Consider the following 72089-nt stretch of genomic DNA (forward strand, 5'->3'; position numbering starts at 1 on the left):
GGTGTTTTGTGAATGCCTTCTTTCTTTCTTTTTTTTTTTTTAAAGATTTTATTTATTTGAGACAGAGAGAATGAGATAGAGAGAGCATGAGAGGGGGGAGGGTCAGAGGGAGAAGCAGACTCCCCGCTGAGCAGGGAGCCCGATGTGGGACTCCATCCCGGGACTCCAGGATCATGACCTGAGCCGAAGGCAGTCGCTTAACCAACTGAGCCACCCAGACGCCCTTTGAATGCCTTCTTTCACTTAGCCTAATGCTTTTGAGGTTCAGCCATCTTATAGCAGGTACTTCATTCCTGTTTGTTGTGAGATAATTTTTCATTGTATGGATGTACCACATTTTGTTTATTCATCCATCAGGTGATGAACATTTGGAGTGCCTTTGTCTTTTGACTACTGTGGTGTGTAAAACTCTATTTGCTCTGACCAAGGCTATACACTGTTACAGCAATATTTGTCAGTCATCTTGACCGAGCTGGCCTTATTGGGCACAGGTTGCTCTTGGTGAGATAAGAGATGTTAGTATAACATTCTGTCAGAACCCCGTAAGGGTATCTGCAAGAACGTGTCTGAGCAATGTGTAGGAGAAAGTGGTCAGGGCTGTAACAACTTCTGTTCAGGCAGTAATACAGTGCTGAGGGGTCACTGAATGCTGTCCATAGAGCAAAACCTGGAAATGATTGACAGAAAATGAATGAAGAAATTGCTGTATAGTCATATAACAGAATATAATAAAACACTACCTGTACCTCTGAAACAAAGAATACATTTTATGTTAAAAAAAAAAAAAAGAAGATAGTAGGAAGGGAAAAATGAAGGGGGAAATCGGGGGAGGAGATGAACCATGAGAGACTATGGACTCTGAGAAACAAACTGAGGGTTCTAGAGGGGAAAGGGGTGGGGGGATGGGTTAGCCTGGTGATGGGTATTAAAGAGGGCACATATTGAATGGAGCACTGGGTGTTATATGCAAACAATGAATCATGGAACACTACATTAAAAACTAATGACGTAATGTATGGTGATTAACTAACATAATAAAATAAATTTAAAAAAAGAATATAATAAAACAGAAGAGTTGAAAATATAGATAACCCCAGGAGATTACATACTGTATGATACTCTTTTTATGTAAGTCAAAGACAAAATTAAACAATATATTGTCTATGCACATATATATTTGATAACACCAAAAAGAAAGGAGGGAATGATCAGTCACCCGAAATCAATTCAGGGTAATTGTTACTATCTTAAGGGAGAGGCAGAGGCAGAAGGTTGGAACAGGGTACTGACTCCACATAGATAGGTATACTTATTGGTAATGTTCTTGGGCTAGGGATGAGGTCAAAGGAGTTCATTATAAACATAAATAGAAAGGAGGGCTACCCATGGATTAATGATGGGAGTGCCATGAACCAAAGAATATGATAAATGAACACAGGTTACCTGAGTCCAAATAAGAAATGAGAAAGAAAAATAAATGAGAGTAGTGCATGTACATTGTAAAAATTTGATATACATGTAAAATATGTAGTTATAAAAAAGAAAAAAATTTTCACTCGTTATTCCTTCAGGGAGAAAAAGTACAATTAATACAGTAATGTTATAGCTTCCCATTCTTTCCCCTATGAATTAAAAAAAGTTTCTAATGACACTAAAAAATTGTCAGATTGATGAAGTCTGTTCTCTACGGGGACTGTTTAGGTCAGGCTACCCACTCCTGGCTCCCACCACCCAGGTCTCAATAGGCAAACACAGTGACAGCATCGCGGCTGCAGCTCCGCCCAGCTCCGCTCAGGTTCGGAGAACACGCCCCGGGGGTGGGCCCAGCTCCTGTGGGGGCGTGGCTAAGAGACGAGGCCGTTCTCAGCCTCGGCTCAGGTAAGCCGGGCGGGACCGGGAGGCGCCACACGTCGCAGCGTGATGACGTCAAGAACGCGCCCGGCGTGGCGCTTTCGGCGTGCGCAGCTGCGTTTCGGCGTTTTGGTTCGGTCTCCTGAGCCGAGGGTGAGGCGTGCTGTGCACTTGGCCGGCATGTTACCGGCTATGGGTGCTGTGGATGAGGAAGAGGAGCAGGCGGAGGAGGACTGTCCTGAATTGGTCCCCATTGAGACGAAGCTAAGAGAGGAGGAGGAAAAGTCTGGGCCCGGCGCTAAGATCCCAGTCACAATTATCACCGGGTATTTAGGTAACTAACCATCCCGGTCAGAAAATGCCGTGAACGCTGGTATCCTGGGATTTTGGGGGCTGCCGGTGCCTCATCACCTTGGGCATCTGGGCCTTCTGGGCGACAGCACATGTCTCTGAGGTAGGGGCTGGGTCACGCGCTTCCCGCTTGGGTTGCTTTTCATCTCGGGGCTCAAGGATGCCCAGACCCCTTTGCGTTAGATTCACATTTATCAAGGGAGACTGAAAGTTAACCTCGCATTTTGGAGCTAGTTTTGGCTTTGCGCCTGGAGGCTTGGACCCGCCCCCTAATTATCCCTGTGGCCTCTAACAAGTTATCTTATCTTTCTGAAGCTCGTGAGCCTTACTGGAAAGTGGAAGTAGTATCGGTCACCTGTTTGAGTTTGTTTTCTTACCTGCTAAATGGGGCAGGAAGCACCTACCTTTATGTCTATTACCTTTAAAGGGTGCCCTGTCTGTGCCCGACCCACAAGGGGCATTCTTTAGTAGCTTCCCCTTCCCCACGAACCAGCCTCTTCCAGCTACTCGGGGAGAGGACTCCTATCTCAAACCTTTTTTTGAGGTTTGTTTGCAAAGCACTCTAGGAGAAAGTAGGAATAAAATCCCTACCCTCCCAGACTATTTCTCAAGCCAAGGACGTTCAGGAATGCACATGGACATTTAAATTCATAGGTGTGTAAGCGTGCAATTTCCTGAAGGACAGTTTTCGGGCTTACACTAGAGGTACTTTCTTGGAAAAATCTGAGGAGTATTATTTTAAGGACTTACATTTTACTAGAAGGGCTAGAATAGATACAGGACCATATTAAAAGTGTGGGGAAAATTAAATGTAAACAAAGGGAAACGATTTGGGGTTAATAATACCATTCCTAGATGATGCCAGAGACAAGTACAAACTTGGTGCACGTGAGGGCCTTTTACATAAAAATAAGAATTAAATCTCTGGTGTTTTCTTTTTTAGCTTTGTAGTCTGAGTTTATTCTCCTTTTTCCTCCGGACTGGTTTTATAAGGGAATTTATTTTTGTCGTGTCCCCATTGTCTGGCTTCTCTTTTTTAAATTTTCTCCAACCTCTGTCCATCCTTTTAAGTTGACACTCAGATAGTTTCTATTTTGATGTCCCACATCTGACATCTGGAACTCAGCAGGTCCAAAACTTCATATGTTACCTTAACCCTCCAATCCTCCTGCTCCTGTGATTCCAACCACCTGGAATACTCTAAAAGTTTTCTAACTAGTCTTGTGTTATGCTTCCCTTTAATATATTCTCTGTATTTTAGCCCTAATGATCTTTGTAAATGTCACTGTGTCACACCCTTCAGTGTTTCCATTTGGGTTGCAGTTCAAATTCCTAAACATGAATCAAAAGGTCCTATATGATCTGGCTCTTGACTGTCTTTCTAGCCTTCAAAACTGTGGTCCAGCCACATTGAATTACTTTTACTTTTAAAAGGTGCCAAGTAGGGGCCCTGGGTGGCTCAGTCGTTAAGCGGCTGCCTTCGGCTCAGGTCATGATCCCAGGGTCCTGGATCGAGCCCCGCATCGGGCTCCCTGCTCGGCGGAAAGCCTGCTTCTCCCTCTCCCACTCCCCCTACTTGTGTTCCTCTCTCGCTGTGTCTCTCTGTCAAATAAATAAATAAAATCTTTAAAAAAAAATTTTTTTTAAAGGTGCCAAGTATTTTAGTCCCTAGAATACTTTTCCTTTTTGTTACTCCTCTGCCTAGACCTTCCTTTTTGGTGCTCCCTAACATCTTGTACATGTTCTGTCCACTCTGTAATCCTGTGACATCATTGCCTCTTTACGGTCTGAATTACCTTCCATCTCCCACTCTCTTAGTCTTTGTAAGCATTGTGAAAGTAGAGACAGTTTGTCTCTGTTTTGTGCACGTTTTGCTAAGGCCCAGCATGAAATCTGGCCCATAGTAGACTTTTGAACGAATAAACTGTGCCTTAAAGTCTTCTGCTTCATAATATGGTTAATTACTAAGTCCTAGTAATTTTATTAGAGGGTCTCTTACGTCCACCTCTGCCTTTCCATTTTCACTGCCACTGCCTAGTGCTGCCCTCGTGTTCAGGGTCTCTTTCTCACACTTGGACTGGTTCTAAGAATTTCCTCATTGCCCTGCCTCCTTAAGCTCTGTCCCTTTCATTCTATACTTCACACTTTTGTGATGTTGAGCTTTTTAAAGCACTCTAAACACAAGCCTTTCATCCCTTCAACAGCCTTTAAAGGAATATGCCCTAAAGGGATGCCTGGGTGGCTCAGTCGGTTAAGCGTCTGTCTTTGGCTCTGGTCATGAACCCAGGGTCCTGGGATCGAGTCCCACATCAGGCTCCCTGCTAGGCAGGGAGTCTGCTTCTCCCTCTGCCTGCAGCTCCCCCTGCTTGTGCCTCTCTCTCGCGCTCTCTGGCAAATAATAAAATCTTAAAAAAAAAAAAAAAAGGAATATGACCTAAAAATGTGGAAGATATTAATACCCTATTGATCATTAAATCTCTCCTAGTTAAAGGCTAGAAATCTCGTAAATGTACTTCAGAAGTTGTGTGCAAGCTTACATGTGAAAGGTCTTAGCAGCACTGTTTGGGAAAATAAAACACTGGAGATAACCCAAATGCCCACCAACAGAAAAGTAAATAAATGATACAGTTGAACTACACTAATGTGCAGTTTGTTTTTTTTTCCTCTTTGAACTTTGGTGTGTATAGTTGTTCATAAGATAAATGCTTTTCTTCTACTTGAGCGGAACATACTAGGTTTAACCTGCCACCTACTGGATAAAGTTAGTGTAGCTTTATGAATTTATCTTTCTAAGTACTGAATGTTGTGTATATTGTTAACATTTTCTACATCCATTCTCCTAATTTGTGTGTGTTTTATAGATTGGTAGACAGATACGGTTGACACTTGAACAATGTGGGGGTTAGGGGTGCCACCTTCCTGCATAGTAATTTTGGACTCCCCCAAAACTCAACTACTAATAGCCTACTGTTGACCAGAAGCTTTACTGGTGGGACGTTGCCCCAGGCACAACTGGGAAAGGGTTAAGCGCGGCTGCTCCCGTTGGCCGGGCGGGTCGGGGTGCACCCCAGCTCCTTTGAACTCGGGAGCCGAAACCAGTCCCTGGTTAAACTGGTTGGCAGAAGCTTTACTGGTGATATAGTCGATTAACACATATTTTGTATGTTACATGTATTACATACTGTATTCTTACAAAAAAGTAAGCTAGAGAAAAGAAAATGTTATGAAGAAAATCATAAGGGGGAGAAAATACAGTACTGTACTATATTTACAGAAAAAAGTCCACATATAAGTGGACCTGCGACCCACACAGTTAGTTGTTCGAGGGTCAACTGTATATATACTTATTTTCTTATAGGTTACTTTGAGTACGAAAATAGCCCTGTAGTCAGTTTGAATTTGTGTCTGGTTAATGATGGATGTTGAAATGAAAGATAGGGCTTTATGTAAATTTTAGGGACGTAAACTATGTATTCTTGGCTAAGAAACATTGTCATCATGTGAAAGTGTCTAAATATTTTAAAGTACATGAGTAATTTAAATAAAGTAAATAAAGTACATGAGTACTTTATTCCCTGGAAACCATTATTTCAATAATTCCTTAATAGAAAATTTAGATGTCTTTATATTAATTATAAATTGTATAGAAGGCATATTTTTGTTATATGAGGGTGCAGCAAGCTGTGATCCATGTTGTAGGCATATTTGTAAATATTTATAAGATTTTATGTCAACATAAAGCTTTTTAATAGTTGCAAAGGATACTTTAATCTTTCCCTCTAGAATCTTCTATACCATAGTTAAAAATAGTATTTTAAAAATAGCACACAAATTTTTAAAAACATTGGGACTCTTTTTGTGTGTGCCTTTAAAATTAGCCTTTGAGTATTGTTATTTAAAACAAATATGTTTTATAGGTGCTGGGAAGACAACACTTCTGAACTATATTTTGACAGAGCAACATAGTAAAAGAGTAGCAGTTATTTTAAACGAATTTGGGGAAGGTAAGTAAAGTTCAGTGAATGCCATGCTGTAAGAATTTATAGGATAGCTTATTCCCCTGGTGAATTGATATTCCATATTTAAAAATGAAAACACAGGGTATTATAATGTGAACATATTGATGCGGATTGTTCTGAGAAAATTAATTTCTTTCAAGCTTTGTTTTGTACAAATTTGAGATACTGAAATTACTAGTTTTCATAAAATTTTATATACATTTGAAATTCATAGCAACAGAATTAAATTAGGTTTTTACATGAAATAACTCCAGAAGTAAAAATCTAAACATATGAAAGAAAGTTCTTTCAGACTTTCTATGTACTTTTGTACTGACTATACTGTTCACTTGTAACTTTTGAAAAATTCTTTAAAATGCTTCAGTTTTTGTAAGTTCACCTTGTTGGATGTTTATTGTTTGCAAAGCATTTAAAACTGAAGATTTAAAAAATAAGTTAAATATATGGTTTCCATCTCAAGCATCTGCAGTTGTCTGTGGAAATACATGCATTTAAAATTCCAATTTTTTTTGTTTTTAATATTGAACTATGCTTAAAAAAAAACCTGTACAGCAGTGTTACACACAATTCTTTGATTACTTTTAGAAGTTTTTCTTCTTAAGTGTGAATTTTAACTATAGCTCACTTTTAGCCAAAAAATATGTCTTATGTTGAGCTATTTCTTGTACTATTTTCTCAGTTGTAAATGAATAAAGGAGCTAGGTTTTATGAACAAGAAGGAAGACCTGTTAAACTTGATTTCTCATTTTAATAAACTAAAGTGAAAAGTCCTGTTAGAAAAAATTAAAATGCTAAGATTTTTAAAATCCTAATCTTGTACTCCAGCTTCTTATTAACTGATCTGTTAGACACTGTGATCACATTTATTATTAGTTGCTATTTTTCTTCATTCTTTCTGGATTGTTTATATAATTTATATAAACCATTTATTTGCAATACTTTCCTTTGCATTTTATTTATAACCTCTATACCCTGAATTCTGTAGCAGTCCCTTTTAGAGCTCTTTATCCTTGCCTAAGTGAAATATAAACAAAAAATATATACATGAAAAATTACTCCATTTTCTTTTGTGGCCATTTGCTTTACTGGATATTTAGAACACTCCCTTGGCTTTGGTATATTTCTTTATTGGAGGAAAAGTAAGTATGATAACAGGCATCTCAGAATTTCACATATATAGTATTCTTTCTTAAGTTAGCATTGCTAGGAAACTTTAGTTTAAAAATTTAATTTTTAAATGAGCACATTGATACCCTGGCCAAGCAAACTTCCTCAAAATGAACTTGGGTTTTTACTCATACCGGAATATTGAGTAGTCTGTCTAGTAGAAACAAAAACAATTTAGAAGAAGAATGAAAAGAAAAAAATAGATAAGGCAGTCTTTTAAGAGGGTTAAGGGCATATAAAAACCAATACATTAAACATACTAGTTGGCCATGGACAAAGAGTGCTTTTGAAATAGCTACTTTTATTAATGGGCAAGTGAGAGGGCCAAAGAAGTAGGTATGAGTCATTAATTTTGGATTTGCCTTTTTAGGGACTTAAATCCTCTTTAAAAAATAAAAGCTTAAATAATCTAGAGTAGTATAGTTTAGAACACTGAGGCTGCACAAACAGAATGAAAGAATAAAAGTTATAAAAGGTTTTTGTATAAAATGTTTTGAAATCTGTGTTGTTGATATCCTCATCTTTGTTTTTGGTTGGCTAGCGAACATAATCTTAAGAGTGCTTCTTGTTAATTATTTCAGGAAGTGCAGTGGAGAAATCCTTAGCTGTCAGCCAAGGTGGAGAGCTCTATGAAGAATGGCTGGAACTTAGAAACGGTTGCCTCTGCTGTTCAGTAAAGTGAGGAATGTGTTTATTGTGTGCTTGTTGGTTTATTATAAATGTTTATTGATTGTATTTCCAGCTTTGATTTTCTAGTGTAATGTAACTGAATTTATACAGTCTGCTTCATTGTATTTTCACATAGAAAATAACTTATTAGAATGTATTTTTTTAAAGTGTTTCTTGCTGCCCTGTTTATTTTTCTGTCTGCTCTAATGCTTTGGTTCTTCTATTGAGTTTGTTTTTATTGTCTTTGATGTTAGGGTTTAATTAGTGATTTCTGTGGTACGTGAAAGTCACATTTCATGTGTAAAAATTACTATTTTACATTGAGTGAGTCATTGGTCTTATTTCCAAGGATTCACCTTCTAAAAACAAAAGTAAATGACCATCAAAAAGGTGAATAGGCTCACGGTGTGTTCCACCAGTGATAGTTGCTTCCAAGGACAGTGTCTGTTTTTTTCACTAATATACCATCGATCTTAGAAGAGGACCTGACATATCTATTCACTCAGATATTTGTTGAGTAAATTAGGAAAATTAATACCTGTACTGTTGACTTTGTATATTCTAGTGAATTAAATTTTTTCTACATCATTTACAACTTAAGTATTTGACTTTGAGTCAAATATATTAACAAAGCTAAAATCATGATATTTTCTTGAACAACCAAAATGAAATCCAGTATTTTCTTGCACTGTCTGGTACCCTTATTTAGAACAGATTGAAAAGTAATGATCGTGTCCCTTTAGATGTTATATTAAATCACTGTAATTCATAAATTTTATCATTGTTTTGGATGTTGAGTTTTTTCTTTCATTATGCTATAAAAATAGCAGCTTTTGACTTCAGTCAGGGTATTAAAGTTTCCTCTACTTTTAATTTTATTAAAGTATTAACTCCTCATGTATCTGATTTATTTTGCTATCAGTATATATGCCTCTATTTTTCCCCACCATTGGTAAATATTGATGGATGTTGTGTTAGAAGTTTGGGAAGGAGTTAAATTTTCACATGCCTAAAGATATTTTTGTCTCAGGTTGCTAAATATATTTTAAAACATTTATAATGATCACTTTAAAATATTAAGGTAATAAACTGTATTTTATATTTTGGTATTCTACAGGGACAATGGCCTTAGAGCTATTGAGAATTTGATGCAGAAGAAGGGGAAATTTGATTACATACTCTTAGAGACCACTGGGTTAGCAGATCCGGGTAAGAGATGACATTATTAATAACCAGAATATAGTTCTTAAACATTTTTAAATGTATTAGAGAAATATGTAAAGTAAGCATTAAACCTGTACTCCAGACTAAATATTTTTTGTTGTTGCTTAAAACAGGAAAAATACTGGATTGTCATGTTTCTTTTGCAGATAAATCATAATCAGAGTACTTGATAATTTTAACTTGATAATAGGATTGAAATTCAATTGATCGATTTAAGATTATTGGTAGGAACACAAGTAGTTAAAGTATGGAAATTTAGGAAAAATAAAGACATTCTACTTATAAGTTCTACTCCTATATTTGACTGATTATAGTCTACAGAGATCTTATTTCTGATTACTTTCTAATCCAGGTTTCTTGGAGGGTCATTTAAATATTCTTAAGGGCTTTTGGACTCTAATTTCAGTATTGCTTACTCTCTTTCAATTAATTGTTAGCATTAGCATTTTGTTTTTCTACTACTAAAGTTGAAATAGTTTTATTGGTAAATACTGTCATTAGGTACAGAGTTAAATTAAGCCTACTGGGCCTTTTCCTGGTGTGGAATTAATGATTATCCATGAAATTTTTATCTCTGAGTAGAATTACATTTAAACTTCTCTATTGAAAGCTACACAAAGTTGAAGTGTTTTAGCAATCGATTTCTGTTTCCTTCTTACCCAAATGTCTTTTAGGTTACACCTTTATTCTTAGTTTGCAGAACATTTAGTGTTCCTTCTGTAAGTCTGACCATACCTTTTTTTTTATTTACGTTAATGGCATTGGGCCATAAAACTATATAAAAGACTATATAGAAGTACTGTTTAGTAATAATTTATTAGGGGTCATAACTGTTTAAAACAGATACTGAAGTATACTGAAGGTCCAAATGTAATCAGTGGTTATTGTACTTCCAAATACTGCATAATAACATTGTCCTTCTGTTTTCAAATTAGTGTTGAGTTGGGCTGTTTTGGTCCTGTAGTAGACCATATTATGTACATTTTCATACATTTCCAATAGATTTGACTGATGATAGGACTCGGACTATTACATTGATATTAAATATTAAATCTGGTAGGATGGGAAAATATATTCCTCCTTTTTGAAATAGCAAATATCAATTTCTTCCATGGTAGCCACTTTATAGAGAAAAACTCATAACTTTGAGAGTAGGTGAGTTTAGTAAAACATGGTTCAGTTTTTCAGAGGGAGAAGGAAAAGTTAAATAAAGATCTCAGAAAGCTTTTGTACAAATTGTAGGTATGAACAGGTTAATGTTTCTTCTAACTTTCTTTAGAGTAATGATTTTATTGTTTGGGTAAAAATGGAACATTCATTAAAAAAAAATTTACCCAATATCTAAGAAAATGTGAAGAAGAAAGTTAAATCACACTGCATCTCACTACAATGAAATACAAGTAGGTAAATTTTATTTCAGGGATTTTTCTGTGCCAGTGCTACTTGCTGAATGACAGCATCAGTCTCTGAAGCTTGTGAAAAATGCAGATTCTTGGGCCCCATCCCAGATCTACTGAATCAGAATCTGTAAGGGTGTGAGCCCGGCAATCTGTTTTAATAAGCCCTCCAAGGGATTCTTACACATTCATAAATTTGGGAAGCCCTGCTCTATGTGCATATGAAAGCTGTATAAACAGGTAAATAATTTTACAAAAATGTGATTGCATTCTTTGTGCTATTCTTAGTAAGTATTAATTTAGTTTTACTTGAATCTACAAGAAGAGAACTTGGAGGCAGTTCAAGATGGCAGCTTAGGAACACCCTGAACTATCTCTTTTCATAGACACACCAGATCTGCAGCTACTTATGGAATAATTCCTGCTCAGAAAGAACTAAAAACAGGCTGAACAGCTCTGTCTACAATAAGGAATATAAGGGCTACACTGAAATGAATAGAGGAGGTGGAGATGTGGTTTTGCCAAAAACTTCACCCCGGTGCAGCAACTCATAGTAGGGAGGGGTTTCACAGGTCTGGAGTCTTTACCTGAGGAGGGATGGGTTTATACCCCACTTTGGGTATGCCAACCCTTGGAACCTGCACTGGAGAGACAAGGCCCTCCCAAATGGGTTTGGAAACCAAAGGGGCTTGTGTACAGTGAACCTGGGGGGCTGTGGGGAATCTGAGGTACTCCTTTTGAGGGGCTCACAAACAAGCACACTCATTTTGGGACCCAGTGCAAAGGCAGCAGTTTGAAAAGTGACTAAATTATATGTGAAGGAGATTGATTTGCTAATTTAAAGTGTTTACTGGAGTAGCTGGGACCAGTTGGGACTTTCTTTGGGTCCAGAGGTGCTTGTGAGCACCATTTTTGCACTTTCCTTCCACTTTGCTAGTGCAGTCAGGCACTGTGGACACAGACAGCCTCCCTAAAGCCGTGGGTGTGCCCCCATCCCCAGACGTGTCCCTGCCTCACTAAAGCCTTGGGTGTATCCTGCCTACATTGTTCTCCTCCTGCATCCCTAAAGCCATGGATGTGCATCACCCTCAGTATTCTTTCAGCCTTGCTAAAACATGCCTTTGAGTGCAGTCCACAGAAGGAATGTCTGTTGATCACCTGTCCCTGGTGGCCAGAGGAGCTTGAATTTCTATACCCTATGGGACTGTAATAGGAAGGTAGTTTGGGGAGGGCTGTCATACCCAAGGCACTGCATAGACAGCAGGCTGAAACACACTACTAGTCTAGTCTGCCTATGAAAAAGGCCCATCCACTTGTCCTGGAGCTTCAGCCTAAGGGACAGGCTTCAAAGGTGCTCTCAAAGTGTAGGTAGGGAGACACCATCTTTGATCTCTCCCTCAGCCTCAACAGAGCTTGCTGGTACCTCCAAAAAGTTTATGTGCTTGTCTGAAGCCTTGATTTTTGTGGCTTGAGTTCAGGAGACACCTCCAGATCTCTTGGGCTGGAGATCAGCAGGGTTTATAGTTGTGGTGCCACAGGGCTATATATTCGTATACTCCAAAAGCTCCTTCCTGTGGATCTGTCTTCCAGTCAGTCTGAAACTAGGTGCTGAGATGAGATCACTCCCTTTGGAACACTGGCAGGTCTATTTTTTTTTTTTTTAAAGATTTTATTTATTTATTCATGAGAGACAGAGAGAGAGAGAGAGAGGCAGAGGGAGAAGCAGGCTCCCAAGGAGCAGGGAGCCCGATGCAGGACTCGATCCCAGGACCCTGGGATCATGACCTGAGCCGAAGGCAGACGCTTAACCATCTGAGCCACCCAGGCGCCCAACACTGGCAGGTCTTGACACACTCTCAACAACTGTGGGATCTATCAAGAATAATTCAGGCTAATTAGGTAATCACAGAGTTTCAGAGAGACAACCAAGAGCTAGGGCAAGGTTGAATAATAAGGCTTATCTCCTATACAAGGCCACTCCTTCAAGACTGGGAGAAGTAACTGTTTTGCTTAATAAATAGAAACCAAGAGTCAAGTAAAATGAGAAGACAGGAATATTTTCCAAACAAAAGGAGGAGACAAAACCTCAGAAAAAAGATCTTAATCAAGTGGAGATAACTAATCTACCTGATAAAGAGTTCAAGGTAATGGTTATAAAGGTGTTTACCAGAGTCAGAAGAATGTTTGAACACAGTAAGACTTCAACAAAGAGATAGGAAATATAAGGAAGTACCAAATGCAAGTCACAGAGCTGAAGAATACAGTAACTGAACCGAAAAATACACAAGAAGCGTTCAGCATCAGAATAAATGAAGAAGAATGGATCAGTGACCTGGAAGACAGGGCAGTGGAACTCAGCCAAACAAAGCAACAACAACAAGAAAATTAATGAAGATAAGGAACCTCTGGGACAACGTCAAGTGGAGTAACATTCACATTATAGGGATCCCAGAAGGAAAAAAAGTGAAAGAGGCAGAAAACTTCCCTAACCCAGAGAGGGAAACAGACATCGAAGTCCCAGAAGCATAGAGAGTTCCAAATAAGATGAACTCAAAGACATCCAGATCAAGAGACGTTATAATTACAATGTCAGAAATTAAAGAGAATCTTAAAAGCAGCAAGAGAAAAACAACTTGTTAAGTACAAGGGAATCCCCAAATCACTATCAGCTGATATTTCAGATGAAGCTTTGCAGGCCAGAAGGGAGTGGCATGATAGATTCGAAGTGCTGAAAGGAAAAAACTTCCAACCAAGAATATTCTACCTGCCACGGTTATCATTCAGAATTGGAGGAGAGTTTTCTAGACAAGCAAAAGTTAAAGGAGTTCACCACTAAACTGGCCTTATAAGAAATGTTAAAGGGACTTCTTTAAGCTGAAAAGGAAAGGTACTAGAAAACATGGGAAAGTAAAGATCTTACTCGTAAGGGCAAATATATAGTAAAGGTAGTGAATTAACCACTTATAAAGCTACTATGAAGGTTAAAAGACAAAAGTAGCGAACTTAAGTATAGTTACAATAATTAAGAGATACACAAAGTAAGAAAATGTAAAAACAAAATGTGGAGAAGAGAGCAGAAATGTAGAGTTTTTATAATACATTCAAATTTAAGTTGCTATCAACTTGAAATAGGCTTTTATTTATATGTAAGTATATATATGTAAATATAAACAAATATATAAGTATAAACAAACATAAGCATATGAATGTACAAACATAAGTATATAAACAAGTATATAAATATATATGTGTAAGCTGTGTGTGTGTGTGTATATATGTGTGTGTGTATATGTATATATATATGTGTGTGTGTGTGTACATATAGGCTGCAAGGGAAGTGAGCAAGAGAAAAAAAGAACGGAGAGGAACTATAAAAACAGCCAGAAAATAATTAACAAAATGGCAAAAAGTACATACCTATCAATAATTACTTTAAATGTAAATAGACACAGTCAAAAGATGTATACAGTAGTTGAATAGATTTAAAAAAGAAGACTCATCTATATATTGCCTATGAGAGATTCACTTTGGATCTAATGACGTGCAGACTGAAAGTGAAGGGGTGGAAAAAGATATTCCATGCAAATGTAAATGAAAGAAAGCTGATGTGGCTATACTTACATCAAACGAAATAGTCTTTAAAACAAAGTCTAATAAGAGATAAAGGACACTGCACAATGACAAAGGGTCAATCCAATAAGAGGATATAACATTTGAAAATTTTTATTCACTCAACATAGGAATTCCTAAATATATAAAACAAGTATTAACAGACTTAAAGGGAGAAATGGACAGCAATACAATAATAGTAGAAGACTTTAGTACTCCATTTACATCAATGGATAGGTTACCTAGACAGAAAACCAATAAGAAAATGGTCAGCCTTAAACAACATATGAGACCAGATGGACTTAATAGGTATACAGTTAACCCTTGAACAGCATGGGTTTGACTGTGTGGGTCCACTTACATGCAGATTTTTTTACAGTATAATACTATAAATGGGGGCGCCTGGGTGGCTCAGTCGTTAAGCGTCTGCCTTCGCCTCGGGTCATGATCCCAGGGTCCTGGGATCGAGCCCCGCATCGGACTCCCTGCCCAGTGGGAAGTCTGCTTCTCCCTCTCCCACTCCCCCTGCTTATGTTCTCTCTCACGCTGTCTCTCTCTGTCAAATAAATAAATAAAATCTTTAAAAAAAAAATAAATACTATAAATGTATTTTCTGTTCCTTACAGTTTTCTGAATAACATTTTTTTTTCTAGTTTATTGTAAGAATACAATGTATAATACAACCTACAAAATATGTTAATCGACTGTTTATATTATCAGTATGGCTCCTGGTCAGCAGTAAGCTATTAGTAGTTAAGTTTTTAGGGAATCAGAAGTTATATGTGGGGGTCCCTGGGTGGCTCAGTCTGTTAAGCATCTGCCTTCAGCTCAGGTCATGATCCCAGGGTCCTGGGATCAAGCCCCACATAGGCTCTCTGCTCAGCGGGAAGCCTGCTTCTCCCTCTCCCGCTTCCCCTGCTTGTGTGAGCGTGCACGCTCTCTCTCTCTCTCTCTCAAATAAATAATCTTTTTTTAAAAAAGTTATATGTGGATTTTTGAGTGTATGGAAGGTCAGTGCCCCAACTCCTGCATTGTTCAAGGGTTAATTGTATACAAAGCATCCAAAAGCAGCAGAATACACATTCTTCTCTACATATGGAATGTTCTCAGAATAGGTCACATATTAGACTACAAAACAAGTCTCAGTACATTTAAGAAGATTGAAGTCATGTCAGATATCTTCTTTAATGATAGTGGTATAAAACAAAGTCAATTACAGAAAGAAAACTGGACAAATCATAAATATGTGGAAATTAAATAACATGCAACTGTTATAATCAATGGGTCAATGAAGAAATCAGAGGAGAAATAAAAAATACCTTGACACAAATGAAAATGGAAATAGAACAGTCCAAAATCTAGAGGATGCAGCAAAAGCAGTTCTAAGAGCAAGGTTCATAAAAAGATAGCTCTAGAGGAACTAGAGAAAGGAACTAGAAACTAAAGGAACTAAAAAAAGAACAGATAAATCCCATAGTTAGTAGAAGGAAAGAAATAATAAAGATTCAGAGTAGAAATAAATAAAAAACTAAAAAAAAAAAAACAGTAGAAAAGATCAATGAAAGTAAGAGCTGGTTATTTGAAAAAGAAAATCAGAAATGAAAGAGAAGTTAACATACCACAGAAATCAAGGATCAAAAGAGACTACTATGAATGAAATGGGTTAATTCCTAGTAACATACAATCTCTCAAGACTTCCAGTCTTCCGTGAAGAAATAGAAAACCTGAATAGATGCATTATTAGTAAGGAGATTGAATCTGTAATAAAAAACCACCCAGCAAACAAGTCCAGGATTAGGTGCCTTCATGGGGAATTCTACCAAACATAGAAAAAAGATGTAATATCTATTCTTCTCAAACTCTTCCAAAATATTAAAAGAGGTGGAAAAGCTTCCAAACTCATTTTATAAGACCAACATTACCCTGATACCAAAACCAGAGAAGGACACCACCAAAAAAAAAAGAAAATTAACAGGCTTATATCCCTGATGAACATAGATGTAAAATTCCTCAACAAAATATTAGCAAACTGAATTTGACAATATTAAAAGGATCATACACCATGATCAATGGAATTTATTCCAGGAATGCAAGGGTGGTTTAACATCTGCAAATCAGTGTGATACACCACATAACAAAATGAAGGGTAGCAGTCATGTGATCACCTCAATAAATGGAGAAAAAGCCTTTGATAAATTCCAGTGTCCATTTATGATAAAAACTCTTAAAGTGGGTATAGAGGGAATACTTAAGTATAATAAAGGCCATACATGACAAACTCATACTCAATGGTGTAAAGCTGAAAGCTTTTCCTCTAAGATCAGGAACAAAATAAGGATGCCCACTCTTGCCTGTTTTATCCAAGGAAGTCTTACCCACAGCAATAACACAAGAAAAAGAGCTAAAAGCATCCAAATTGGAAAGGAAGAAATCAATCTATCACTATTTCCAGATGACATGATACTATATGTAGAAAACCCTAAAGACTCCACCAAAAAACAGTAAATGAACTCAGTCATGTTGCTGTATACAAAATCGGTGTACACTTACCTGTTGTGTTTCTAGACACAAATAATGAACTGTCAGAGGAATTAAGGAAACAATCCTTGCAAAAAGCCTAACAAAACAATTTGCATCAAAATGAATAAAATGCCTAGGAATCAATCTAACCAAGGAGGTGAAAGACCTGTAGATTGAAAACTAGGACATTGATGAAAGAAATTAAGTCAGAACTAAATGGAAAGTTATTCCATGCTCATGTTTGGAAGAACTAATACTGTTAAAATGTCCATACTACCCAAAGCAATATACATATTCATTGCAAACTCAGAATTTTATTTATTTTTATTTTTAAAAATTTTTTTAAAGATTTATTTATTTGACAGAGCGAGCATGCGCACAAGTAGGGGGAGCAGCAGAGGGAGTGGGAGAAGCAGACTCCCCGCTGAGCAGGGAGCCTGACACGGGGCTCAATCCCAGGACCCTGGGATCATGACCCAAAGGGAAGGCAGACGCTCAACTGACTGAGCCACCCAAGTGCCCCTCTATCAGAATTTTAATGCCATTTTTCACAAAACTGGGACAAACAATTTTTTTTTAAGTAATCTCTACACCCAACATGGGGCTTGAATGCACAACCCTGAGTTCAAGAGTCACATGCTTGACTGACTGAGGCAGCCAGGCGCCCCAGAACAAATAATTAATTCTAAGGTTTATGTGGAATCACAGAAGACCCTGAATAGCCAAAGCAGTCTTTTTTTTTTTAATTTTAAGATTTTATTTATTTGACAAGAGCACAAGCAAGGGCGGCGGGGGGGGGGGGGGGCAGCAGGCAGATGGGGAGGGAGAAGCAGGCTCCCTGCTGAGCAGAGAGCCCGATGTGGGGCTCAATCCCTGGACCCTGGGATAAATAAATAAAAAACTAAAGCCTGAGCCAAAGGCAGATGCTTAACTGCCTGAGCCACTCAGGCCCCCCATAGCCAAAGCAGTCTTGAGAAAGAAGAGCAAATGGGAGATGTCACTGTCCCAGACTTCAAACTGTACTACGAAGCTATAGTATTAAAACAATATGGTATTGGCATAAAAAAGACAGAAATCAATGAAACAGAATAGAGAACCCAGACATAAACCCATGCTTTTCTAGCCAGTTAATCTATGGCAAAGGAGGCAAGAATATACAATGAAGAAAAGATGGTCCCTTCAAATAAATGGTGATGGGAAAACTGGACCAGCTACATGAAAAGAATGAAACTAGGCTACTATGTTACACAATTTACAAAAGTTAGCTCATAATGGATGAAAGATTTGAATGTAAAACCTGGAACTATAAAATGCCTAGAAGAAAACAGGTAGTTTGCTCCTTGACATCAGTCTTGGTTGAATTTTTGGATCTGACTCCAAAAGCAAAGGCAACAAAAGCTAAAATCAGCAAGTGGGACTATATCAAACTAAAAGGCATCTGCACAGCAAAGGAAGCAATCAATAAAATGAAAAGGCAATCTACTGACTGGGAGAAAATATTTGCAAATCAGGTGTCTGATAAGGGGTTAATATCCAAAATGTGTAAAGAACTCAGGTGCAAAAAAACAATTTGAAAAGAGAGCAGAGGATCTTAAATAGACATGTTTCCAAAGAACATATACAGGTGGCCCACAGGCACATGAAAAGATGCTCAACTTCACTAATTATCAGGGAAATGCAAATCAAAACCACAACGTGATACCACCTCACACCTATTAGAGTCAAATTGACAAGAAATAAGTGTTGGCAAGGATGCGGAGAAAAGGGAACCCTCATACACTGGTGGTGGGAATGCAAATTGGTGCAGCCACTGTGGAAAGCAGTATGGTGGCTCCTCAAAACATTAAAAATAGAGCTTTCATGTGATCAGCTATTTAACTTTTGGGTATTTTTCTGAAGAAAATGAAAACACTAATTTGAAAAGATATGTGCACCCCTATGTTCATTGCAGCATTATTTACAGTAGCCAAGCTAGGATTCCTTCAGCCAAGCGTCTGTCGATGGATAAATGGATAAAGATGATATGCTATATATATACAATAGACCTGCCTTTTGCAACAGTGGGGATGGGCCTTGAGGGTATTATGCTCTGGGAAATAAGTTAGATTTCATTGATCTGTGAAACCTAAGAAACAAAACAAAACTCAGATACGGGGAACAGATTGATGGTTATCGGGGGAAAGGGGTTAAAGGGTTGAAATGAATGAAGGGGGTCACTTGTATGGTGTTGGATGGTAACTAAATTTACTGTGGTGATCTCTTTGTAATGTATACAAATACTGAATCATTATGCCATACACCTGAAACTAATATAAGGTCACATACCATTTTACCTCAATTAAAATTTGTATATTTTATATGTAAACCACACATATATATGTAAGCCAACACATATTAGATACTCCACAAATCAACTATTGATATCATTAAAATTAATTAATAAATTCCTCAAAGGTGGGCAGAAGCAAAAAAAATATGTAATTGAAATAGAACTTGAAAGAAATGAAGGAATCCTGAATATCAGAAAAATGCCTTTTCACTGGAAGGGATATGAGTTCAGGGGGGAAAAAAGGTTATAAAGAACATAAACAAATGGGACGAGTTAGTTTTTGAACTATATGTATCAGTTCAGAGTTATTTCTTGACTCCCGGACATAAAGGAGTAGGAAATGAACACTTCTACTTAGTCCCATCTCCTGGTTTTGATTGATTTATCCTGTGCTGTGTTAAGATTCCTAACATCTACATTCTCTCATACTTGTTTGGTTCTATCTTAAACAATTTTAGTCCTCATTACCTCAGTACTGTGGCTTCTCCATTCCTGAGTTGATGAATCTCTTTATTGACTGAATTTCATGGTCAGGTAATCCTTTCAAGCTATAGATGCTGTGTTCCTTTGCGTTTTTTTTTTTTTTTTTTTTTTTTTTTTATTTTTTTTTTTTTTTGAGTGAGAGAGAGAGTCGGGAGCAGGGGCTAAGGGAGAGGGAAAGAAAAGTCCCAAGAGGACTCCGTGCTGATCGCAGAGCCCCATGCAGGGCTCAATCTCATGACCCTGAGATCATGACCTGAGCTGAAACCCAAGAGTCAGACGCTCAACTGCCTGAACCACCCAGGCGCCCCTCCTTCCTTAAGTTCTTACATACTTGCTTGAGAGTGCTTGTCTTTTGTTTTTATACCTGAAGGATTATTTTACTGGGTATAAAATTTCCAGATCACGATTTCCTTCCCTCAGAACTTAACAAATATTGCTTCTTGATCTCTTAGTATTTTTTGATTGCCGGGATTTCCTTTTTTTTATCATCAAGATTTGTGAGCGATATATTTTTTGAGTTTGAATGCTGTTGTTTCCTTTAATGTTTTGAGTCTGTCCACCTGGTGTTTTCATTGTTGAAAAACAACTTGGCAGGAGGTAATATCCTCAGGAACACTTTCATTAGAACTTTGTGGTCATTATTTTATTATATTGGGGCAATGAATGTTAGTGTAGAAAAGTCTAATTTTTTTCTGCCTCCTTGAAAGTGACTTGCTTTCTCATCCAAACTGCCTGACAATTTTCTCCTTTATTTTTGAAGGTCAGTAATGTAACCAGGGTACGTCTACATGTCATTCATAATCCTTTTTCCTTGGATTACAGTATAATCTGTAATCTGTAGGTTTATTTCTTCATTTAGGAGCATTTACCTTATTACCATGAAGATTTTTTTGTCCAATTATTGGGTCCTCCACTTGATGACACCAATTTTCCTTATATTGAATTTTCTTATGTTCTCCATATGTTTTATCTTCTAATTGTTTTGTCTTTTGCTTCTGCATTTACTTCAGTCATCTTACGTGTTCCTTTCTGTCAGTAATTCTGTTTCCAACAGTATCTGTTCTGTTCCATGATGTTTTAAAAGAATTCGTTAAGTAATGATATGTTTATTGGTTGTATGTTTATTTCTTTAGCACAAACTTCCATTTCATATTATTCTGCTTTATCTTGCCTTTTAGAGTTTGTTTTTAATTGATTTTGTTGTTTTTAAGTTCCTTATCATGAATAGGCCTTTGAGAATTTTCATTGGCTTCTTGGGTTATGTTTCCTTCCAAAATGGGTTCTTTGCCATTTATATGCCTTATTCATTTCTTCAGTTTGTTTCCTTGCCTTTATCTTCTTTTTTGTTTCTTCTAAGCTGTGATATATGTGCATTGTTTTTTTTTCCTATTTATTTATTCATTTAATGTAAAATGTATTATTTGTTTCAGGGGTACAGGTGTGTGATTCATCAGTCTTACACAATTCACAGCGCTACCATAGCACATACCCTCCCCAGTGTCCATCACCCAGCCACCCCATCCCTTCCACCCCACTCCACTCCTGCAACCCTCAGTTTGTTTCCTGAGATTGAGTCTCTTACAGTGTGTCTCCCTCTCTGGTTTCATCTTGTTTCATTTTTCCTTCCCTTCCCCTATGATCCTCCGTCTTATTTCTCAAATTCCTCATATCTGTGAGATCATATGATAATTGTCTTTCTCTGATTGACTTATTTCACTTGGCATAATATCCTCTAGTTCTATGCATGTCATTGCAAATGGCAAGATTTCATTTTTTGATGGCTGCATAATATTCCATTGTGTATGTATATACATACATATATATATATATGTATGTATATACATACACACACGCACACACACACACCACATCTTCTTTATCCATTCATCTGTTGATGGACATCTAGGCTCTTTCATAGTTTGGCCATTGTGGATATTGCTGCTATAAACATTGGGGTGCATGTGCCCCTTCGGATCACTACATTTGTGTCTTTGGGGTAAATACCCAGTAGTGCAATTGCTGGGTCGTAGGGTAGCTCTATTTTCAACTTTTGAGGAACCTCCATACTGTTTTCCAAAGTGGCTGCACCAGCTTGCATTCCCACCAACAGCGTAGGAGGGTTCCCTTATCTCTGCATCCTTGCCAACATCTGTCGTTTCCTGACTTGTTAATTTTAGCCATTCTGACTGGTGTGAGGTGGTATCTCATTGAGGTTTTTTTTTTTTTAAGAGATTTTATTTATTTTTCCACAGAGAGAGAGAGACAGCGAGAGAGGGAACACAAGTAGGGGGAGTGGGAGAGGGAGAAGCAGGCTTCCCGCTGAGCAGGGAGCCCGATGTGGGGCTCGATCCCAGGACCCTGGGATCATGACCTGAGCCGAAGGCAGACACTTAACGACTGAGCCACCCAGGTGCCCCAAGTTTGATAAGTTCTTTATAGATTTTGGATACTAGCCCTTTATCTGATAAGATATTTGCAAATATCTTCTCCCATTCTGTCGGTTATCTTTTGGTTTTGTCTGTTTCCTTTGCTGTGCAAAAGCTTTTTATTTTGATGAAGTCCCAATAGTTCATTTTTGCCCTTGCTTCTCTTGCCTTTGGCGATGTTTCTAGGAAGGAGTTGCTGCAGCTGAGGTCGAAGAGGTTGCTGCCTGTGTTCTCAAGGATTTTGATGGATTCCTGTCTCACTTTTAGGTCTTTGATCCATTTTGATTCTATTTTTGTGTGCTGTGTAAGGAAATGGTCCAGTTTCATTCTTCTGTATGTGGCTGTCCAATTTTCCCAACACCATTTGTTGAAGAGACTGTCTTTCCACTGGACATTCTTTCCTGCTTTGTCAAAGATTAGTTGACCATAGAGTTGAGGGTCCATTTCTGGGCTCTCTATTCTGTTCCATTGATCTTTGTGTCTTTTTTGTGCCAGTACCATACTATTTTGATGATTACAGCTTTGTAATAGAACTTGAAGTCTGGAATTGTGATGCCGCCAGCTTTGCTTTTCTTTTTCAACATTCCTCTGGCTATTCAGGGTCTTTTCCGGTTCCATACAAATTTTAGGATATGTTCCATTTCTTTGATAAAACATGTGCATTGTTTTTTCAGCATGTTGGTGATTGATGTAGAGAACATCAGTCTACCTACATATGGTGTTGATGGATTATTTTTAATATCTTATCTATCTTAACCTAAACTTGTTTTTCTCCTGGACCTCAATTTGAATGCTGGGTCTTGCTGAGAGCAGGGAAGGGGAAGCAAAGGAAAAGGGGTGACTGAGAGAGCCAGATGGGCAATATGACTTTTAAGTTCTGTTCTCTTCAAGTACCCAGTGTTCCCCTCCTGAATTTCCTCCAACTACTCATGAAAATATATTAATACCTTGTGCAGGTACATCCTTGAGCTTCAGACCTTTTAGTTCATTTTGCTCTGAGCCCTAGAAAGTGACCCCCTCCTCCAAAAATGTGGAAATGGTTAGAAACTTTTACCCTTGGTTGACTTTTCCCTGTATTATTTATTCTTTGCTTAGTTCCCCTTCTTGCCATTTTGAAAGCTGTTTCTGATAAGTATTTGGATTTTGTAAACTTTTTCCCCACAACTACTTATTAGGGTAGAAATAAGAATTATCAGAAGTCACATAGGACTTTCTGTTTCTTATTTAGAGTATCACTCTTCAAAATTTGTTGCAGGAGGTTGTATATTGGGTTGTTGCTAATAAAACTTGGCTTTTAAAATTTTATTTAAATGTTTGTTGTAATTGGTTTTGAATAAGGGAGGTTCTGTAATTTAGGTCAGGGTTTCTTAACCTTGGCACAACTGATATTTTGGGTTGGATAGTTCTTTTTTGTAGGGGATTGTCTTGTGAATTGTGGGATGTTTTTGTTTTTTTTTATTTTTTTTAAGATTTTATTTATTTATTCATGAGAGACAGAGAGAGAGAGAGAGAGAGAGAGAGAGGCAGAGGGAGAAGCAGGCTCCCAAGGAGCAGGGAGCCCCATGTGGGACTTGATCCCAGGACCCTGGGATCACGACCTGAGCCGAAGGCAGACGCTTAACCATCTGAGCCACCCAGGCGCCCTGTTTTATTGTTTTTTGCCTTGTGGGATGTTTAACAGCATCCCTGTCTTCTACCCACTAAATGCCAGTAGCATTCCCCTAGTTGAGACAATTAAAAATATCTTTAGACTTTGCCAAATATTCCCTGGGGAGAAAAATCACCCTGGGTTTGGAACTATTGATTAACTTACTCTCTCATCTTACTCCTCTTGCTAAACACCTGCATCTAAATTTTAAATAGTTTTCTTAGGTAGCCTGGTAAGTATTACCAAAGATACACATCAGATTTAGAAAAAAAAAGCTCTAATATACTCTTGCAATTCAACTTAATACTACGTGAATGTTAACTGTATAGGACTTATAAGCTATCTGAATAGTAATCCATGAATTAAAAGGTTTATGAACAATGTGGATTTTTACTGAGTGAAAAAAATTAAGACTTTTTTTGGCAAAGAAGAAGTCAAACTCTCACTCTTTGCAGATGATATGATACTTTATGTGGAAAACCCAAAAGACTCCACCCCAAAACTGTTAGAACTCATATAGGAATTCAGTAAAGTGGCAGGATATAAAATCAATGCACAGAAGTCAGTGGCATTCCTATACACCAACAACAAGACAGAAGAAAGAGAAATTAAGGAGTCGATCCCATTTACAATTGCACCCAAAACCATAAGATACCTAGGAATAAATCTAACCAAAGAGGCAAAGGATCTGTACTCAGAAAACTATAAAATACTCATGAAAGAAATTGAGGAAGACACAAAGAAATGGAAAAACGTTCCATGCTCATGGATTGGAAGAACAAATATTGTGAAGATGTCAATGCTACCTAGAGCAATCTACACATTCAATGCAATCCCCACCATCCACTTTTTTCAAAGAAATGGAACAAATCATCCTAAAATTTGTATGGAACCAGAAAAGACCCCGCATAGCCAGAGAAATGTTGAAAAAGAAAAGCAAAGCCGGCGGCATCACAATTCCGGACTTCCAGCTCTATTACAAAGCTGTCATCATTAAGACAGCATGGTACTGGCACAAAAACAGACACATAGATCAATGGAACAGAATAGAGAGCCCAGAAATGGACCCTCAACTCTATGGTCAACTCATCTTTGACAAAGCAGGAAAGAATGTCCAATGGAACAAAGACAGTCTCTTCAACAAATGGTGTTGGGAAAATTGGATAGCCACATGCAGAAGAATGAAACTGGACCATTTCCTTACACCACACACAAAAATAGACTCCAAATGGTTGAAAGACCTCAATGTGAGACAGGAGTCCATCAAAATCCTAAAGGAGAACACAGGCAGCAACCTCTTTGACCTCAGCCGAAGCAACTTCTTCCTAGAAACATCGCCAAAGGCAAGGGAGGCAAGGGCAAAAATGAACTATTGGGACTTCATCAAGATAAAAAGCTTTTGCAGGGGCGCCTGGGTGGCTCAGTTGGTTAAGTGACTGCCTTCGGCTCAGGTCATGATCCTGGAGTCCTGGGATCGAGTCCCGCATCGGGCTCCCTGCTCGGCAGGGAGTCTGCTTCTCCCTCTGACCATCCTCCCTCTCATGCTCTCTGTCTCTCATTCTCTCTCTCTCAAATAAATAAATAAAATGTTTAAAAAAAAAATCCTTTAAATAAAAAAAAAAAAAGCTTTTGCAAAGCAAAGGAAACAGTCAACAAAACCAAAAGACAACCGACAGAATGGGAGAAGATATTTGCAAATGACATATCAGATAAAGGGCTAGTGTCCAAAATCTATAAAGAACTCATCAAACTCAACACCCAAAGAACAAAGAATCCAATCAAGAAATGGGCAGAAGACATGAACAGACGTTTTTCCAAAGAAGACATCCAAATGGCCAACAGACATATGAAAAAGTGCTCAATATCGCTCGGCATCAGGGAAATCCAAATCAAAACCTCAATGAGATACCACCTCACACCAGTCAGAATGGCTAAAATTAACATGTCAGGAAATGACAGATGTTGGCGGGGATGCGGAGAAAGGGGAACCCTCCTACACTGTTGGTGGGAATGCAAGCTGGTGCAGCCACTCTGGAAAACTGTATGGAGGTTCCTCAAAAAGTTGAAAATAGAGCTACCCTATGATCCAGCAATTGCACTACTGGGTATTTACCCCAAAGATACAAAAGTAGGGATCCGAAGGGGTACGTGCACCCCGATGTTTATAGCAGCAATGTCCACAATAGCCAAACTGTGGAAAGAGCCAAGATGTCCATCGACAGATGAATGGATAAAGAAGATGGTGTATATATATACCATGGAATATTATGCAGCCATCAAAAGGAATGAGATCTTGCCATTTGCAACGACGTGGATGGAACTGGAGGGTATTATGTTGAGTGAAATAAGTCAAACAGAGAAAGACATGTATCATATGATCTCACTGATATGAGGAATTCTTAATTGCAGGAAACAAACTGAGGGTTGCTGGAGTGGGGGGTGGGGTGGGAAGGATGGGGTGACTGGGTGATAGACACTGGGGAGGGTATGTGCTCTGGTAAGCGCTGTGAATTGTGCAAGACTGTTGAATCTCAGATCTGTACCTCTGAAACAAATAATGCAATATATGTTAAGAAAAAAAAAAAAGAAGAAGAAGAAGAAGGTAGCGGGAGGGGAAGAATGAAGCGGGGGAAATCGGAGGGGTAGACGAACCATGAGAGATGATGGACTCTGAAAAACAAACAGGGTTCTAGAGGGGAGGGGGATGGGAGGATGGGTTAGCCTGGTGGTGGGTATTGAGGAGGGCACATTCTGCATGGAGCACTGGGTGTTATGCACAAACAATGAATCATGGAGCACTTCATCTAAAACTAATGATGTAATGTATGGGGATTAACATAAGAATAAAAAAAATAAAAAAAAAATTAAGACTTTTTTAAATGACTTATTGTTAGGGGTAATGATACTCACAGTAGATTTACTTTTTTCTCCCTCATTAATTAAAATCATGGTTTAGCCAAGTAAGTGAAGAAAATTCTTATTGGCAATTCAGTTGTTTACCGTTTAGGAGACTGACACTCTCCAGTTCTAAGCTAAATAATTGTCATGGTAAAGTAATTTCCTTGAAAAGAACAGGCATTGATTCGCCCCTGTTACTCACAAATCCTATTTCAGTCAAATTGGAAAACTATTAAGTTTTGGGGAAAAAAATCAATAGGTATCAGGAAACCATTAGATCTTGTGGCCCTTGCTATATCTTGCATGAGTAATCACTGTAGACAGCTGACAGGTATTTCGCTGTTGACACAGTGATGCTTGGGGGGCCACATCTCCTCAGTGTAAGTGGACAGCTTCAGACACGGGGATGAGTTCAGTTATCCTTGTTTTTCCCCAGTACTCATTCTTTTGGACAGCCCTGTCACTAACTGGACCTGTGATGCTTTGAAAAATCAAATACTTCTTTTACGGCCAGTTTTCTTTTTCTTGTGTAATAGCAGACTGATCAGGGCGTGTGCTTTGCTACTGAACCAGTGTCTGTCAAAAACAAGTTTTAATTTCTTACTTAGAAGTTCTTTTTCCTCAGATCCAAATTTTATATCCGTATTAAACAAATAGTATAAGGTTTTACTAGTAATGCTCTTATAGAGTGTATAATTTTGCCTTCTGTTCTTTTCCTTCTATAAAACTTACAAGTTTTTCTCTTTTTCAGTCAAGTGGCTTCCGAATTATCTATATTGTGTTTTGCTTCCCTTTAGAGAGGGAATTCATTATTTGTTAACTGCATGATTATTAAATTTGGAAGAGAAAACATAAAAATAAGTCCCGTGTGCACATATCCATAGTGCCCAAATTATTTGGTAGTATCTATCGGCAGATTACTATGGCATTGATAGAAGCTTGGTGTTGGGTTTGTATGTGATAAGAGCTGATCTGTTTTTCTTTTTCTTTCTTTCTTTTTTTTGTGGGGGGGACAGAAAAGGGAGAGGGGAAGAAATGAGTATAAATAGTAAAAGATTCTGTCATTGTAATTCCCATAAAGAAGTTTGGAAAGCCATACATAATTTGTGTATGTGTTCGCCTGCTAATTCTTTTAGGACACATTAAAACTGCCTGGGTAGAATAGTGTTTCTCAGTTTGAATAAATATTTTTATTTGATCAATATTGTACATATTTTTCAGGTGCTGTAGCTTCTATGTTTTGGGTTGATGCTGAATTAGGGGTTGATATTTATCTTGATGGTAAGTTAAAAAGCAAATATTCTTTTGTTTTCAAGTAAAATGTTATGGTTAAGATTTTTTTTTCCCGCTCACATTATAATTTTAATCTTTTTAAACTTGTTTAGTTTGATGATGAAGTAAGATTCCAAAGCCCCAGAGAGTGGTAGAACTAGATGTCGGGTCTTAATGTCAGCTCCCAATTTAGTACTTCCACTAAGGTTTTCCTTTTAAAATGTTATGTCAGTTTCTTACATCCTCTGTTTGATTTATGTACTTAGTATGTTAGAGAGTTTTTTATTTTATTTAAAATATACAGTATGAGGGGCGCCTGGGTGGCTCAGTTGGTTAATCAGCTGCCTTCGGCTCGGGTCGTGATCCCGGGGTCCGGGGATCGAGTCCTGCATCGGGCTCCCTGCTCCACGGGGGGGCCTGCTTCTCCCTCTCCCTCTGCCTCCCTTTCTGCCTACTTGTGCTCTCTATCTCTCCGTCAAATAAATAAATAAAATCTTAAAAAAAATAAAAATAAAATTAAAATAAAATATACAGTATGAGGATCATATTTCTGCTTTCATTTTCCCTTGAAGATAAGAATTAAGCAAAGCCTCCACCCCTTACTTTTTTTGCCGTAACACTTTTGGGCAATTGTATTCATAGACTTCATTTAAGACATATAGAAACTTTATGAATGAAGTAACTATGCCCCTCCCACCCTTTACCTTTCTTTAAACCAGGTCTTCCACAGACTCAAGAGTGAAACTTAAGACTGTGCCCAGTCATTTGGCTCTAGTATATGTAGCATGGAGCTGGTTGAATTCCCTAGGTATCATCAGACTCATTCTGCTGTTATCATTTGAAAAAATTATTTGGCATATAAATTCAGAGATTGACTAACTGACCATTTGGAAACTTAGGTACATGTTACGGAAAATACTTGTGTGAGTTAGATTTGGTGCAAATTATTAGGAATAAGATATCTTAAGGCATCTCAGATTTGTTAAGCAGTAATTTAAATGTTAAGAAAAGTCTTGATTTTGATAATGTGAATATATAAACTGGAAATAACCTGTCTTGTGTAATTTATCACATTCCAGTTTATATTATGGAATTTGTCTCATCATATTTTGGATTTAAAGCTTTTTAAAGACCAGAAAAATCTTATTTTCTTATTTACTTCTTTGTTTATTTAATTTAAAAAATTATTTTATAACCTCCCTAATGCCTTAAAATGGTGCTAAGGCACTCAGTACACATTTAAAATGTGTCTGCTTGTTCGTGGAATTGAATTAAATTGCAGCTTTGGCAATGTTATTGAGTAACATTTGTGAACTGAAATAGGTTAGTTGTGATTTTCATTCTCAAGCATAGAGGTGATTAAAAGATATATTCCTTTGTAGGTATCATAACTGTTGTGGATTCAAAATATGGACTAAAAGTAAGTTGAAAGATTGCTGTGAGTTGCTAATTATTTGTTAAAAGCTGGGTTTATGGGGATTGATTATATTTTTTTTCTGCAGTTTTGTTTGAATATTTTAACAAGTTTTTTTTTTTAAACTATTGTGAACAATAGATGAAATTTGTGTGTCTTTTAATTATTGTGTTTTAAAATTAAGTATTTTCTGTTACTCTGTCTTGATATGATAGTTAGAAGTGTAATATTTTGTAATGATGATACTACAGGATAAAGTTTGGGTATGTGTAACTCCTTACTGGGACTCAACCCCACTGTTGATGAGTTTTTCTATTTGATAGAAGAAATTGAGCTTGAGAAAGCATATGAGAACCTTTTTCTCTTGTTAAACTGCTACCAGACACAAACTGGAAATAATTGTGTTAAAAAATAATCGCTTTACCTTATTTTGAGAAATCAGGGTTTATACATAAGTGTAGTGAGGAGAAACTCTCCTTTAAATGGTATCCTCCTGTGAATGTTTTCATAACTACCAAGTTCTTCAAATGCATTTAAATGGACTTCAATTCATAAAATGCACTTAGTAAGATTTTTAAAAACCTGTTGTTGCATAAAATAAAACAATATTTCTCACTTTCCAAGTGAAATACTACTAAAGGGAAAAGAGAATGAAATTATCCTCCGTCTCCCGGTCCCACTCTGGGATGTGGATAGCCCCCTAAGTAATCATTTCTTAGAAGTTTAAATTTAATATTTAAAAATGCACGTCCATTTTGTATTCTACTCCACAATATATCTCAATTTGTTAATTTGAAAAAGTGTTACTTCCGGGGCACCTTGCTGGTTCAGTTGGTGGAGCATGCTTGTTAAGTGGTTACCACTATCCCTTCACTGGCCCTTTGTCTCCCTCAGGAATAGAGCTGCCTAATTTGAGATGTTTGGAAAATAATTTCTCTGTAGATTTTGAGTCCAAATTTATTAGTCATCTTAAGAATCAAAGAAAGAGGGCGCCTGGGTGGCTCAGTTGATTAAGCGACTGCCTTCGGCTCAGGTCATGATCCTGGAGTCCCAGGATCGAGTCCCGCATCGGGCTCCCTGCTCTGCAGGGAGTCTGCTCCTCCCTCTGACCCTCCCCCCTCTCATGTGCTGTCTGTCTCTCTCATTCTCTCTGTCTCAAATAAATAAATAAAATCTTTAAAAAAAAAAAAAAGAATCAAAGATTCCAGATATTACAATTTTACTCAGAAAAATTCCGACTGTTCTGAAATCATGATATTTCTAACAAAATATTTATGGAGGAAGCAAAATAAATTCTTCATTCTGAATGTTTATTATAGGCATGTCTGAATTCATCTCTTACATACATTTATTACCAAATTTGGGATACCTACAGAAGAGATAGCAGTTAAGATATTTTATTTGTCTTCTTGATAGACTTAAGATATCATACCCAGAGTTAAACTCTTTATGTATTTATGATTACAGGAATAATTTTATATGTATATTTAGATTTGCAGAGGAGTTAAATAGAATCTATTATCAGTGAAATTGAGGCCAAATAAACAAAGCAACATTCTGAATAATGCAAACACAGTAAACGTTTAACCTCCTGCCACCTTGATAAAACCTCTTAAATTATTAAATCAATATACCTCCACAAAACTGACATACTGTCAGGATAATGGAAACTTTAGATTTTTTAAGTCAGATGCCAGATAAATAACTTTTCCTTTATATAAAGAATTTGCCCACTTGTCCAATTCCTCTGGTTGCAAAGCTTGACCCCAGTAGCTGCTTGTGATTCAGAGAATTCTGAGGCAGTACAAGTAATGACACTTGGATAATGGGCAGCAATTTAAGGGTGTCATGCTTCAAGGAGCCAGCCCATCACAAGGAAAGCTGAGAAGTGGTACCCTGTGGCCAGGCAGCCAGATTGAAACTGAAGTGGTAATTGATATCATGGGCTATCACTCTAATGGGATTGTCACCCATTGATCTGAAATATTCATTTTTTAATCACGGGCAAAGAATTGGACAACTTCAAATGACAGCTCTCTATTCTCAGGACTTGACACCCAGGCTACCAGCATTGTTCTTTTCAGTTCTACAAACGTGACAGCATTTAATGCAATAGAATCAATGGATGAAGTTACACAGGAAAGGTCAAGTGAGAGGTTTCTTTTTGGCTCTTCTGTTATATTGCACTAGCTGTTGAAACAATTCAATCAGAAAACAGTTTGGCTTGGAAAAGACTGGAAAAATAAATAGACTGACATTATGCAATAATCGTTTTCTAACAGCTGAAATAGCGTCAGATCTATAACCAGTCCGTTGAGAGGAGAGAGCTGCTGCTCTTTTTAAATGTCGTCTGACATCTTTGACACTAGATTTCTTCCATTTTGGTCAACAGCAGTGTTTTCCCCCTATCTTGCTCTCTTCTTTTTGGTCCAGCTTGTTTCTGTTTCTGCAGAAGAGGACACCCGCTAGCCCTTATTGAAGTCGGGTCTACAGTGGTGTTATTTCAAAGGGTTTCTTTCTTTCTTACTGTGTGCTGAGTTGGAGGTTGAACCTTGACTTTTGGGAAGTGTTGGGTTAATTAGTACCAAAACCATTTTTGTCTTTTTTAATATATAAGCAAAAGCCATAGTGTCTCAGCAGACATGAGGAATCCTTTGGGCATATGTATACATTCTCACACACACACACACACACACACACACACACACTCTAAAATTTTTGAAAAAAAATTTGCAGATGTTTTCCTTCCTTGCCTGTGCAGGGAGCATAGAATATAAAAATTGCCATTTTTTTTAACTTTATAAATGGAATTTATCCGACTGAGTAACCAATATTGGAGAATGTCCCTTTGAATAAAAGACACTGGTTTTAGTCTTTTTGCAAAGTTTGACTTGGAGAGGAAGGAAGTTGCATGAGGAAAATAAATATTGGGCTGATACCCAGAGAAAATAAATGTTAGTGTGCATTTATTATTTCTTTATGTTTATATGGCCTTCAAAAATGCATAGAACCGGGCTTTTATCTCTTTTTCTATAATTATATGTGATTATTACATGCCTTATCCATAATAGAATTGTACATATTGGCCCATTTTTATTTTGGGGATTTTAACGTGTTTTTATATTTGGTACTTCTTGATTGCCTGAAGGTAGTAAAATGTTGGTTTTTCCCAGTTAGCTTTGAGTGTAGATTTCTAATCTTCTGGAGAAGTAAATGTGTTAAAAACATGGGTTACTTTGTAAAACTACTGTTCCATTTAGATATGGAAATTCAAAAATAAAATATCTAATTTTCCTGCCATATCTTTTTTTATACCCCACCAACTCACAGCCACATAGCCCCAAATTCATATGTAAATAAAGCTTCCAAAAGGTCAACAATACAGTATTTTGAAAAATTTTTCAAATCCTGGAATATTCCAGGATCTTTCAGAAACAGGTACCTTGCTAAAAATACATCTTTATTAAATAGGTATACTGCTGAATAGAAGGGGATTTGTTGCTGCACATTGTATAGAATATTTCAAATAACAACATCTACTTATCTTTGTCAACAAATAGGGCTGTTAACTAGAATTCATTCAATAAATATTTTTTGAGCCTGGTGCCAGGTACTATTTCCAGGATGGTAACAGCCTTGTTCTCTACAGGACATAATAATAGGATTTGCAGTAGCCTCAGGCCAAGAATAATTAGCAAAAATAGTAAACTTTGTCTTTTGGCAAGGAACAGTTTTTGATACACTAATAATAATAATATAGTAATTTTGAATGTAATTTTTAGGTACTCTCTCTGAGTATACTCTTGCGTGATTGTTAATATTTATGTAACATCTGTATCGAAGATTGATTCTATGTGACATAAAAAGCTTTCATTCATAAGTTTTTAAAATTATGATCATTTTGTGCTCGCTTCGGCAGCACATATACTAAAATTATGATCATTTTACTTCTATAGCACGTTTTCAATTTTTGAAAAATACCCCTATAAAAGAGTATCCTGTGACAGTGACAGTATTAAATTTAGTTTCTTCCTTTATAAAATGAGAATAACCATTCCCTCTAATTCTTAGGAAGGCTAAATGAGATAATGTATGTAAAATGATTTAAGAATTTGTGAAGTTTGATTTCAAATACAAAGAATATTAATATAATCAAATTGCCTCTAACCTCAGTAGGCAGCTTTTTCTTGTGACAGGGAGCATCTATTAAAGGTTAAAGTAATGAAGGTGGAATGTTTTGCAGAGACAAACCTTTCGGCATTGATGCCTTTAGGGATTTAAATAGAATTATGGAAAAATAATAACTGCTTCCAGAGAGATGACAGCTACCTTGTGGGCCCCAATATCAGTGTCACAATATTTTTTTGGAGCTAGCTTGACTCTGGAGAGGTCAGCAAAGTAAACAGTTGCACTGAGGGGCCAGGTCACTCAAGTGTGGGTTTCTCTAAATGGTCAACTGCTTTTAGGCTAGAATTGGGGCTGTGGCCTTCCCACAGCTTGTTTTAAGGGAATAGAAAGGGCTCAGCACTGAGTCCATATTGTGTGTGATGCTGGGGTGGGAGGTGGGGTCTGGGACTGGAATGGATGGAAGTGTATTAGATTTAAGAAAGTCTATTTTGGTGGTTATCTCTTTTATATGTAAGTAATAATGAATATTTAGAACAAAAACAGTTTTGTGAAAAAGGAAAAGGCCTATAATTTGAACTGTAATGCCCTTTGTTTTTATTGACATTATTTATATCTGGAGGGTTTTCCTTTTAAGGAAAAGGAGATGTCAGGGGGACAGTATTTAAGTCCTGCCCCCTCCCCCAAACACCCCCAATAGATTCACTATAGGAAAACAATTACAAATGGGGAATAAAATGCTTTCAGTTAGAAAAATTAGTTCTGCATTTGTGTGTTCAGTAATAGAACTTGTTGAAATGTATATTAGAAGCAAGAAAGGAGTCTCCAAAGTAAAATTCTTTGTGTTGACATTAGTGTTTGTGTTTTCCCACAGTAACTTTTTTCAAACTTTGTTTTTGTTTAGTATTTAGAAGAAGAAAAACCGGATGGCCTTATCAATGAAGCTTCTAGGTATTTATATTTAAAGTATATATTGATTACTGGCTAATTGGAAAGAGAAAATTATTATGAAAACCAAAACCAAAGTGAGAAATATAAAAACATAGTCAAGGAAAATTCGTTGTCTTTTTCCCCTGTAATTGAATTATTGCTACTTATAATGGTCTGATAACTAAAATTTTATTTAAAGCTTTTATATATAGCATAAAATGAGTGTTGGGCACAGCAGTTCTTTGAGAGGAGCTTGGGAGCAGTGAACATTTAAAACTGGTTTTTTGTTCTTTTATGATTTCATTGGGATTCAAGAGGATTATAAAGAAAAGAGTTGGTTCACTTACTGCCTTCTTCAGGAGTAATTCATTTGATGCACGTATTCACTGTTACTCAGAACAAAAGAAATACGGAAATAGTTTTAATTGGCATTTAGAACATTTTTTTGTTTAAACACCTTTATGTTCCTAATTGGGTTGTCTTTAGACTTAGAAATGTTAAATCAGTTTGCCTACCCTAAGCAGATTCTTGCTAATGGGGGAAAAAGGCTTTGGGATATACCACAGTTGCTAAGTCTGCTGCTGGGGTTAAGGGAGAGTCTCCCTGCGATTTTCCAAGTGTGATCCAGACATAAATAATAGACTGCAAACAAGCAGTTGGCTCCCTCTCATTCTGGACTATGGTGCTCTGTGGTGCTGTAATCCTGCCTGAACACTGCATTGGGTATATAGGTATGATTCAGATTAGACTGAACTTAAACATTTTTATAATTTTTTTCCTTATTAAAATATATTTTTTATAGAAAATGTAAATAAGCCAAATAGAAAGTAGTGAAGTGTCATAAAAGCCACAATAAAGATGGGGCACCTGGGTGGCTCGTTTGGTTAAGTGACTTGATTTCGGCTCAGGTCATGTTCTCTGGGTGTGAGATCCAGCCCCGTGTCAGGCTCCTCATTCAGGAGGGAGTCTGCTTCTCTCTCACCCTGTCCCTCTATCCCTTGCCCTACTCGCTCGCTCTCTCTCAGATAAATCTTAAAAAAAATATAAATAAATAAAGGTAAATGTAAAAGGCTTCCAATTTAAAGATAGTAACTGTTTATATTTTGAGATGTCCACATTAAATCTTTTTTTTTTTTTTTTTTTAAAGATTTTGTTTATTTGACACAGAGAGACACAGTGAGAGAGAGAACACAAGCAGGGGGAGTGGGAGAGGGAGAAGCAGGCTTCCCGCTGAGCAGGAAGCCCGATGTGGGGCTCGATCCCAGGATCCTGGGATCATGACCTGAGCCTAAGGCAGTCGCTTAATCAACTGAGCCACCCAGATGCCCCATCCACGTTAAATCTTTATTCATAGAACACTTACTTAAACAGAAATGGGATTATGATGTACATACTGTTGAAACTTGCTTTTTCAATAAATTATTTTTGAGAATTTGGCTTTGTCCTTTGACATAATTGGCTATATCTTCAGGTAGCATAAAACTGGAATTAGGAATAAATAGCCTAGTGATTAAAATTTCCTGAAGAATTGAAAATTTAAAGAATCCTCAGCTCTACTTCTCCTGTTAATAGAAAATAGAACTTCTATTTATAGTAAGCTATTTTGTTATCTAGCATTCTGTCAGTGGGACAGAATAGCATTCTTTAACTTGAATGTCTGTGTATCTATTTTACAGAGAAAAACCTATTTATAGTGATGAAGAAGATATTTGTTCAGGATCCTGATGTATCTTCTGAAGTGTGGTTTAAAAAAAACTGTTTAGTGTTAATGTTAATTTATTTATTTCTTTAAAAATTCCATGTGATAACATGGAATATTTTAGTTAGTGGACTGTCCATATTTTTACCATATTGAATATCTGAATTTTATGCATTTTTTTACAAAGAAAATTTTGAGTTGAAAATGATCCTTGATTATAAACTTTTGGGGCTTTATCTTTGTAGTTTCAGAGTAGCAAGTGAGAGCACTTAGTAAATATTTTTTGAATGAATACATATGAAATCTGAATTTATATAGTGATGGATGCAGTTTATTCTTACTGTTTGAAGAATGATAAATAGGAGTAAAATTAATTACCATATAGAGTACTATATAGTTCTTAATGCTATTTGATCTGAAGGAGATGTTTCTATTTTTAACTTCTTAACATTTCTCTTTTGACATCTGTTCTTTCTTTGCTAATTTAGGCAAGTTGCTTTGGCAGATATCATCATCATTAATAAAACTGACTTGATTTCAGAAGAGGATTTAAGCAAATTAAGAACAACCATTAGGTATGAAGTTTTAAGTGTTAACTGCCTACAAATCCAAAGTGTACTATATAAAAGGTTTTTCCTGTATTACCCTGTAGAAATTTAAGGTTCAAGGTTGACCTGCTTCAATACCATTCTGGAATCATTTATTGTTGATGCCTAATTGACGCTTATGTAAAAATAAATATATAAAATCATTCCCCATTTCTTACAGAATGTAGTTAGAATTCATAGACTGATACTCAGGGTCTTCTGACTCCATCCTCCTTTTCCTGTCTCTCTTTGACTCTTTGCCTACAGGAAGTTCTCTAACTTTACTCAGGATGACTTACTTTCCCATGGATGTGTCTTGCCATAATATCCTTTCTTTACTCTGACGTGTTCTCACTCTTACTCTGCCAATCCTTGAATTCCTTCATTGTCTCTGTTTTAATTTGCTTCCTTTTTTTTTTTTTAAGCCATTTTATCCGTTCTGTAGAGTCGTCCCGTCACCTCCTTTTCTCCTTCGCTCCTCTGTGAAATCTCCCCTGTCTCAGGTGGTCTCCTTTCCCTGAACCCTCACTGACTTTGTCTTCCTTGACTGTCAACTAAACGTGCCTGTCTCCCAGCTTGCTTTAATGTCTTCAGTGTCCATGGCCAAGGTTGGTCAACATACGTATGTTAGTATGAATGGTACTCAAATATATGCTACATGATCCACAGTCACTTGGACTTTTCAAATGAGATTAGAGTTCAGGCACTTTGAATTATTTTTTAAGACAATAAATGCCATCTACAAAGAGACATCCAGTAGCTTTTATTATTAGTCATCTTTAATGGGTGTAATCTGCTGACATCAGATTTTGATTCTGTCAGTACCAGTTCATATAGTATGTTATAAATTGAATCAATAAAGGTAAGGCTCATGAGAAGATTGGCTGCAGTGATGAATGATTGAAGAGGAAAAAAATTCATATTTTTCTGCACATGTAGTGCAGGTATTGCTGCATAGTGCTAAAGATGATGGACTTTAGAATCTGGTTGTTAATCTGGTTGGGTTCTACTCCTTGGTCTGTTTCTTGCTGTGTTCTTTTTAATTCTCATCTCTAAAACAGGAAATAATACCTACTTCATTAAGTTTGGTTTAAGTGTTCATGAGACAGTGTTGGATATTAACATTAAAATAATGTGCAGAAAACAGATGTGCTCTGTTAGCTACTGTTACCATTATTAGAGTGTAATTTTTTTTCCTGGTTTACATAGTAATTTCAAGCTACAACGAATAAAAATAGGAAAGAAATAGAAAAATGGTTGATATTTTTGAAAAGTCTAGAAAGATGAAAGCAGTGAATGGAAATTACTTCTTTTACCCCTTTTGACTCTGGTCTCCTAAATTTTGTTGGCCAGCTTCCTCTGTACAGCAATACCAGGAAAGAATTTGGACACAGTGCATTGATAAATTACAGACCCTTTGGATTTTGACCCTCCATTGTACATCAGACTTGCAACTGACTGGGCATTAGATTTGGGGAGTTGGAAGAAGGTGAACATATCTGAGAGGAAGTGGCCATCAGGTTATATAGTATATTCAAGTAGAAAAGATTAAGAACTTTGTGAAATGGTAGAGAGACTTGCCTTAGAATCATTGTGGATGGGAAACCTTACCCACGAGAATAAGCTTGAACAAAAGGCACATATATTCAGCAAGTAACACTGAAGGCAATGGAATTGATGGTATAAAGATAAATAGATGAGGTGTATAGTATGTTGAAAAGAATTTAACAAGTATTTTTAGTGCCGTAACGAGGGAGTCCTGTTTCGTTATCTTAGTAATATCAGAAAGGGAAGGACTGGCAGAGTAGGTAGAGATTCTAGTTAGGGAATGAAGAGGTTATTTTGTGGAACAACCTGGATGCCTGACTTAACTGTTACTGTGAAACTGACCACAGGCTGGGTGAAAGCCACTCACAACTAGGTTTTTATTTCTAGCCTGTGTATAGGCATTTCCACGGTGTGTGCTTGTGGAAAATTGAGTATCAGTAAAAATCTTGATTTATCTACTCATTTGAGAACATTAGAATTACTGGCTATGAATCATTTTTTCTAACGTGAAGGGTTTCTTTATAATGCACAGAGTGTCCCCTAGTTAGTCAGTTGTGCAGTAGATTTTTGCCTGTCATGTTTTAATACCTAAGTGGAATATACCTGATTTATGATTAGAAAAAAAATAATAAGCTATAAAAAATGTAAGTTTTGTTTTTCTGTTTTTTTCTCCAGATATACTTGTATATGCTTATTTCCTGTTTTAGAAATAATATGCTTTACGATCTTTAAAAAGTTTAACATTTACTTTTTTACCCTTTCTTCTTCATTTTTATGTTTATTTCAGATCCATAAATGGACTGGGAAAAATTTTAGAAACACAAAGATCAAGGTACTTTTAAAAGCCGTTACTAATATTGACAGTAAATAATTTTAGTTAATAATAATTATTAACTAATTGGTAAATATGCTTGATTCTTTTATAACAAAGATACATGTGCCTTTTTAAAAAACGGGGCCCCAAAATATTTTGAATGTTCTTTATAAATTAGTTGGCATATTTGGTTAATATGTTTGCTTCTTGTTGTAGCAAGACTACAGAGCCATGGTAAGACTGGGTAGCTGTGCTTTTGTTTCATGAGGAAGAAAACACAGGACTTTTCATCCACTCAGAAAAGTAACTAGTATGGAAATCTCTAAGAGTATATTATTAGGAATCATCTTAGCTTGAGGTACTTAAATGGCATTCTAATATTTTCTAAAAACTTCTAAGTTTTTTGTATAGCTGCAAAAATAATCTGTCATGTAAAAAGAGAGGAACCTTTATCTTTAAGTTTATCTTTATGTCCATTTCCTGTAGGTTCTTCTGTCTTTTTATTCTGTTCATACAGATGTGCAGTACTTTATAAAATAGACGTATTCTTGAAACATCTGTGAATTGTATTTCTTTGGATTGAATTCTGTTTTCCAATGAATGCTATTATGATTTCAGAAAATTTCTTACAGGGATATGTTGTTAAGCTCATTTTTTAGCAAGAGTGGTTCAGCAGCTGAGAGACTCAGCAACATGCAGCCAGTAGCTGTGGGGTTCAGGGCTGGCAGTCCAGTGCCAACGCAGTCCTTAATTCAGAGGTTCTTTCCTTGGAAGTGCAGCAGCGGGCTTTGCTCAGAGGCTCGTCTGTGCGGCGGAGGTTAGAGGTGCTGACAGACTGCCCTGGGCAGTAGGCAGTAGCGGGGGCAGCTGCTTGTGTGCGTGCGGACAGCTGGGGAATTAACTTGGTGTGCATTCTCAGAAGCCACTCATCTGCGGGCGGAGGTGGCAGAGGGATGCCCTTAGCATAAGTCTTCCACAAGCAAACGCCCGAATGTGCTCCCTGCATTTCAGATTCCAGTGTAGAAAACCTCTGATCGCCTGACTCATACCAGAGCCATTCCTCAGTTATTGGTCTTCTTTCTCTTGCATTTTACCATTTTCTTTCTCCCTAAATTTTCTCTTCATTACAAAGTGACACACAGACAACCACAGAAAGCTGAAATAAGTTTTTAGAAACTGTATCCATCAATAGCTGTGGTTCCGTTGTAATAGCATTTATTCGGTTCATATTTAGAAACATCTCAGATCAGTTTTTAAAGCCCCTGGATTTACCTTGCTTAATTTTTCTTTCTGTTTTCATTTTAGACCTTTATGTCCTGCGTAAAGGTTTTATCTTGAAGAGATTATTGTGTAACAATTTTGATGGTTATATGACATTTCTAACAGTTCTGTTATGTTTATAGAACAGTAAACATATAGTGATTAAATTTAGTTGCTTCAAATGGATGAATGAGCAAATGAATAAAATCTCCTCTTTTTTTTTTAAATTATTTTTCCTGTTTCTTCAGTGTCTTGTGTTTGCCATTGTATCTGAGAATCTAGGGACTTTCTGAAATAGTACTTCCTTGCTGTGAGGACTGAAGTTGGGTTAGGATCTTTTTCAGTGAAGATCAGACCTCCATGGTAGAATTCTTACCATGGTCATGAATCTTACATTAAATATTTCCCCCAGTTCCTTGAGGCACAGCAACTTGAGCTTCCCGGTTTAGAAACGAGAGATCTGGTTTTTAACAAAATGGTTGAAATCACTGATGGAAGTTTTGTTTTATTGTGTTTGTTTTTTTGTTTTTAAATTTTAATGCCTCGAGCATTTTGTGGTTGACAAACGCTGATGGTAGTAAAACTGACAATAATAAGACTGCTGTAAGCATATGTAGAAAAGGCTTACCTTGAGTATTGAAGTTGAGGAATAAGAATCAGGTGTAGCACTGTCTTATTGGTAAGACTTGAGTTGACTTTGAAGCAAATGGAAGTTCTAATGGGCCACGTAGACTTCAGAAGTAGGGGTGGAAGATCAGAAGAAGAACCATTCTTATTTCTTCCTGACTCCTTTTTAATCTTACAGATTTCAGAGGACCGAACAGAGGAAAACCAAAATCCAGTTGTTCAATAATAAGTTAATCAGTTCAACGAACTGTTGGGCATTCTATTAGTTGCTAGACATTTCTTGGCTTGTTGAGGATTTAAGCAATGGATAAGGCAAAAACTCTGCCTTTGTAGTAGGTGATGAGTCATTTGGGGGAGACAGAAGTAAACAGGCAAAACCCAATATATTAAATATTATCAGTATAACAGGAGTATTAATTATGTAGGGTCCTATAGGAACAGGAACATAGAGGAACAACTACTCAGCTCTTCTTGATGATAATTCAGGAAATTTTGACTGAGAATGTGATTATCGACCTCTTGAAGAATGAATAGGATTTTTTCAGATGAACAAGAGTAGAATGGCTTTTTAGCCATAGGAAGATTTTGTACTCCAGGGACCTGTGAGTATTTTAGAACAGCTAGAGCACATGGTGTGTGGCAGAGAGAAAAAGAGGTGTGACTGAAGAGGTGGAGAACTTTCCACAAAGGATCTTGAATGCAATGACATATATTTTGGATTTTTTTTTCTGTGGGCAGCAAGGAGTCAGTGAAAGGTTTTAAAAGCAGTATGAGTCCTGGGAGAGGGATTGAATATGGTGCAGTTCTCCATGGAAGGAAATACCAGAAGGGGGAGCAACTTGTGGGTGAGGTAGTGATAGCAGGGATTTGGTAAAAGGTGTTTAGTTGAGTTTTGTAGATACTGAGTTTGAGGTGCCACTGGGGAAGGCCTTCAGAAATCTGGTTCTAGAGTTCAGGACTTAGCCATTGGATGGGTTTGACAGTTCGTAGATCTGGGATTAGCTGGTGGCTCCTGTTTAGGAGGAGACTCATTGAACTTTGGAAAGATGACTAGTAGACACTAACCCCGGGGTAGCCACTGAATTCCCCTCCCCACCACGTAAAAGCTAATGGTGGTAGTCTTTTTATTTTTAATTTTGTATTACTGTTTTGAAAATATCTGATGTTATTATCTCTAAAGGAGGAAATTAGGTATATTTTATGCCATGGAAATTAGTTTTCTAATTGGATGAGTGAAGGAATTTATTTTCCATGGGGGTACTAGATTTGGGGCAGGTCCATGGTAACTCTAATCTGGAACCTTAGACTTTTCCTGTTTTACTGTCCACTGAGAATCTGGTGAGATACAGTGAGAGACTGGTATTATTTTATTCACTATAGATTTTTTTTTTTTGCCCCCTCCCCTCCAACACTGCTGTAGCGCGTCCCCACCCCTCAGTGGTCCCCGTAGCGGAGAGCCCCAGTCTGGTCCAGGTGGGAGACCAGAGCTCCCCCAATCCTATTCCGTTCCCCTCCACCCATGTCCAGAAAAGAGAGGCAGGCACCCTGGTACCCGCAGGACCCCCAGCTCTGCCGCAGGAGCAAGGGCAGTGGCTGGATTGAGGCAGCCTCAGTGGGGACTCTATTCTCTGTAGATTTTAACCTGTACAGATCTAGTGTTGATCCTGTGTGTTTTGGAAATACCAAAAGATTCTGCATATCAAGCAGAATTATTTCTAAATGTGTGACATGGATTCTTAAAAACAGTGTCAGAGGGACGCCTGGGTGGCTCAGTTGGTTAAGCATCTGCCTTCAGCTCAGGTCATAATCCCAGGGTCCCGGGATTGAGCCCCGCATCGGGCTCCCTGCTCAGCGGGGAGCCTGCTTCTCCCTCTGCCTCTGCCTCTCTCTGTCTCTCATGAATAAATAAATAAAATCTTAAAAAAAAAACAAAAACAGTGTCAGAATGAAACTGTTTACTTTAGAAACTTGTGTTTCAAAACTGACTTTTGGTATTCATACAGTTGGCCTGAGTTTTGATATTCAGACAGTTGGCAGGTGTACTTTTTAAACTAGCTGTTTCCTAAGGTAAAGATGATAAACTTGGGGGAGAAGTTCATTCATTTGTCACGTATTAGTACAAATATTTACTCAGCTGTCATGGTGAAAATGGACATGTGTTTAATGTTAAGGCTTTGATCTCTTACGTAAGATGATATTTACAAATTTCTTTATGGAATATTTACTTCTTTGATGATTTTCCTGATTCTTTTCATCTAGAATGTCCAGAATTTCTAGTGTTGTTATAGTTTATGAGCATATAACTTTGGAGTATTACTCTTTTAGTAAGACGGGAGTTTGTCTGCCTTGTGCCGGGATAAGTACTCCTGATCAAACAGTATTGTTGCCACAGGCATGAATGTTTGGCCGACTGTTGAGAATCAGCAAAGCAGACAGTGCACGTCACTCCTAAGTTAGAAGAGGTGGTTTGGTTTACATGTTGGCATATTTTAACAAGTCTTGAATTTGACTGTTTTGTTTTCCTTGTAAGAGAACTTACATGTTTGGCAAATTCCTGGACTCTAATTTGGAAATTCATTCTCTTGTCATTTTCCTGAAACATTCCTTCATCATAGCTTTGATTATAGAGAAATTACTGTCCTCTACTGTTTTACAGGCTCACGTAAACATTGGAATTCATTCACTAGCCTTTGTATGTGTATTTAAACCAAAATGAATGCTGTCTGTGATACGATATTCTCTGCCGGTTTGAATCACTGCTTTCCTAATAAGCCGCAATTACCTCTAAATAATTCCCATGGAAATAATGTTTATTCAGGTAGAGCGCTAACTGGGTTGTTTCAGTCTATGCAACCCTGGTCTGAAGGAAATAAACCATTCTTTGGATGTAGATTAGGGTCTTAGAGTAGTTGTTTGATTCCTTGTATTCTTAAAATACTACCTGTTATATCGTGGAAGGCGGGGAGTGAAGTAAATGAAATCCAGACGTCCTGAAGGTAACGTTTTGTACTGCGCCAGTGCCTGCGCTTCACGTCCCGCATTTCATCTTTTGAGTAATAAACTGCTGCTTTGAAAAGTTCCAGTTCTGTAACTGAGGTTTTTTTTTTTTTTGGCTGTAAAGATGTATTTGAAATCAAGCTCATAAATTCCAGTATTGAAAAGACAATTGAAAGTATAAATAAAAATATATATAGTTTATTGAAGAAATAATCAAGTAATTTTCTGCCTTGAATTTATACTAGTCACCGTTTTTTGAATTTTATGAAGAAATTCTATTAAAAAATTTTACAAGCTTTTTCTTCTTTGCTTGTGATTTTTATGTGTTCCCCCAAATAGTATGATGTATTGATTAAACTTTATGTCTACATTTTTGGCAAAAGAGTCTTAGAGATTTTTTTTTCCTTGATTAATTGAATATATTTCACAGAATTTCCCACTGTTTACATTGGATTTCTTCCTTTTAGAGTTGATCTCTCTAATGTATTAGATCTTCATGCCTTTGACAGTCTTTCTGGAATAAGGTATGTTTTCTGTATTTTGTTGACTTTTATTGTAATGTACTTCTTACTCCACAGTTGTAGAAGTTACAGGAATGATTTATACAGTTGCACCCTTGATTTAAGCTTCTTGTCATTCCTGTGGTGTACAAGATCATTCCTAATGATATTGTTCTTGAAAGTTTTATTAATTGGATGTTTGGAAATCACAGTGCATTTTCCTATAGAAATTTTAGTATAAATGGTAGTTAACTTTAGGGATTCATCGTTAATACTTCTCCACCAACCACTGTGTGTAATACTTTCTTTCTATGAGAAAAATGGATGAAATACATAAAAAATTTTAGCTTGGGGTATTGCTACACACTCCTCCTTTCTCCTCAGTGATGGATCACTTTCCTGTTTCTTTCCCTGGAGGAAATCTTTTTGATAAGGGAGAAAAACTTATCTTTCTTCAGTATCATTTTTTTTTAAATCATCTTAGCCGTTTTTAAGTGTACAGTTCAGTAGCGTTAAGTATATTCACATTGTTGTGCAGTAGATCTACAGAACTTTCTCATCTTGCAGAACTGAAACTCTGTTGAATGACGGCTCTCCGTGTTCCCCTCCCCACAGCCCCTGGCAACCACCATTCTATTATCTGTTTTTAAGAATTTGCCTACTTTAGGGGACGCCTGGGTGGCTCAGTCGGTTAAGCGTCTGCCTTCAGCTTAGGTCATGATCTCAGAGTCCTGGGATTGAGTCCTGCCTCAGGCCTCCTGCTTGGCTGGGGAGTCTGCTTCTCCCTCTCACTTTGCCCCTCCCAACCACTCATGCTCACTCTCTCTCTCTCAAATAAATAAATAAAATCTTGAAAAAAAAAAAGAATTTGACTTCTTTAGATACCTTATACCAATGAAAATGTATGGCATTTGTCTTATTTTAACTGGCTTATTTCACTTAGTCCTCAAGGTTCATCCATGTTGTAGCTTGTGACAGGATTTCTTTCCTTTTAATGCTAAATAATACTCTGTCATATTGTCCATTCATCCACTGATGAACATTTGGGTTGCTTCCATCTCTTGGCTGTTGTGAACAATGCTGCTACGCCATGGGTGTGCAAATGTCTCTTCACGATTCCTGCTTTGATTTCTTTTTACTATTTTGAGGCATGCCATACTGTTCGGCCCAGCAGCTGCACCATTTTCGTTTCCCACCAGCAGTGCACAGGGTTCTGCTTTCTCCATGGACTCGCCAACACTCGGTATTTCCACCTGGTTTTGGTAGTAGCCGTCTTCGTGGGTGTGAGGTGGCAGTTCCTTGTGTTTGTGCTCTGCATTTCTCCAGCAGTTCGAGGTCATGACCAGCTTTTCATGTGCTTAGTGGCCATTTGTAGATCATCTTTGGAGAAATGTCTATTCAAATACTCGGTCCATTTTTTAATCCCATGGTTTGTTGTTGTTTGTGGCTGAGCTGGAGGAGTTTTTTAATATATTCTAGGTATTACCGCCTCATCGGATATGTGATTTGGAAATATTTTCTCCCATTTTTTCAAGTAGTTGAGTCATAAAAGCCTCGTGTGAGAGGTACCCTCCCAGAGCCCAGAGGAAAGGAGCATCCTTATCTCTGAAGACCAAGGTACACACGGAGGAATCACGAAACAGGCCTCTCTGAGTATCCTCCAGTTTACTACACTTGTTTCATACTCTGTCCCATCGTTTCTTTCCACAACCTTCCACTCTTATCAAACATAGCATAAAAACGCTCAGGTTTAACCATTTCTTTGGTTCTTCATTTCTTTATGAAGGCTCTTGTGTCACATAAAACTTACATAAATAGGGGTGTCTGACTGTTTCAGTGGGTCAAGTGTCTGACTTGTGGTTTCTGCTCAGGTCCTGATCTCAGGGTCCTGGGATTGAGCCCTGTGTTAGGCTCCCTCTCCCTCTGCCCCTCCCCGCTACACACTCTTTCTCTCTTTAAAATAAATAAATCTTTTTAAAAAAAACTTACATTAATAAACTTGTACCCTTTTCTCCTGTTAATCTGTGTTTGTCAATCTAATTTTCACGCCCAGCCAGGCACCTAAGAGGGTTGAGGAAAACTTTTTCCTTCTTACAAAGTTGTTGGCAGTTATTTTTAACAACATTAAATATTGAACATAAAGAGCGTGTGATTTTTCAAACATTTTGTAAGGCAATCTCATTCCACACTTGTTTAAGAACAGTGATAATGCATTAGTGACACTTAAAGAAGTAGCTATTTAATGTGATGCCCTCTCTGTGGCTCAGGCCTGTGCATAACTTTTCACTGTGCTCAGTTGCAAAAATGGAGAATCCTTTTCTGAGCAACCAGCTGGGAAGGATTTAATTTGACACTTTCTGTACTAAGACCCCATCCTGTGAGGCTCATTTCCCTCCAACAGTTCCTACAATCCTTTTCTCTTTTCTAAACTCCCTGTTACTAATTTACCCCTCACTGTTCTGCAAAGCAAAACATCTGCAAGGTTTTAAGTCTTTTTCCTCCTCCCAGCCTAACCCATCAGTGTCCAAATGTATGCTACAGTTGTTAAGGTTATAATTGGTTGTGCCATATTGATCTTCTTGCTCTTTTTCGTATCAGAACAATACATTTTTAAGATTTTTTGTTTTCTCTCAGTCACTGGCAACTGACTATATAGAAGGCTTATTTCTTAATATTACTTATTTCTTAATAAATAGATATGTTTAAGGGAAAACATTGATAAAGGAATAAATATACCCTTCTAACTTTCTTTAGGTACTAGCCTTATTTTCACATTAGGAAGCATGGGACAAGTTGATGAAATTTGGAGCAGTAGTAAAATGCTTACGTGTATTTTTCTAGGCTGGTAACAGATCTGTTGGAATTAAAAAGAAATCTGCTGACATATTTAACCACACAAAATAGTGTCGCCGAAGATTAGGGTTTTTTTTCTGTGTTGTGTGTATATGTGTACATGTGAATGTGTGTACATTTTTTAATTGAAGTATAACATACAATGTTTTACTATTTTCAGGAGTACAGCATACTAAGTTGAGAATTCTGTGTCTTACTCAGTGCTCACCTCAATAAGTGTGGTCACCAAGTGTCACTATACATTACTACAGTATTATTGACTATATTCCCTGTGCTGTATTTTTCATCTTTGCCTTATTTATTTATTTGTTTTTTAAAAACATTTTATTTAATTCAATTTATTATGTTAGTCACCATACAGTACATCATTAGTTTTTGATGTAGTGTTCCGTGATGACTTACTTATTTTGTAACTGGAAGTTTGTACCTCTTAGTCGCCTTCACCTGTTCCACCTATTCCCCCATCCACCTCCCCTCTGGCAACCACCAGTCTGTTTGCTTGTTTGTTGAATGTGTACACATCGTTAGGAAAAATCTTTAAACAGTCTGCTAGCTTTTCTGTATTAGAATGTGTAAATAGCATGTAAAATTGGAACTGTGTAATAGATTGAGTTGTGGAAACTCCCTTCTTAGCTCCATATCTCTAAGTAACATATAAGGTTAAATCGAAAGTATATTGATCTCTGAATTTATAATCAGTTGTTATTAGTTTGCAGAAAAAACTTCAGCATGTGCCAACAACACAGCCTCACCTTGATCAGGTAAAAAACATCTTTAAAAATTTTTTTTAAGGATTTTTAAAAAAATAAATTCGTTCTTTTAGGGCTGTTTTCTTTGAGTCTTGCTAAAAAAAAAAAGTATTTTTGAAGTGTGTTGATAATTTTCAGAATTTGGATGCTTTTGAGGTAATCTCATCTAGCTTCTTAATGCATAATAGGAATTCATTAAGCCAGACTTCTTTAGAATCTTAAGAAATCATGCTTTCTAGCTTCTCCATTCAATAGGTCACTCTTCTGGTGGGAATCACTGCTTAAAAGCAGCCTGGGGGTTCTATACGCAGCCTGTTTTTAGCTATGTTGAACTAATAGATTAAAGGAAAGTCTGGTAAAAGCATCTATGGCTTATTTAAATGAAAATTTGAGTTTCACTTGCAGATAGCACTGTAAATTTGAATTCCCTAAGGTGTCCTTCATTTAAGTGCTCTATAACTCTAATTCCTGAGGTAAATATTGACGATACTAGGAACAAACAAAACATGTTTTAACTGTACCCATCTTTCTTTTAAGCAAGTCATAGATGGTGGAGGTTTCGGGTAACTTCTTTGTTCCATTGAAACAGGGTGAGAGCAAGGGGGCATGTGAGTGAGCCATGTACTGTCTTCCCTCCTCTGTCTGGAAACCATCACTCACTCTTTTGAAGCAATACTCATTGTGATGGGGCCACTTGTTTGTCTTCAGTTTGGCTCGTATTTATGGGGACCTGTACAACTGTGTTCCTGGCACTTTCCTCTCGGAAACTTCATAAAATATTCATCTTTGCATGTTTTTAAAATGAGTGAATGAGAGAAATACAATTCCCTGGCTGTGGAATTTTTGGGAAAAACCAACTGTTTACAATACTCAGTAGTAGTCCTAAAGATGAACCAGAAGCATATTCTTACTGACTTTCCAAGTGAGGGACTATCATCCTAGGAGTCATGTAAAAGATGAAGAATGTAGTAGTCTCTTTCAAGAACCTTTATAATGGCCAGCATCTATACCTGTGGTATGTTGCACATACCCCTCTCATGGCATTTATCATGCCTTATAATTTGGGTTGGAATGCTTTTTCCTTGTAGTAGTCTGTATACTCCTTAAGTGTAGATTCCTCAGTGCTTTGCGCAGGGCATGGTATGTGGTGGCTGCTCAGTGAGTGTTTGTTAAAAGAATGAAAGCTATGATTCCCAAATGGGGAACATCAGAGTCCCTTGTGGAACTTTCTAAAAAATATTGGATGCTCAGTAGTCCCCTCATATCTCCAGGAGTGGGGCTTGGGTATGTGCAAATTAATGTGTATGTACATTTTTAACATTTTATTATGGAAATTTGCAGAGATACACAAAAGTACAGAGAACAGCAAAAGGAACCCAGTTGCAATGGCTGTCAACATTTTGCTGATTTTATTTCCTCTGTGTTCCCAATATTTCTTTTGCTGGAGTATTTTTTAAACAGAAAATTTCAAAAATACATAAAAGTAGAGTAGTATAATTAAACTGCAAGTGCCCATTACCTTTGCTGGAGTGTATTAACAGAAATCCCAGACAGTGTGTCATTTCACCAGGAAATAGGGCATGTCTTTTTTTTTTTTTTTAAGGCTCTACAGGAGATTCTGATGCACGTTCCTGCTTTAGGTATATAAGAAAGGGTAGAATATAATATTGCAGACAAAGGGCTATGGGATTCAGGGGAATGATGGTCTCCTTCGGTTTAGTGGGTCTATCTTCATGAAAGATACTTTTTTTTAATGTACAGTAAAGCATACAGGTTTTTAGCATACAAGTCAATGTGTCTTTACATATATTTGTGCCTGTGTATCAGTCCATCTGCACAGATGGACACATACCTCTGTAATCCTCTCTTAGATCCAGATACAGATTTCCAAAATCGTTAAGAGAGTTCCTTTGCGTCTCTCTCCAGTTAGCAGCAGTCTTTGCAAAGATGCAACTGCTATTCTGAGTAAGACATCAAAATGTAGCCTTAAACTAGGAGGTTTTTGTTTAACTGGAAGAAGTAAGGGAAAGAGCAGTCCAGATGTTTAAAAGTGGGAAAGTGAGAATGCTCTAGAAGAGGAAGACTGTAAGTGTAGAAATCTTGGTGGATGCTTGGTATTTGGCTCCTAAGCTAAGGTGTTGGGCTTCAATGTGCGGGGGCAAGCAGAACTCACGCTGTGCTGTCCCGCAGTGTCAGGTGCGCTGGGTTGTAGCTGACAGCAGGAGACCAAGCAGGAAGATACCCTGTGACAAGGCCCTGGACTGTGTGGGTTGTTGGGGGAATGGAAATGGGATAAATCGAGGGCTGATTCACAGGGAGACTTGCCGGAGTAGCCTTACTGACTGATGCTGGGGCAGTAAGACAGGGGAACTGATGGGAAACAGACCTGATTGACTGGAGGGACCTAGGCGTAGAGAAACCTGGAAGAAGCACTGATTTGCAGAGGAATGCTGGATTTTCAGCTTCTTACTTGGTGGCAGGATATCCAGTAGAAATGACTCGGGAGGAGCTTCACATTTGGGGTTGAGCACGTTAATGGGCTCAGTTTTCCAGATGAAGAAAACATGCAGAAGTTATTGCTATTAGATATTGTTTGCCAAAGAGTAGAACACCCAGGGGAATAACCTGGGAGGTGGACAAAAAAAACAGACCAGAAAACTAAAATTTTGGAGTTATTCCTAAATTTTATTTTAGGGGCAGTGCCTTATTTTACTTTCATTTTCTGAATGATTGCTTCGGTTTTCTGCTGCTTTCTGTGTCTGGGAAAAGGAGAGTTAATTTTAGATTCAGAACAAAAACTGGGGAAAAAAAATACATAGGTAATACGTAGGGCATAGTAGGTATGTTATTAAAGTTTTATCCCTGCATCATCTGTAAGGCAGCTATCTTTCATGGATTCCTTGTTACCTCCCTATAAGGAGGACCCAGGGTTGGAAGGTGAGAAGGCGAGAAAACCCAAATGGCAGTCTGAATAGTTTATTAAATTAGGAATTATGAGTTGTGACCCTTGTCCTCTCCACTGGGAATTTGCGGATTTCATCTTTAAGGTATTGTCTACTGCGAGAAGAGTTGATTGGTACAGAAAAACATCTAGTTCTAAAATGTTTATCTCACTCCTTGAGCCCCTTGATGCATTGTCGTAATTTTTAAAACCCTTTTTATCTCATTTTGGAGTTAATTGTACCCCTTAAAAATATTGTCATATCCCTAACCTGCCGAAAGCAACAGTCACTCCTAGTAAAAATTCTTTAAGCTAGAATAAAACAGTATTGAGTTCCATGTTGAGGCCTTTCCAATATTAAAAGCCAAGTTATCGAACTTGAATAAAATACATTTTAAGCAGTTTTGAAGGTTGAATTGCTACTGTCTTTTGAAAATGACAAGTTATGTTTCATTTAGCAACCTTTTTGCTATGTATTTTGATACGGATTCTTAGGTATTATTTCTAGTGATTGCTTTAAGGGGAAAAGAAAGCTTTTTTTTTTTTTTTTTTTTAAAGAAAACTGTTTAAATGCAGTACAACAAATAGTTTAAAGTGTGTTTATTTAGATTTAAAAATACTTTAAAAAATTTATGGTAAACACATGTGATCTACCCTCTTGACACATTTTTAAGTGTATAGTCCAGTATCACCAGCTGATACTGTGTACTATTGTACAGCACATCTCTAGACCTTTTTCATCTTGCATGACTGAAACTATATTCATTGAACCGCAGTTCCCCATTTCCCTCACCTCCCAGCCAGGCAGCCACTATTCTGCTTTCTATTTCTGTAAGTTTGACCACTTAGATACCTCATATAAGTGGAATCATGCAGTATTTGTCCTTCTGTGACCAGCTTATTTCACTTAGCATGATGTCCTCAAGGCTCGTCCGTGTTGTGGCATGTGGCAGAATTTCCTTTTTTTTAAAGGTGAATAATGGTTCATCAACATACCACATTTTTATACTATACTATTATACTACATTTTCTTTGTGCATTCATCTGTTAGTTAGTGTTATGTTATTTCATCTCTTGGCTATTGTGACAGAATAAGTACTTTTAAAAATCTGACATTTTAAAGTGAATTTTTGTTGGCTTTCATGTCTCATATTTAGTAAGAAAGTGCTTTTTGCTTTTCCCATTACCAGCAACAGTGGAGACTAAATATCAGTATATTTTGTCCTTAGATTGGTCTTTAGTACTTACCTTTAGTGATCCTCTGTTTGGATAAAAAACAATGTGGTCTTTTCATATTTTCTGCTCTAAGCCTGTGTGCTTTTCCATTGGTGAATAAAATTGCTGTTAATAAATGCAGTTGCAGGAAATGATGCAAAGCCATGCTTTACTATGTTTTTTTCTTCCTGTTTTAAAGCTTGGCTTGAGCATCTTATCCTAACTATCCAAGGTGGGATTTGTGTTTTCATCATCTTACGCTTAGCCCTTGTGTATTTTCATCATTAGGTTGAAATTTTGGTTACAGGAGCAAATGGAGCTTTGAATTTTAGTTATGTGACCAGCTACAGGAAATCTTGAGCTTCTGGTTCCTTAGAGTGGACAGTGAGAGATTTATCAGGAGCAGGAGGAAAAATAAATCTCAGAGTTAACATTCTAAATGATGTCAACCTTCTCAAACCAAGAGGGACATTATACTATCATTCTCATCTCCAGATACTCTTCTCCTTTGGCACATACATGGTCAGAGATAAACTGAATTTTTCCTTTATATTTTTCCCAGAGAACAGAATTACACTTTCGCATTTGAGTTTTACTCCTAGCTCTGAGTAGTTTATTTTTTCTGAGCCTTATTCCCCCCATTTATAAAAGGGAAATAATTCTCTTTATTCCACAGGATTGTTGTCACGAGTAACTGAAAAGATGAAATGAAGTGACCCAGGCAAGAGTACCTGGCTTGGTACATAGTTGGTACACTGTAGAGATTACCTTCCCGCTCAGTGCTGAGAGTCCTGGAAAGGATGAATTAAACCATGAGTATCCTTTCATGAAAGTTTCTCTGTTTAAATACTAACCCACTGATCACCTCTGTGGAATACAGAAAATGGAATTGCTGCTACCAGAACTCAGCAAGATAGTGAAAAAGATAGATCCAATATAGTTGTCAGGCAGCATACATGTTCATTTATTTTTTTTTGTCTTAAAATATACTGACATTACTATAAAATATACCGACGTTCTAAAAATACACCATTACTATAAAGAAAATCATGATTGATTATCTGTCTTGATTTATAGAGCATTATTACGGTGACATTTGAAGTACGAGGAAATGCAAAGGAAGAAAGTCTGAATGTATTTATTCAGGTGAATGCAGTATTTGATAATGATTTACCACCTATTGTGTTACTTGGTTGTTGCTGGCAGTGATGGTTGGTCTTACTGAATATGTCACTTGATACAGAATCTTCTGTGGGAGAAGAACGTGCGAAACAAGGACGACGACTACATGGAGGTCATACGGCTAAAGGTGCGGAGTAGGGTCTACACTTTAGTACTTTGGGACAAAGGCCCTTTCCTTTCTTGACCGTGACAGAAAACCTTATCTGGTTTTAAACACAAGCGCTGGTTTTAGTACAAATAACTTTTGTCTGATTTCATTTTTTTTTCTCATTTCCATTGCTGTGAAAAGAAGCTTTGGAAATCACTGCGTAAAGCGTGATTTAACCTTTTTTTTTTTTTTTTATTTTTTTTTTTTTTTTTAAAGATTTTATTTATTTATTTGACAGAGAGAGACACAGCGAGAGAGGGAACACAAGCAGGGGGAGTGGGAGAGGAAGAAGCAGGCTCCCCACAGAGCAGGGAGCCCGATGCGGGACTCGATCCCAGGACCCTGGGATCATGACCTGAGCTGAAGGCAGTCACTTAACCAACTGAGCCACCCAGGCGCCCAACGTAAAGCGTGATTTATTTGCATAGCTTCATTTGCAGCTAAAACAACCTGTGTGCTTTGAAACGTCATCCCTTGTTCTCTCTTCCCAAGTGTTCTGAGCAGTTAACCTGGCTAATGAGCTTGACTCGCTGGAACTCTCCTTTCCTTGGCACACAGCTTGGTCAGTTAGGGAAAACTGAATGAATGTCTTTTTTTTTTTTTTTAAGGGAATGGTGGGGAGGGGTAGAGGGAGACGGAGACAGAGAATGCCCAGCACAAGCCCCACATGGGGGCTCCATATCACAACCCTGAAGTGAAATCAAGCGTCAGACGCTTAACCGACTGGACCACCCAGGCATCTTTTTGTGTTTAATTTTCCAAGAGAGCTTCATTAACAGAGAAATCACATTAGAAATCTTGCTGCAGCTAAACCTGTGTTGCTTGGCGCATTTAGCAGACACTAAACAGTTATACTATAAACAGTTACAGAAGACTAGAGAAGAATTCTTGCTCTGTATTTGGAAACCCATTCATGTTACGTGGCATTTGGGTATTTATGTCACGGAAGGTGTTTTTTCCAGGGGGCAGTGGTTCTAGTTGTGTGCTTAACCAATCAGCAGTCATTTGTCTACTCCTGTGTTTCCAGAAGTGTGCATAAAGTTTTTATTATTACTATTTGGTATTATTACTGTTAGTAACTAAGTTTTCCAGTTAGCAGCTGACTTCCTGGGGTCACTAGAATGACAAAGGTAGAGGCAATCAAGAAACCATTCAGGTTTAGATTTCTTTACTCCCCATGCGGCCCTACCTGGGATTGGCTTCAGAGCAACATGGGTGAGTCTCAGTCTGTTCTCCAGTCATTCCCACCCAGAGGAAGTAAGCGTGGGCTTTCCTGACTGCAGCACCATCTACATTCCATGATCTTAACTGGCAGGGTGTATTTCATTCTGTGACTGCTTTTGTCCCCTGCTCCTGAATGCGGGGTGGTCCCTACAAAGCAGACCTTGGGGCACGTATACTATTGCTGCCACCGAGACCTCCACACAGAGCTCCAGGGCGCGTCCTGCACCATCCCCGCGTGGATTTTGTCCTCAGGTGCGGGACGGTTTTTCTGCGGTTGTCTGTCCTCTTTGGTTCTTCTCTTGGCCTTCCTCTCAGCACAGCAACACTTCGAGATCTGGGGCAACACAGCCTTCACCTTCATAGACTTCCTTCTTTTCTGGCTACAAAATGTTAGTGTGATAATGATGAACATGTTTAAAATGTTCACTCAGGGAGGCGCCTGGGTGGCTCAGTCAGTAAAGTGTCTGCCTTGGGCTCAGGTCATGATCCCGGGGTCCTGGGATCGAGCCCCACTCTGCTCAGTGGGGAGTCTGCTTCTCCCTCTGCCTGCCGCTCCCCCTGTTTGTACTCTCTCTCTCTGTCAAATAAATAAATAAAATCTTTTAAATAAATAAAATACAACGTTCACTCAGGTAGCAGCTAACACTTCAAATTCTTTATACAAGTAACAGAAAATTGATGTTTAGATAATTCTTTCCAAGGAGTTACTACGTATTAAAATTCAAATTTGAAAAGCAGAAATCAAATCATGTTGTACACCTTAAACTAATACAATGCTGTATGTGAATTTTATCAGTAAAACTAGGGAAAAAAAGCAGAAAACAGAAGTGGGCAAAGGAAAACAGGAAGAACATACACTTAAATACATAAATATGCCAAAAACACACAAAGCTAATGTAGCAAGAGCGACTATGAGTGGTTTGTCTCTTACTGTTCTGCATTAATTTTATAACAAGTATAACAACATTATTTCAGAGAAATTATTTTATCCCCGGAGGGGCCGGTTTATCAGATAACTTGTTTCTCATTTCTGCAAATCAATAAAAAATGAACTTTATCCAGACAATGTTTCCTTTCCTTTATTCCATCATTCCCTGCACCATTCACAGCAACCCAGTCAGAATTATCGCCCGAGTACTTAAACCTCTCAAGTTTTCCCACTAAAACTGTGAAACAGGTGTAAAATCCTTAAAGTAGAAACATCAGTAGAATTCGATGCATGTTTTATCATTTGGTTGTTTAAATTTTTGGTTGTCATAACACTGAAAGGACATCCTAATACATATATTTTATTGTTAGAAAAAGGGATTATTTAAAAAAAAACATTGTGCACATAAACCTTTTTTAAAAATTGGAGACTTTAGAAACTATTTCTAGAATGCACAAATAAATGGATTTAAGTAATTTTAACAGCATCTTCTTTATGCGTGTGTATTTAAAATGGAATAGGAATAATTCATCCATAAACATTGATGGTCAGTTTCTGCTTTAAATTTGAACTGCAGCTGATTGAACCCTCTCATCTGAGCAGGGGCTGGTGTCGATCAAAGACAAACCGAAACAGGTGATTGTCCAGGGTGTCCACGAGCTCTACGATCTGGAGGAGACTCCACTGAGCTGGAACGATGACACCGAGAGAACAAATCGATTGGTTCTTATTGGTAAGTGACAGTTAAATTTCTAAAATATATATTTGAAAGTGATACAGTATGCTATTTAACCAGTTTTAACCAGTCTCAGCTCCTTTTGTCAACCTAACTAAGCTTGTGGTTAATGTATTTGTCTTCATGATGTGATAACATTCATAAGAACTTGTTAAGGCATTTCACTCCTCTTCAAATGTAGAAAAGTAATTAAAATGCCAATTTGGTTCTGAGGGACTTAATTAGAAATAGGAAGTTAAGGGAAGGGATCACTGATTACTTAGTTTTTGTAAATTTCTGAAGATTATCAAGTTGTTAATGATTTGGAATTGATAGGCAAACTGTTGTTTTAATAAGCATCATGTAATCACACCGTATTCTGTTTGCAGGCAGGAATTTAGATAAGGAGATCCTCACACAACTATTTATAGCTACTGTGATGGAAACAGAAAAGCGGTGGACAACACATTTCAAAGAAGATCAAGTTTGTCCATAACACTGGAAACATTTCTTATCCGAGGGACTGGGTGATAAATCGGGATTAAGTTTCCTACTGGGTGTATTTCAAGCATCTATTTTTTGCATTACTTCTATTGTGAATTCTGGCGTACTTTAAAATAGTGTTTATTTTATGGAACACACAAAATGTAGTAAATAAGTACTTAAAACATTTGACATTCATACAATAAAACATAATGTCCTCTAAAGTGTTTTTTGTTTTCTTGAGAGCGAGTACATGGGAGGTGTGCACGTGGAGGAGGGGCAGAGGGAGAAGGAGAGAGAGAATCCTAAGCAGTCTCCACGCTCAGCATGGAGCCCAATTAGGGGCTCAATCCCAGGACCCTGAGATCATGACCTGAGCCGAAATCAAGAGTTGGACACTCAACCACTGAGCCACCCAGGTGTCCAGTTTTTTTTTTTTAAATAGATGTTTCACAAAAGTATCTTTTGTGAACTGGCTTTGAAATTAACATATGCTGTACTTTTTATCCATGGAAGTTATTTATAATCATAATGATAAAACTTAACTTTCACGTTCTTTTTTTCCCTTAGAACTACACTGATTGCATAGATAAAATTTTATTGTTATTAACAAAAATTATTTAAAAACAGTATCACCTGGCAGGGAGCCTGCTTCTCCCTTTCCAGCTCCCCTGTGCTTGCGTTCCCTCTATCTCTCCCTGTTGAATAAATAAATAAAAGTAAAAACAGTATCATCATTTTTATTAAATGAAATAAAAATCTTGATGTGGCTAGAGACTTATGAGTGGAAGAAATCTGAGTAAAAAATTAAAGCCATCTCCTAGTCAATTCTTAGCTTTCCTGTAGAGTAATGGAATTTCCATTTACTTCATAATATATTTAGATGATTCCAATTTTAGAGCTTTTAATTTTAAGTAGAATTTACTACTGGTATTAAATTCATCATGATTTCTTTGAACTTTAAAAATAAAATAAAAGGGTGCAAAACTTCAGACGTAATTGCAGATAACTTAGAATAATTTAACCATCTTTATATCAGTGGTTGGTGTGTAATGTACAGTGGCCTACTTATCTCCTATTCTTACTAAAGGCCAGGTCAGCATAACTGTATTCAGATTGTAAGAGAAAAAAGCATTAGATGGGATTTAAAGAAGAGCTTTCCCAAACTAATGATTATTAAATATCAGAAAGCTATCAAAATGCCCTTTGGAATTTTTTTTCCCAGAATTTTAAGTAAAAGAGTTATCTCTCTGTATCTTGAATGGTTCCAGTGTTTGGAGGCAGGCCGGTTGATTAGATTATCTGTCTCTCGGGGCGCATGGGTGGCTCAGTCAGTTAAGTGTCTGCCTTGGACTCAGGTCATGATCCCAGAGTCCTGGGATTGAGCCCCAGGTCAGGCTCCCTGCTCAGCTGGGAGCCTGCTTCTCCCTCTCCTGCTCCCTCTGCCCTTCCCCCTACTCGTGCTCTCTCTCTCTCTGTCAATGAATAAATATAATCTTAAAAAAAAAACTTACCTGTCTCCTCCCCTGCATTCTGTCCCTTTTTAAATAAAAGTTCTCTATATTTATCCGTTTGCCTCCTGAATCCATTCTTTTAAATTCATGGTTGAGAGAATAAGCTTGCTTGGTGGCAGCAGATTGCCCAATAGAAACTCAGCTGATTTTTGAGTCTGATCTGGGCTTTAGTTCCACTTCTGCTTCTTGGCTGTGTAATCCTGGGCAAAGTATTTTCTCGAGATTGTTTCTGTTTTTATTTTTTTTTATTTTTATTTTTTTTTAAAGATTTTATTTATTTATTTGACAGAGAGAGAGCACAAGTAGGCAGAGTGACAGGCAGATGGAGAGGGAGAAACAGGCTCTCCGCTGAGCAGGGAGCCGGATGTGGGGCTCGATCCCAAGACCCCAGGATCACGTGGATAGTGATAATATCAATCATTCAAGGTTGTGAGGATTGAATAGGTTTCTTTTTTTTTTTTTTTTTTAAAGATTTTATTTATTTATTTGACAGAGAGAGAGAACAAGTAGGCAGAGGGAGAGGGAGAAGCAGGCTCCCCGCTGAGCAGGGAGCCCGATGCGGGGCTCGATCCCAGGACCCTGGGATCATGACCTGAGCCGAAGGCAGCGGCTTAACCGACTGAGCCACCCAGGTTCCCTTGAATAGGTTTCTAATGCACCCAACTCAGCTCCTGGCCCACAGCAGAACCTGGATAAATTTTTCTTGTTCCTAATAACTTAAACTTGATTTATTTTATAGTTAATGTTGCCATAATCATACTCCGTAATGTTCTTTGGCAAACAGTAAGTATCTAGATATATCTATTCTAGGCCATGAGAAAGAGCTTACTTATTAATTGTCCTGTTGTGGGAGAAATGTTTGAAGTAATATTAATACATACTCTTAAAAGTCTGTCTTTATCAAACTCACAAATATTTGTTTTTTCTTTAAAATGTATTAATCTTGGGGCGCCTGGGTGGCTCAGTCATTAAGCGTCTGCCTTCGGCTCAGGTCATGATCCCAGGGTCCTCGAATCGAGTCCCACATCGGGCTCCCTGCTCGGCGGGAAGCCTGCTTCTCCCTCTCCCACTCCCCCTGCTTGTGTTCCTGCTCTCGCTATCTCTCTGTCAAATAAATAAATAAAATCTTTAAAAATAAAATAAAATAAAATGTATTAATCTTTAAATATTTTTTATCACATAAGTATTGACTGAATACATTTGTGTTGTAAAAATGCAAATATTGCAGATGAAGTCAGTCTCCCCTGACCTTTCTCCTTCTGTCATGTCACTCCTTGGGTGTAAGCAATGTTGTCAGCTTCACTCACACACATGGCTTATGTTGTCGCCCAAAGTGAATTATTTTTCAGTGATCAGAACCATAATTTAAGCTGCTTCCTCAGGAGATTTAGAAGCTTGTTATAAATATCCTCAAGGAAAGGTTTTATTTTTATAATGTGTGTGTTTTTATTTTATTTATTTTAAGATTTTATTTATTTATTTGAGAGAGAATGAGAGATAGCACGAGAGGGAAGAGGGCAGAGGGAGAAGCAGACTCCCCGCCGAGCAGGGAGCCCGATGCGGGACTCGATCCCGGGACTCCAGGATCATGACCTGAGCCGAAGGCAGTCGCTTAACCGACTGAGCCACCCAGGCGCCCTATAAGGTGTGTGTTTTAAATAAAATATTCCTTATATATTGTAATGCAGTTTGCTTTTAAAAAATTATTTATTTATTTTACAGAGAGAGAGAGTGCACCTGGGGGGGGGGAGGAGCAGAGGGAGAGAGACAAGCAGACTCCCAAGCTCAGCGCAGAGCCTGAGGTGGGGCTCTGTCCCAAGACCCTGAGATCATGACCTGAGCCGAAATGCTTAACTGACTGAGCCACCCAGGTGCCCCTTCACTGTTTTAATTTAGATTTTACACTGTATTTTTATGTTGCTTATATGTTCTTTTAAAGATGTGTTGTCCTGTTCTTCATTCTTATTTTTTCCCAAATGAAGTATTTTTCCATGATCAGAATCATTATTGGTTTAATCCGCACTTTAGAGGACTTGGGAACTTGCCATAGATATCCTGGTAAGAATATTTTTTTATAATGCAAATCATGAGTAATGGGGGCTGTTACTCTGCTAACTATAGAAAATTTGAAGGGTATTGATGGTGATGATCAAGGTTTAGGCATAGTTCATCTAAAATTCTATAGTTTACTGAGTAATATAGGATAGATTACTAAATCTCTCTGAGCCTTTGCCTCCTTATTCATAAGATGGAGAAAAAATGCAAATCTCTCTCTATTGTTCCAGGGATGAAATTTAAAGCACCCTGAATACAGAGTCTCAGTACAGGTGAATTCTCTTTTTATAGCAAGATTTGATTTAAAAAAAATTCAAGCTTTCTGCATACCTTCCTAAAGCAAATAGTTCTTTTCTAGGCTTTTCCCAGCTTTTGGTATAAGGGGCAAGAACACTGGTTCTGAGTGCAAGGAAGCTGTAGGAAGGGGTCAGCACAGTGTGTGAGGGAAGACCAGGTGACTAAAAGAGTCTATAATTACTAGCTCATGACATTTGAAGGAGGTTAATCGGCAAAATAACGCTAAGAAGCTTTTAAGCACTTAGGAGCTTGGTTGCTTGCTACAAATTGAGTAATAGTCTTCTTTGGATTACTAGTGTAGGTGAGAAAACTATTTTTAGATTGCTTTGAAAAGACTGTTCCAGTGTTAGAAATGCCATACATTGTGGAAGTGATGTTGAAAGAAAGAAATTCTGCCTTCATAGACTAGCAACTTGCCCTTCCTACTGCGATAAGAAAGAAAGATATGCTAGATTTTTCTTTGTCAATTAGTCTTAATACTAGAATCAACTTTAACTGTTGATGACCACATTGCCTTTAATTTTCAGAGTGAAATGGAAAGAAACCAGACAACGTCATCGTTTTTGTAGATCAGTGTAGAAAGTTGGGTGTTCACACTAGGACGGCATTTTATGAGCCCAGTAGGTTTGTTCAGAAAAAAAAAACCCTATTCATTGTTAGGAAAGAAGTAATCACCAAGTATTACAGAGTGCCCACCATGCACTGGGCCACAGGTTAAATATGGCAGGGGCTACAAAGGAAGGCTTTTGATTCTTATGGCAACACTGAAGAATTGATGGGAGGGGACAGTAAGAGTTCCTTTCTTTTCTTTTTTTGGTAGAGTGACTTGGCATAATGGGGTCTTGCTTAGTTTTCATTGATAAGGCTCTTTGTTTTCACATTGACATATTTTGTATAACACTTTTATTTAGATATAATTCACATATGGTAAACTTTACCCTTTTTTTTTTTAAAGATTTTATTTATTTGACAGAGAGAGACATAGTGAGAGAGGGAACACAAGCAGGGGGAGTGGGAGAGGGAGAAGCAGGCTCTCCGCTGAGCAGAGAGCCCAACGGGGGGCTCGATCCCAGGACTCTGGGATCATGACCTGAGCCGAAGGCAGATGCTTAACGACTGAGCCACCCAGGCGCCCCAAGTAAACTTTACCTTTTTAAAGTGTACAATTCATGGCTTTAGTATAATACACAGGTAGAGGCAAGCACCACCACCACTGTGTCATTCCAGAACATTCTCATCACTCCCCAAAGAAACTATCCATCAGCAGTTACTCCTCATTTCCCCCAGCTCCCAGCCCCAACAACCGCTGATCTACTTTCTGTTTTTACAGTTGGCCTATTCTGACTCCTTTCACATACCATGTTTTCCAGATTCATCCCTTGTAGCATGTATCAACAGTTTCTTTTTATTCTGAACAAAAGACTATGTACCACATTTTGTTTATCCATTCATCAGCTGATGGACATTTAAGTTTCTTTTTGGCTGTTAGGCCTTTTTTCCCATGTTTAATTTTTTAAACTAATAGAATGTAATTTTCAGAACGGTTTTAGATTTACAGGAAAACTGAGCAGATAGTACAAGATACAAATACAGATAGTACAAGAACCCATATCCCCCCCACTTCAGTTAATGTCTTACAACAGTATGGCACATTTTTTACAATTAGTGAACCGATATTGATATATTATTATTAACCAAAGTCCATAGTTTATTCAGATATCCTCAGTTTTTACCTAGTGTCCTTTCTCTATTCTAGGGTGCCATCCAAGATGTTAGTTATCATGTCTCTGTAGACTCCTCTTGGCTATGACCATTTCTTAGACTTTCCTTGTTTTGGTGACCTTGATAGTTTTGGGGATTTTTTTTTTTTTTTAAGATTTTATTTATTTATTTGAGAGGGAGGGGCAGAGGGAGAGGGAGAAGCAGGCTCCCCACAGAGCCACCCGGGCACCTGAGGATGGTTTTGATTAGGTACATAAGATGCTCCTCTATTGGAATTTGTCTGTTTTCCTCCTGATTCAATGGGTTTTGGGGAGCGAGATCACAGAGTGCTATTTTTATCACATATCAAGTGTATATACTGTTAACATGGTTTATGACTATTGATGTTAACATTGATCACCTGATGACCTGGCTGAAGTGTTTGTCAGGTTTCTTCACTTGTAAGATTATTCACCTGCTCCCCCTGCCTCCCTACTGTAGTCTTTGGAAGGAAGCCAGTCAGTGATGTCCACCACAGTAAAGGAGTAAGTATGCTCCACGTCCTCCAGGGTGGAGTATCTACATTATTTGGAATTCTTCTACATGGGAGATTGGCTTCTTTCCCCCGATTTGTTTTTGGGGGGGTTTTGTTCTGTTTTGTTTTAAAGCAAGCTCTATGCCCAATGTGGGGCTTAAACTCAGGACCCTGAGATCAAGTCACTGAGCCAGACTGGTGCCCCTCCCTTCCCCCATTTATTAATTTACTTGATCATTAATTTTCATTAGTATGGATGCTTGAATATTTATACTTTGGGTTGTAATCTAATCTTTCCTCAAATTGTCTGAGCTTGGGCCAAGGGGTGGTCCTGGGGGGCCTCTTTCATTTGTCTCCTGTGCCCCCTTTGACATACCTCCAAGAATGGGGGTTGTTTCAGTTGTTTTGTTTTTGCATGCCTTTCCTTTTCTTCTTTCATTTTTAAATAACCCAAATCCCCATAGAAGTTGACTCTAGGAAAACTAACCATACTCCCTTTCCAGGTAATCGGATTCCTCTGCTCTGGCAGAAAGGTCCCTTACCTGCAGGGGGTTGACAGGGAGGCAGCTGGGAGCCTGAGTTTGAATAAGACACCTGTCGCAGCCCTCCTGGAGCTTAGTTTAGTAGTAATTGGTGAATTTGGGATTCAAACACAAATCTGTAAGGCTCAAGAGTTCTGTCATTTCAAGCTACATTTGACTAAGACTGAGAGGGTGAGAACCTCAGGAGTAGAGGAGAAGCTTTTAAAAGACAGCAGTAGAGAAAGGTTTTCAAAATTTTATCCTGAAGGGACTAGCTACTTTAAGCTTTGTTGTTGTTGTTGTAGTTGTTATATTTTGCCCTTTTAGCTGGCTTCTGATTTTTTCCTGAAAATCCAGTGTCATGAATCCAGAGTGGAAGGTTCACTCTGTGACAATGAGTGGCATAATGTAATATTTTCACGCTGCATTTTTTTTAGATGCCTTCTCAAATTCTTTTCACTAGTGGCTGGGTATTAAATTATGAATATATACTCTTGCTCAGCATTTCAGCATAAGACCCCCTTATATAACACACAATCTATTGCACTGGACTGCTACTCTAGTCTCTGAGCGAATTTAAATGTAGCCAATCTAAAAATCCTTACTTCCAAGGACATCAAGTAAATTAAACAGAGCTTCTGTGCCATGTCGCTTCTCCAATGTAGGGAATGACGACCTAGTAATTTGGCAAAGGTGCTGAAACTGCACCTCTTCCTTTGCCTTATTTAAGTTTCAACTTTCGTATTATTATAGTAAGAGTGCTTAATGTTGGCTTTAACGGGGAGGAGGGTAGAGCACATGTGTGAGCAACTGACTCTCAGACTGGTGTATCCCTCGGTGTTGTGAGGCTATTTTTTCTGAAAACCGGATTTTTCACACTGGCTCTGTACTAGCTAGGATGTGGCAAAATCAGTGTGGTTGGTCATGGACATCTTTAAAAAGAAAAAAATATCAGTGGTCACTTGTTTTATGAAACCCATTTTTTTTTTAAAGATTTTATTTATTTGACAGAGAGAGAGACGAGGAGAGAGGGAACACAAGCAGGGGGAGTGGGAGAGGGAGAAGCAGGCTTCCCACTGAGCAGGGAGCCCGATGTGGGGCTCGAACCCAGGACCCTGGGATCATGACCTGAGCCGAAGGCAGACGCTTAACGACTGAGCCACCCAGGCGCCCTATGAAACCCATTTTAGAGATTTTATTTATTTATTTGAGAGAAAAAGAGAGAAACAGCATGAGGGGAGAGGGTCTGAGGGAGAAGCAGGCTCCCCGCTGAGCCGGGAGCCCGATGTGGGACTTGATCCCAGGACTCCGGGATCATGACCTGAGCCGAAGGCAGTCGCTTAACCAACTGAGCCACCCAGGCGCCCCATGAAACCCATTTTAGTTACAGAAGTCTCGCTCTCCCAAGTTCGCGACATAAAATGTATTTCATACTGTGGTTAAATGTTCAAAGAAGTTCAAGAGTCACTGATGCAAGGGGACTTCTCTTTAGCTCTCCTGCTTTCCTTCCACCTGGAACTTACATAACTTAGTGCCAAGGACATCTCAGCCTTTTCCATAAAGCTGAGTCAGGGAGAACATTTTGGGGAGCTAAGGTGGGAAGCAGAAAGGACCATGCAAGCCTCCCTCACACACCCAGGAGCTCATGGATATACTTAGAACATTAAGAATATTTCAGCTCATCATTCTGGATGAGGACGGAATCCACCAATGAAAATGGGGGAATCACCAGTATGAAACACGAAAACATACTTTTACAGTTACACATTGTTTTACAGTCAAACATTGTAGACATTTAGTGCCCTCCCCCCCTCCATTTCTATCCTCCAACGGAGAGTCCTGAGTGTCAAGGTGGCCATAAATTGTTGGGTACCATATTTTCCTGCCTCTTCTTTATTTGCACATTTTCGAAGCACTTTAACAGCGCATCTTCCTTGCTGGCGGGTTGGGTGTAAGAAGGAGGAGGCTGAAGGTTCTTGCCCTGTCGGGTGACGTGCAGAGGACCCTCATCATTGGACTGCGTCGGGAGGAAGTGGGAGCTCTCGGAGGTAGGGGAAGAAGGGGCATAAAGGGGGAGGGGGGAGCCAACCACACAGGGACTCCAAGAAGCCTTAATAAAAGGCAAAGTGCATCTTCGCTGGACGGTGTTGGAAACGAGGAGAAACCAACAGAAAAGAACACCAAAAGGGCAACCACAAGGGTTTCTGCTTTTTGGAACACTCTTAACCCAGGCCTCCAGCCCAGCCCCCGCGAGCCGGGTGAGCGGCCGCCACCTCCCCTGCGTCTGCAGGACCCGCTCCTCCATGAACTTGCCAAAACCCGAGTGCCTCTGCCGCGCACCGCAGCGCAGCCTCCGGAGCTCCGACGGGGAAGACGGTGAGATCGACATCCTGGGAGAGGAGGAAGATGAAGACGAGGAAGAGGAAGACGAAGAGGCGGAGGAGAGCCAGCGGTTCCTAGCGCAGCCGGGGACGCCAGAGGCGCGGCGGGGCGCGGGCGCGCTTCCCCGAGAGCCCCCCGAGAGCGGCGGCGCCCCGAGCGACTCCTCCAAGTTTGGCACCGAGTTCAGGGCGTCGAGCGGCCCTGCGGCGGCCTCTGGGGGCGGCCCGCAGCCGGCGAAGCCCCCCTACTCGTACATCGCGCTCATCACCATGGCCATCCTGCAGAGCCCGCTCAAGCGCCTCACGCTCAGCGGCATCTGCGCCTTCATCAGCGGCCGCTTCCCCTACTACCGCCGCAAGTTCCCCGCCTGGCAGAACAGCATCCGCCACAACCTCTCGCTCAACGACTGCTTCGTCAAGATCCCCCGCGAGCCGGGCCACCCGGGCAAGGGCAACTACTGGAGCCTGGACCCCGCCTCCCAGGACATGTTTGACAACGGCAGCTTCCTCCGGCGCAGGAAGCGCTTCAAGCGCCACCACCCGCCGCCGGGAGTCCACCTGCACCAGCCCCTGCCCCTGCCCGTCGCGCCCGTCGCGCCCGCCGCCCTGCACGGCCTCTGCCCGGGCCTCCTGCTCGGGCCCCCCGCCCCGCCGCAGCCAGTCCCGGGGGCCTACCCCGCCGCCGCCGCCGGCAGCCGCCCGTGCGCGCTGCTGCACCCTCACCCGCTTCGCTACCTGCTGCTGTCGGCCCCGGCCTGCGCCGAGACGCCCGGGAAAGCGCTGGGCGCCGACCTGGCCGCCGCCGGCGCGCTCTCGCCGCTGCAGCCCTCCCCGCGCTCCCAGCCTTGGGAGGAGGGCAAGGGGCCGGCGGCGCGGCCGCGAGACCGATGCACCCCCTTCAGCATCGAGAGTATCATGCGAGGGGTCCGGGGAGGGGGCACCAGGGCCGCGCAGGGTCTGCCCCCGACCCCGTGGGGCTACTGCCACCTGCTGCAGCGCCCGGCGGGCCTGTTGCAGCACCGGGCCGCTCCCCCCTTGCTGCGCGTGTCCGCTGCGGCCGCCGCGTCGGCTGCCCGGATCATTTTAGAGCAGCCGCAGCAGCCCCCCCAGCAGGGCAGTACCAGCGGCGGCGCTCCGAGCGAGGGTGCTCTGCTGGGCCAACACCTGTCCGCCCCCGCGGCGCTGCTGGGGTGTCAGCCCGGAGCAGAAGGCTCCGGGCTGACCACGGTGGCCAGCCTTTCCGGCAGAGAGGGTATCTTGCCAGCCTTTTGAGCAGCATCCACACCCTGTCCGGGCGCTGACTCCGCGGGGCGCACCTGCAGCCAAGGTGTAGCGCAGAGCAATGAGGGGTCCCGCTCTCCTCGCCTTCTGCTCTCACGCACAACACCCTGCGCGGCGGGGACAACGCGGGTGCATCTGAATCCCTCATCCGAACAACCACTAACTGAAGCACAGTTCGGGTCGCTGCAAAATATTTACAAAGCTCAAGTTGGATACTGTCCAGACAACCGGGACATAAACTTCGGACGGCGGCAACTCTTGTCCTTTTTTTTTTTTTCCAGCCTCAGGTTGTGGCTTCCAGGGCTTTTCCGGTTACACATTTTAGAGGAAGTAGGAACGTGAGCGGGATATTTTGTTCTGTTTTAAAAAAAAGAGAGAAAAAGAAAATACACAAGGTCCAATGCACGACTTGTTTCCCCTTGTTCACTCCCTAGGAACTGTAAATATTAGTCCCAAGTCAAGTGCAAAATACTTATGTTCTTTATGTCTTCCTGAAATGGATGTGTAATATGGAATTTTAATTTTGAAACATTTGTTTCTGATCTGTGTGTCTGATGTGCCATCTTACGTGGAAAGATGTTGAAATCAAAGCTAGCTATATAGACTAAATAAAATGCGAAATCACTACACTGCATCATTTATTTCATATTACTTCCCAATAATCGATTTCTAAGTGGAACTTCTTTCAAAACTTAGTTCTTGGGTCCCCTGGGTGGCTCAGTTGGTTAAGCCTCTGCCTTCTGCTGGGGTCATGATCTCAGGGTCCTGGGATCTAGCCCAGCGATGGGCTCCCTGCTTAGCAGGCAGCTTGCTTCTCCCTCTGCCCCTCCCCCTGCTTGTTCTCTCTCTCTCTCTCTCTCTCTCTCTCTCGCAAATAAATAAAATCTTAAAAAAAAAAACTTAGTTCCTTCCTCCCAGTTAAACAGTTTAGTTTTACAATTCATATTCATTATAGGTAGCAGAAACAATTTTCAAAACGGCTTTCAAAACTTCCAAATATTTGAAGTTGAAAAGGTCCTGGGTTTTAAAATAACGGGATTCAGTATTTATGAAACCGATAGAAGAAAAAGAATTGGAGAGAACTGTAAATATATTCTCCATTTGTTTTTCATTTTTCTAAAGACGTTGATTTTTCGCCTGGACAAAGTGGAGTACCATCTGAGATCAACTCAGAATGTAGCGGCCAACATTTACTACGGAAATTTTTTTAAAAAGGCATTCGAATTTTCAAAAGCAGGGCCAGGGAAAAAAGCAAGGATCAAATGAAGCAACTGTGTTGTGGACATTTACAATTAAAACCATTTTCTCCCCAGATGGATGCCTTCTAAGGGCTCATAGTCCATTTCTTTAGAACAGAGAGAACTTTGTTGTTGTTGTTTCAAAAGGAATTTCTGTAAGAATTTTGCAACCAGAAAGGTTTCACTGTCATTCGGCTCCAGGTGACCGGGTGGGAGGGAAACCAGACGAAGATGCCCATCAGGAAATACTCCCCAGAGAAAGCAAGTCTCTAGAGACCCCGCGGCACTAGCACTCCCGGTCCGGAGAAGGGCTCCTGTTTCAAAAGAATTGCATTCCTTGCCGCTTTGGGAGAAGTCACTTGGTAAATGTGCGAAGGTCCTTTCCGTTCATCTACTCCGCTGTTCCAGCTGTGAATTTTTAGGGAAGACAGACACATTTTTACAGCCGTTTAATTGGTCCACTTTTACCCCAGTTTCTCATCTCCTCCCCAGCACTGAGAACTTCTTCGCAAGTCTTGCCTGCGATCCTCACCTCCTCCGGGCTTGCAGTAGTGCAGTTCTGGGGACATTTGGGAAGCTCTCAAGCCCAACCTAGGTAGCGGCCTAGACTCGAACTTCCATTCTCCCTCCGCCCTGCACGTGCAGTGTAGCCTTAGTCCGCACCACCAGCACCGCGGACTCCCCGCAACGGCCCCTATGCTCCGGCTGCCGGGGACCTAAAAGCCTCTTCTAAACCAACCCCCCCCCCCCCAGCCACTTTCCCTTCTCAGGTTTTGCCCCGTCTTGCCAGACCCTCTGCACCCCGGCTTTAAGATCCGTTTAGCATATTCTGCAGATCTGGGGCTACCTGTGTTTGGCAACAAACCCTGATAAAGAGAGCCTATTTCCTGCCAAGAACAATCCCGCTCACGTTCCAGCGCCGCCCCCACCCCACTCCCCTTGCTCTTTAGTGCGAAACCCTCTGCGGGCCTACACGCGTTCATTTATTCGGTCAACAAACTTCGTGGGAGCAATGCGTGGAGCCGCCGCTGAGCCCAGAGCCGACCCTCGGGGCTGAAGCCGGTTTCTTCCTTCGCTTCGCCCCAGGCCAGACCAGCACCGTCACGAACACGGGTGTCTGAGGGTCAGAACCCGGCCCAAGCCGGCCCCTCCCGCTCCCACTAATGAAAGCACATCGAACATGAATTTTCGAGAAAACTGTGGATTCGGTGGAAGAGTAAACTAAACGTTCTCCAGCTGAACTTGGCTACTGCGCGGACAGGTCGGGCCTCGCGGGGGGCCCACGGGGTGCCCCTCCCGGCCCGCCCAGCCACGGCCCGGGTGCTGCGGCCAGCACCAGCCCAGCGGTGAGGACGAGCCCGGGCTGAGCCCACACTGCTGGCGGGGCGGCGCGGGGGCAGGTGGGTCCGCGCAGGGGCGTCCGGGCGCCTCCCGGGTCCCCGCGGCTGTCAGGGCCACAGCGCGGGTCTGCTGTACACCCCCGCGCGCAAGGCACAGCGTTTCCCTGTTGCGCAGAGGGATCGAGAGACGGGGTTGCCTCCGACCTTCGGTCTTGTCTTCTTGAGACCGGGCTGACTGGACACTTCCCGAGCGGCTGGGGGAGCGGAGCCTACGGGCTGGGAGGCGCAGAGAGGCTGGGGCGAGGGCAGGAGGGAAAGCGTGTAAAGCGACTCCCCCTCGGGTCCCACCGGCTAATAACTAATGGCAGTAAGGACAGCGGCTCACCGTTCTCCTCTGCTCCCTGTCTGTCTGCCAGGCACTGGGCTCCCCTTTAGCCCTCCCAGCACCCAGTGGAGAAGCCACGCTGGAATCCCCATCACACAGATGAGAAGTTTGCGACTTAGAGAAACTGAGAAACTCGCCCCAAGACCCTTAGGCGGTGGCACCGGGCCCTATTTGGTTTCTGAACCGCTAACCCTAAGGACGCCCGCGACCTTCTCCTGGTTAGGCCTCGGGTGGGTCACGGAGACCGAGGCCTAAACGGACCTAAATTCCCGGCTCCCTGCCCCAGGCCCGGCGTGCCGGGAAGCGCACTTGTCCCCCCCAGGACCCGGCCCCCCCCAAGCTCGCGCCGTCGCTTCCCCAGCCCAGCTCCGGGCGCTCTGCTCCGCGTTTGTCTAGGAAGCGCTTGGGTGGAGCAGTGGGAAGGTCACCGCCGGGACTGCACCTGCTGCGCCCGGGTCCGCGCCGAACTACCCGACTCCACCCAAGGTAGCCAGCCAGGAGGCAGAGGAGGGTGCGTTCTTCCTCCCCAGTGGGATGTGCGTCCTCTTTCCGCTCGTGAGCCCCAAGAACCCAGGCACGCCTGGACGTAGTTGTCGGCGGTGCTGCGACCCCCCCAGTCCGCCTGCGGGTCCGCAGCCGCCGCCCCCTCCCGGCCGCCCGCCCTCGGCGGTGGAGTTAGGCGGATGGCTGCCCCGCGCTCCCCCGCCAGGCCACACTTCGTCCCGGGAACCTTGACCCTGCGCTCCGGCTCGCGCCCCGCGCCAGGCACTGGTTCTGGACTGCGCGAAAGGGTCGTGATGTGGCCAGGGGGCTGGGCCGCACCTGCCTGGAGAGAGCTAGGGAGGGATGGCGACGCGGGGCTGGGCCAGGGCCAGCCCGCAGTTCACCCTCAGGTCAGAAGGAAGGGGCCCACTGCGTGGGAGTGGAGGCGGGGGCTCCTGCGGGCGAGGAGAGAGGGCGTCTGGGAAACTGCAGACTGAGCTGGCAGAAGGCAGCGAGCCTCGGTGCCCGTCGGCGGCCCGGTGCCGTGTGGCGCGGCGGTAACGTTCTCCGTGTCCTGCCCCGGCACACTGTGGGTGTCCGCAATGTGTCAAAATATTCATGGGAATGCAGCTAATGTGGCTCTCTGCCGAAACCAGACGCCCCAGCTCCTTTCATCTGCTTTCATCTGCCTTTCATCTGCCTTAGAAGCAATAAGGACAGAAAATCTAGAGAAAGAGCAGAAACTAAGAGAAAAGGAATAAGGTCAAAACGGCAGTAAGAACTAACAGGGCTGAGAGCTAGATGAAGCGATTTTCAGCTTTCGGGGTTTTGCACCGATCCGTCACCACATTGCACTGAAAGCCTGAGGGGACTGGGCTCTCATTCCCCCTAGCACTTAGGAAGAATGTTCAGAAATGTCTAGTCTGAACTGTAATCCCACTCTGACTGCTAATGTCCCCTACCTGTCATTTCTACAAAAATGGTTTAGGCTTAATGGCTGTTTTTTCTTTTTTTTTCCTTTCGTATCAGCACTGAAATTATTTAAGTGTGTTTCGAGTATTCATTGATTCCATATACACCACTTGGTTCAAAGAACTTACATAGATGATAGCTAATAATACCAAAATCTACCACCCCCACCCCCCCAAAAAACCACCACGGAAAAATAGGTGTAGGAAAAGCAAAAGGGTTTGAGAATCCAGTCTGAAATTCAGTTCCACACCAGTTCCCCATTGCTCAACTACCTTAACATAATCAAGGTTTATATGTCAAAATGGATGCTTATAAAAGAAATACCTGGATATAAACTTCATTTTCTTTCTTTCTTTTATAAAGATTTTATTTATTTGACAGAGAGAGATAGTGAGAGAGGGAACACAAGCAGGGGGAGTGGGAGAGGGAGAAGCAGGCTTCCGGCTGAGCAGGGAGCCCGATGTGGGGCTCGATCCCAGGACCCTGGGATCATGACCTGAGCCGAAGGCAGACGCTTAACCGACTGAGCCACCCAGGCGCCCCATAAACTTCATTTTCTTATTTGTTCTTGGAATGCAGGAGTA

At 39.7% G+C, this 72089-nt stretch overlaps 2 protein-coding genes across 12 annotated transcripts; both read left to right on the forward strand.

Annotated features, from left to right (window-relative positions):
* Positions 1–1945: 1945 nt before the first annotated feature.
* Positions 1946–57023, forward strand: CBWD1 (COBW domain containing 1). Of its 11 annotated transcripts, XM_021694465.1 has the most exons (15): positions 1946–2185; positions 6120–6206; positions 7970–8066; positions 9175–9266; positions 27813–27872; positions 29246–29283; positions 34307–34353; positions 36520–36606; positions 38954–38998; positions 44332–44388; positions 47927–47978; positions 53200–53268; positions 53366–53431; positions 56208–56337; positions 56709–57023. In XM_021694465.1, exons 1-15 carry the CDS (start codon positions 2032–2034, stop codon positions 56813–56815), a joined length of 1188 nt encoding a protein of 395 aa, XP_021550140.1. In that variant the 5' UTR covers positions 1946–2031; the 3' UTR covers positions 56816–57023. The 11 variants fall into 11 exon arrangements, with proteins under 11 accessions (XP_021550140.1, XP_044776637.1, XP_021550141.1 ...); XM_044920702.1 differs by lacking the exon at positions 53200–53268 and having other exon boundaries at positions 1990–2185; XM_021694466.2 differs by lacking the exon at positions 44332–44388 and having other exon boundaries at positions 1990–2185.
* Positions 57024–65652: 8629 nt separating this feature from the next.
* LOC110584400 (forkhead box protein D4-like) lies at positions 65653–67078 on the forward strand. Its single transcript, XM_021694426.2, is given in 3 exon segments — positions 65653–66607; positions 66609–66817; positions 66880–67078. Coding segments are annotated over 3 exon segments (1287 nt in total). The 5' UTR covers positions 65653–65728.
* The last annotated feature ends 5011 nt before the right edge of the window (positions 67079–72089 follow it).

Source organism: Neomonachus schauinslandi, chromosome 13 (genome assembly GCF_002201575.2).
Source record: "Neomonachus schauinslandi chromosome 13, ASM220157v2, whole genome shotgun sequence".
Lineage (NCBI taxonomy): Eukaryota > Metazoa > Chordata > Mammalia > Carnivora > Phocidae > Neomonachus > Neomonachus schauinslandi.

Excerpts from the sequence above, each read along its gene's own strand:
- CBWD1 (XM_021694465.1), top strand. The coding sequence starts at position 2,032 with ATGTTACCGGCTATGGGTGCTGTGGATGAGGAAGAGGAGCAGGCGGAG. Across the intron at positions 44,389-47,926 it reads GACAGTCTTTCTGGAATAAG|TTTGCAGAAAAAACTTCAGC; the intron begins GTATGTTTTCTG and ends AGTTGTTATTAG. Across the intron at positions 53,432-56,207 it reads TGGAGGTCATACGGCTAAAG|GGGCTGGTGTCGATCAAAGA; the intron begins GTGCGGAGTAGG and ends TCATCTGAGCAG.